The 72,089-nt window shown below is 45.2% G+C and overlaps 3 protein-coding genes, 1 long non-coding RNA gene and 1 pseudogene across 5 annotated transcripts in view; 2 read left to right on the top strand and 3 right to left on the bottom strand.

Moving 5' to 3' along the window:
* LOC311112920 (kelch-like protein 33) overlaps positions 1–495 on the top strand; it is a gene marked incomplete at both ends in the record, with an annotated part of 5,037 nt that extends 4,542 nt beyond the window's left edge. The window contains one exon of the mRNA XM_084156063.1: positions 1–495. This exon is cut by the window's left edge and continues 28 nt beyond it. Coding sequence (XP_084012189.1) covers positions 1–495 — 495 coding nt within the window.
* An 18,167-nt stretch (positions 496–18,662) lies between these two features.
* LOC311112790 (kelch-like protein 33) lies at positions 18,663–22,364 on the bottom strand (the record flags this gene model as incomplete). Its single annotated transcript, XM_084155930.1, has 5 exons — positions 18,663–19,188; positions 19,742–19,912; positions 20,122–20,459; positions 20,673–21,283; positions 21,530–22,364. The coding sequence occupies 5 exons, from the start codon at positions 22,362–22,364 to the stop codon at positions 18,663–18,665; spliced, it is 2,481 nt and encodes an 826-aa protein (XP_084012056.1).
* A 12,772-nt stretch (positions 22,365–35,136) lies between these two features.
* Positions 35,137–36,719, bottom strand: LOC311112732. The gene is made up of 3 exons (XR_014610901.1): positions 36,705–36,719; positions 36,521–36,580; positions 35,137–35,214 (listed from the first exon to the last, which is right to left on the bottom strand). It is a non-coding gene; the product is annotated as an uncharacterized lncRNA (long non-coding RNA).
* Positions 36,720–52,627: 15,908 nt separating this feature from the next.
* Positions 52,628–57,891, top strand: LOC311112778 (kelch-like protein 33; annotated as a pseudogene). The gene is made up of 4 exons: positions 52,628–53,501; positions 55,986–56,925; positions 57,050–57,220; positions 57,370–57,891. The product of its transcript is annotated as a kelch-like protein 33 (transcript).
* Positions 57,892–67,412: 9,521 nt separating this feature from the next.
* Positions 67,413–71,116, bottom strand: LOC311113235 (kelch-like protein 33; the record flags this gene model as incomplete). Its single annotated transcript, XM_084156441.1, has 5 exons — positions 67,413–67,938; positions 68,492–68,662; positions 68,874–69,211; positions 69,425–70,035; positions 70,282–71,116. 5 exons carry the CDS (start codon positions 71,114–71,116, stop codon positions 67,413–67,415), a joined length of 2,481 nt encoding a protein of 826 aa, XP_084012567.1.
* Between the last annotated feature and the right edge of the window lie 973 nt (positions 71,117–72,089).

Below are 72,089 nucleotides of genomic sequence, written 5' to 3'. Positions count from 1 at the left end.
AGTTGCCACGCTGCCACATTGTTGGATGGAGAGATCTTCATCTCAGGGGGGTTCGACTGCAGGTCCCAGTGTCTGGTGTCCATGTTCCTGTACCATCCTGAGAGAGGAACAACCTACCTGGCAGAGATGAGCCAACCTCGAGCCCATCACTGCATGGAGACTTTAAACAATCATCTTTATGTGGCTGGAGGAGTCACTGTTGATGAAAACATGACGTCTATCGACCAGCTGGCCTGTGAGGTCTACGACCCTGTTAGTGACTCCTGGAGCGCCCTCACACCCCTGGCCGTCTCCCATGTTGGAGCAGCCTCTGTGGTTCTGGAGGGGAAGATCTATGTGCTGGGAGGATACTGCCAAGAGGACTACAGGGAGACCAGACTGGTGCATCGTTATGATCCCACCAACCAACTTTGGGAGAATATCGGCGAGATACCCGGACCTAACACTGACATAAGAGCCTGTTTGCTCCACCTGCCCAAACACTTGAGACAATGAAAAATCACTATACATCCCATAACACCACACTAAATATTATGCCACTACATGACCTACACCTTACTCCACCCAACTCTTATAAGTTAAGAATACTGAGTATACCATCCATCTAGCTAACACCAAGCTATATTTTCAGTTTTGCAAATCATTTATTTTGTATATATTTAGCTCACACCATTTCAAATCAATAATAAAATGATATATAAATGTTCTCTACTGTTGTCACGGTGTAGTAATGGTGTGGTGTGGAATCAGGCGCAGAAGCAGATGTACAGTCCAACAAGACTTTACTAGTGAGAGCAAAATAATCCAAAAACGGCCTGAGGCCAAACAGACGCACACAGGCGTCAAATACGAGCGCACAAACACAGGGCGCAAAAACTCTCCTCAACCGAGGAGGAAGCTAATCGTAACTGGCGTACCGAAACACGGGTAACGCACAAACACCTGACACGAAACAATTACACACAACACTACACTAACAACAAGGAAACTAAATAGGGTGCTTAATGAGACATAACACAAGACAGGTGTGGCTAACAGACAAAACCAATCAAACAGGAAACATAGAACATACAACGGTGGCAGCTAGAATTCCGGAGACGACGAACGCCGAAACCTGCCCGAACAAGGGAGAGAGGCAGCCTCGGCCGAAACCGTGACAGTACCCCCCCCCTTGACGCGCGGCTCCAGACGTGCGCTGACTCCGGCCTTGGGGACGACCCGGAGGACGTGGAGCAGGGCGCGTTGGATACCCCCGATGGAATTCCGTCAGGAGCGACGGGTCCAAAATGTCTCTCCTCGGCACCCAGCACCGCTCCTCCGGACCGTACCCCTCCCACTCCACTAGATACTGGAGACCCCCCATCCGACGTCTCGAATCCAAGATGGACCTCACGGAGTACGCCGGTGCCCCCTCGATGTCCAATGGGGGCGGGGGAGTCTCCTCTATCTCATTTTCTTGGAGCGGGCCCGCTACCACCGGCCTGAGAAGGGACACATGGAACGAGGGGTTAATACACTTATACTCCACAGGTAGCTGTAATCTATAACATACCTCGTTCAACCTTCTCAGGACTTTAAATGGCCCTACAAACCGCCGACCCAGTTTCCGACAGGGCAGGCGGAGGGGCAGGTTTCTGGTAGAGAGCCAGACTCGATCACCAGGTGCGTACACCGGTGCCTCACTGCGGTGGAGATCAGCGCTCGCCTTCTGACGTCGGAGGGCCCGCTGCAGGTGGACGTGTGCAGCGTTCCAAGTCTCCTCCGAGCGCCGCGCCCACTCATCCACCGCAGGAGCCTCGATCTGGCTCTGCTGCCAGGGTGCCAGAACCGGCTGGTAACCTAACACACATTGAAATGGAGTTAGGTTAGTGGAGGAATGGCGTAGGGAATTCTGGGCCATCTCGGCCCAGGGAACGTACCTTGACCACTCCTCCGGCCGGTCCTGGCAGTATGTTCTGAGAAACCTACCCACATCCTGGTTTACGCGTTCCACCTGCCCATTACTCTCCGGGTGGTACCCCGAGGTGAGGCTCACCGAGACCCCCAACCGCTCCATAAACGCTCTCCAGACTCTGGAGGTGAATTGGGGACCCCGATCAGCCACAATGTCCTCGGGTACCCCGTAGTGCCGGAACACATGGGTGAACAGTGCCTCGGCAGTTTGTAGGGCAGTAGGAAGACCCGGCATGGGGAGCAAACGACAGGCCTTAGAGAACCGGTCCACAACGACCAGGATGGTAGTATTCCCTTGGGAGAGGGGAAGGTCTGTTATAAAGTCCACAGAGAGGTGGGACCATGGTCGTTGTGGAACGGGCAGGGGTAGCAACTTACCCCTAGGCAGATGTCTAGGCGCCTTACACTGGGCGCACACCGAGCAGGAGGAAACATAAACCCTCACATCCCTTGCCAACGTGGGCCACCAGTACTTGGCACTAAGACAGTGCACTGTCCGGCCGATACCCGGATGTCCAGAGGAGGGTGACGTGTGAGCCCAATAGATCAATCGATCCCGAACCTCGAGCGGAACGTACTTCCGACCCTCCGGGCACTGTGGTGGACTAGGGTCGGTGCGTAACGCCCGCTCGAGTTCAGTATCGACCTCCCACACTACCGGTGCCACCAGACACGACTCAGGCAGTATGGGAGTGGGCTCCACGGACCTCTCCTCCGTGTCATACCGCCGAGACAGCGCATCTGCCTTGCCATTCTGTGACCCAGGGATGTACGTGATCTTAAAAGTAAACCTGGTCAAGAACATACTCCATCTTGCCTGGCGAGGGTTCAGCCTCCTCGCCGCCCGGATGTACTCCAGGTTACGGTGGTCCGTCAAAATGAGGAAAGGGTGTTGAGCCCCCTCAAGCCAGTGCCTCCACACCTTTAGAGCCTGTACCACGGCTAACAGCTCCCTGTCCCCTACGTCATAGTTCCGCTCCGCCGGACTGAGCTTCTTAGAATAAAAAGCACAGGGGCGGAGTTTAGGTGGCGCGCCAGACCGTTGTGAAAGCACGGCTCCTAAACCGGCCTCTGACGCGTCCACCTCTACCTGGAACGGCAAAGAGGGATCCGGATGCGCCAGCACCGGGGCCGAGGTAAACAGGTCCTTCAGCCTCCCAAACGCCCTGTCCGCCTCGGCCGACCACTGCAGACGCACCGGACCCCCCTTCAACAGAGACGTGATGGGAGCTGCCACCTGTCCAAAACCCCGGATAAACCTCCTGTAGTAATTTGCAAACCCCAAAAACTGCTGCACCTCCTTCACAGTGGTTGGTGTTTGCCAATTACGCACGGCCGACACCCGGTCTACCTCCATCTTCACCCCTGACGCAGACAACTGATAACCCAAAAAGGAGACCGACTCCTGGAAAAACAGACACTTCTCTGCCTTCACATACAGGTCGTGCTCCATCAGCCTCCGCAACACTCTACGCACCAGGGCCACATGCTCGACACGGGTAGGCGAGTACACGAGAATGTCATCAATGTACACAACCACCCCCTGCCCCTGCATGTCCCTGAAGATCTCATCCACGAATGATTGGAAAACTGACGGAGCGTTCATCAACCCGTATGGCATGACCAGATACTCGTAATGGCCCGAGGTGGTACTAAAGGCTGTCTTCCATTCATCACCCTCCCTGATGCGCACCAAGTTGTACGCGCTCCTGAGATCTAATTTCGTGAAGAAACGCGCCCCATGCAACGACTCAGTCATGGTCGCAATCAGCGGGAGTGGATAACTGTACTTCACCGTAATCTGATTGAGACCACGGTAATCGATGCACGGGCGCAAACCACCATCCTTTTTCTTCACAAAAAAGAAACTCGAGGACGCAGGGGAAGTGGAAGGCCGTATGTATCCTTGTCTCAGAGATTCGTCTATGTAAATCTCCATAGCTTTCTTCTCCTCCTGAGACAGAGGATACACATGGCTCCGTGGGAGCGCAGCTCCTGCCTGGAGGTCTATCGCACAATCTCCCTGCCTATGGGGTGGCAACCGCGTCGCCCTCGCCTTACTAAACGCAATAGCCAAATCCCCATACTCAGGGGGAACGTGCAATGCGGGCACCTGGTTTGGACTCTCCACCGAGGTAGCCCCTACGGAAACACCCAAACATCTACCCACACACTGAGCAGACCACTCCATCAGAGCCCTCTCCTGCCACGAAATAGCTGGGTTATGGGTACTCAACCAGGGCATGCCCAGCACCACCGGATACGCAGGAGAGTCAATCAGGAACAGCTGAAGTGGCGCCGTGACCTCCCTGATTAAGCCCGTACCCAACGGACGACTATCTAGGGCATGAACGGGGAAAGGAACATCAACAGGAATAAGGGGAATCCCTAACGCTAAACAAAACTTTTTATCAATAAAATTCCCAGCCGCGCCTGAATCTACCAGCGCCTTATGCTGGGAATGAGGTGCTACCTGTGGAAAACGCACAGGCATCCAAAAATGGGCAACAGTGAGCTCTGGGTGAGTGGGGCGCCTACTCACCTGGAGGGAATCCCCAGTGCGGGACCTGTCGTCATCCTCCCTAGGAGGCCATCCCCAGCACCTAGCCGCGGTGTGTCCTCCCCGACCACAGTTGGTGCAGTGGATGGACCCCCTACCCAACCGACTCCTCCTCTCTCTAGCGCCAGCGCCCCCGAGCTCCATAGGACACGGCTCGGAGGCGCTGGAGGGTGAAATGGACGGACCCCCCTCAGGACGTCCGCGGGTGGCCAATAGGTTATCCAGCCTGATGGACATGTCAACCAGCTGGTCGAAAGAGAGACTGGTGTCCCTACAAGCCAGCTCCCGACGGACGTCCTCTCGTAGGCTACATCTGTATAGATCGACGAGGGCCCGCTCATTCCACCCTGCATCTGCCGCTAGAGTACGGAATTCGAGCGCAAATTCTTGGGCACTCCTCCTCCCCTGCCGGAGGAAGACCAGACGCTCCCCCGCCGCTTTCCCCTCCGGGGGATGGTCAAACACCGCCCTGAAGCGGCGGGAGAACTCGTTGTAGGTGATCGTCTCGGCGTCGATCTTCCTCCACTCCGCGTTGGCCCATTCCAACGCCTTCCCGGACAGGCAGGAGATCAGGGCGGACACGCTCTCATGCCCCGAGGGTGCCGGGTGTACGGTGGCCAGGTACAGCTCCACCTGGAGGAGGAATCCCTGACACCCAGCCGCGGTTCCGTCGTAGGCCCTCGGGAGAGAGAGTCGGATTCCTCGGGGTTCTGGCGCTGGAATGGGCGGACTGGCCGATGGTGCTGGCAGGGAGGGAGGTGGTGGAGGCGCTCCCCAGCCTCGGAGCGTGGTGATCACCTCCTGCAGGGCGGTCCCCATCTGCTGTATCTGGTCCTGTTGTTCCCGAACCTGGACCTCCAGTCTCGTCGGGGCTGCTTCGGCTCCTGCTGATTCCATGTCGGGTGTGTAATTCTGTCACGGTGTAGTAATGGTGTGGTGTGGAATCAGGCGCAGAAGCAGATGTACAGTCCAACAAGACTTTACTAGTGAGAGCAAAATAATCCAAAAACGGCCTGAGGCCAAACAGACGCACACAGGCGTCAAATACGAGCGCACAAACACAGGGCGCAAAAACTCTCCTCAACCGAGGAGGAAGCTAATCGTAACTGGCGTACCGAAACACGGGTAACGCACAAACACCTGACACGAAACAATTACACACAACACTACACTAACAACAAGGAAACTAAATAGGGTGCTTAATGAGACATAACACAAGACAGGTGTGGCTAACAGACAAAACCAATCAAACAGGAAACATAGAACATACAACGGTGGCAGCTAGAATTCCGGAGACGACGAACGCCGAAACCTGCCCGAACAAGGGAGAGAGGCAGCCTCGGCCGAAACCGTGACAACTGTCTAACAGCTAACTGAACCAGCTGGCGGAATTGCTTATTTTCAATAGGTAAATTCAAGGTAGATGTACAAGTTCATGGTGAAAATCAAGCTATTTAGCTAACCAGCTAGCTACTTTTTGGCATCTGCTTTAGTGTCACATTCTAGGGCTTGGGTAATAAATTAACTATCATTAGCTAGTTCCAAATTTATAACCAATTGCCATAGCCAACTTATGTAATGTAACATTGATCTTACAAGCATTTATTTCAATGGATGAGGATGTTAATATTGTTTTAACACTGTTTTAACACTTTATGTAGCATGTGCCATACTTTAATCACTATATTCACAAGGACACCAGTTAAGCAACTTAAACGTGTTTATTTCTCTCCATGTGCAGGCTATAAGTGAATTACTATAAAAAACAGGAAGGGCATTACAATTTCAGGGTGGCTTCATGTCCTCTTGGGAAATTAGAAACTGGGAAGTGGGAAGTCATAAGTCTAACATGAATGTGTTCACTTGCCTTTGAAGTCAGAAAAATTATTCAACCAATAAGATTTTAGCTAGCTTATCAACATTGCTAATAATAAAGTTAGCTAGCTTGCTTAACATTGACATATGATCAAACTAGCTACATTTGTCTACATTTCTCCAAAAACGTGTGACTTTTCTGTCCTTGCATTTATGGCAGTGTAAGTTGTCATTACATCATATATCAATAAGACATTTAACTTGAACCCTGTATGAATCCTGGATCTAGCTGTTGGACAGTTTTTTGTATAAAGATATCAGAAATGCAAGGTAACTATGTAACATTTCGTGTCTCCTTATGTAACAGGGTGAAAACAGTTTTCATGGGCACACAAATCCAAAATGATGTAGGCGATTGCAAAATAGAATGCTTCTAACCAAAAGAGTCACCTTACCTTGATACTTAAAACCTAAATCGATACTGTCATTTACATGGTTCTTCAATAATTAAGCATTAGACTTGTTGGATGGCATTTAGTGTCCAGCTGATTAGTTACACCGTGATATTTTTACACATCATCATCTGATCCAGGAAGGAATTTTCCGAATGACAGTCAAGTGACCAACAGCTGTTGGGATAGTGCATGTGCAACAACAGCCCAAGTACTGGAAAAAAAGGTGTTTGCCAGAAAAGTCGAGAATATTTTGGTGTCTCATTCGTTATGCTGGTGAAGACAGTTGTGCCTGGATCCACGTTGGATCAAATATCCCTTTGCGAATTGATGTTGATCATCTGTTGTTGTCTGATTGATTTACAGCAAGGTCTCATTAGATTTAACAAACAAAGCATCAAGTTCATGAATTCATGTTTTCATATGTTTTTGTGCCTCGGATTGGACACCTAGTCTATTGTGCGCAATTGTATAGGATAGACTTTTGCTAAACACCCAAAGCTCTTCCTAATAAAGCTGCAATATGTAACTTTTTGAGCGACCCGATGAAATTCACATAGAAATGGGAGTTATAGATCTGTCATTCTCATTGAAAGCAAGTCTAAGAAAAAAGTATGAGAACATTTATGAACTCACTACTGTAAGTCACTCTGTATAAGAGCCTCTTCTAAATGACTAAAATGTCAATGTAAATGTAAGAAGCGGTAGATCTGTTGTATGTGTGTTATTTCGTTTCTGCATATTTTACTTTGTTTTGTACACCAGCTTCAAACAGGGTTATGGAAAATGTATTTCACAGCGGATTAGATGGTACAATTATTCTCTACACTATACTTGCTTGTTTTGTCACATAAACTGAAATTAGGCAAACTATTAGCATTTTTGCAACCAGGAAATGGTGGAGAGATTTCTGCATGGTGCATCTTTATTCTAGATATAATGACAACAAATTATACAGAACCAAAATATTAAATCAACATGCAACAATTTCAAAGATTTTACTGAGCTACAGTTCATATAAGGAAATCAGTCAATTGAAATAAAATATTTAGACCCTAATCTATGGATTTCACATGACTGGGCAGGTGTGTAGCCATGGGTGGGTCTTGGAGGGCATATGCCCACCCACTTGGCAGCCAGGCCCACCCTCTGGGGAGCCAGGCCCAGCCAATCAGAATTAGCTTTCCCCCACAAAATGGCTTTATTACAGACAGAAATACTCCTCAGCGCAGCTTTTGGCTGTACTCAATCTCTGACACTACCACCTCTCAGTCTCACAAAAAAATCATAGATCTTTTGAGTTGCGCCACTGTGTTTCATGGTACGGTGTTGTATATTCTCATGGGCTTTAACGGGATGATTTTTACCATACATGGTTAATTAGGGGTGTTTCGAAATGCAAATAGCCAAAGTCTTGCACGAGCACTGAGGCTGAAAACAATTAGTATTTATCATCAGTGGAGGCTGCTGTGGGGAGGACGGCTCATTATAATGGCTGGAACAGAGTATTTGATACCTTTCCACTAATTCCGCTCCAGTCATTACCACAAGCCTGTCCTCCCCAATTAAGGTGCCACCAACCTCCTGTGTTATCAATGGTTATCTCTTACAGGTGTGAGTATGATGCTCTTACGATTGTTTGATAAATCACACTTTTTCTATGTGTACAAACATTCTAAATTCAGTTCGTAAGTAGTATTTTAGAATAGTTTCTACGCAATATTGATAAATGAGGCCCCTGGTGTAGTTATCTCAAGTACCCAAAAAGGCCACTAAATGTCATACAATCAGATAGGAATACAAATACTAGATAGTACAATACATATAGATGTATTTCTAATAGAACAAAAGCCATGTAAAAAATGATCAAAGGAAGTGTTAGTATAAGGAACCCATACTCTCAAAGAGAGCAATACAGCCGAGAAGCAGGAAAGAAAGAAAACACACACAGAACACTATAAACATACAGAACCAGGAGAAATCTAGAAAACAACTAGATAAAGGTTCAAGGGGAACTGCAACATCTGATTTGGCCTTGTTTTTTGTCTTGCTCCTTAAGAAATGCTGACGGCCATGACAGGTGCCAAACGTGAGTTGGCTTGGGGGTGTGGTTTGATGTGGGTGTTTCTTGTGTGTGTCCTGGCCACCACAAAGACACAGCCGTATGTCATAATCTTGCCCGCAGCAGTTTCCTCCCACTCAATGACAACAAACAAACCTCCTGCAGGTTGAGTTCAATAACTACAGGCAGATGTGTGGTGAGATGCTGGAGGAAGCTTTGAGTAGGTCAGTAGCCCACAGAGTAATATGAGCTGAATGCAATTGCTGAATTTATGTAGATATTCTAAACTAATTGTTTTAATAACTTTCAAATGTAGTAACAGGTCAATGTAGAATAATCAACCCTTTACATAATACCATAGAAGCAGTGTTCTGCTAATATAACACTGTGCACCTTTCATTGTAATTTCCAGCCGATACAGATCAGATTAGAGACATCAGTATCAAGCCCGTCTGTCAGTCTGGACTTCATCACATCATCTTACATGTCTCCATGTGCTGGCTCCATACATGTTTCTGTGAACACATACACACATAGTCACTGTTCTATTACCAATGACAGTTAGGATAGGTCATATCTGACACACAAACAGGTACTATGCTGAAGTTTAAACAGGTCAGATAAAACCCACCAAATTATTGTATCCCCATCAAACGACCGAGGCTGGCGTCTGGCAAAAGCATCTACAGTCCTCTCCATCTGTAGAACAGGTTTCCCGAGTGGCGCAGTGGACTATCTCTAACTGCCACTAGAGATCCTGTTTCGAATCCAGGCTCTGTCGTAGCCGGCCGCGACCAGGAGACCCATGAGGCGGCGCACAATTGGCCCAGCGTCGTCCAGGGTAGGAGAGGGAATGGCTGGCAGGGATGTAGCTCAGTTGGTAGAGCATGGTGTTTGCAACGCCAGGGTTGTGGGTTCGATTCCTACGGGGGGGCAGTATGAAAAAATTAAAAATAATGTATGCACTCAGTAACTGTAAGTCGCTCTGGATAAGAGCGTCTGCTAAATGAGTAAAATGTAAATGTAGAAATAGGCAGAGCTGAGGCAGAGTTCATCAGTGACACATGGAATGAAAAGTGTGCAAATACTGGACATTCCTGCTGTACTGTATTATAAGTAATCACCTTCAGCCCCACATTGTGGATGTGTTGAGTGCCAGGTCTCTCTCCATTCAGAGACGTCAGTATCAAGCCTGTCTGTCAGTCAGGACATCACATCATCATGCAAGTCTCCCAGTGCTGGCTCCATAGATGCATCTGTGAACACATACACCAGTCACTGTTCTATTACCAATGGCAGTTGTGGTGATTGTCCTACATAGATATGATATGAAGTATGTGAGACAAAATATATGAATCATATGAGTCCTCTATGAATATTATAAGAAAAGCATATGTTCTGACAATGTAACCTCTACAAAATAAAACATTTCCTAATAGGTTTCATATTGTTTTTATAAGTCAACATGCACTGAGTGTATAAAATATTAAGAACACCTTCCTAATGTTGAGTTGTACCCCAGTTATGAGTTTTGTATATCATTTGTATATCAATTATATACAAAATTATATTCAAATTTGAATGTAATCTGTATATACATTTTCATTTTCAGGTATGAGTTTCCACGGTTAGAAAACACATGCATTTTATAATAAGTTTATAATACTTTTTATTTGTTCCTATATACATGTGGCATGTTACAATGTAAGAATGAAATAAAACCTTAACCAGTCCATTATAAGGGAAATTATGATGAACAGTCAGGCAAACTGTTAAGTATAACATATTTATTAACAGATGACGACGCCCTGTTGATGATGCCAAACAGTCACTCATACAGTGTCTACACAGTGCTGGAAATCTTTCATCTCAAAAAACGAATCTCTACCAAACAAGGATGATGGCCCTTAGTAAATGTTTCCCCGAAATATTTCCACCATTGTAGTATAGTGCATAGAAAATACATCTAGATTGAAAAATATGTCTACTGTATGGATGCCATGTTTAAAGTAACTGTCCAGTGTTTCCAGATTTATATTTAATATGATCTATAATTAATTACAATATGAGTGAAATCGTTTTCATTCCAAGTGTTTTATTTATTAAGTACAATATGTTAAAAAGCAGCTTTCCTGTGTTGGAATGATTGCGTTGTACCCCAACAACAAAAAATATTCATGCAAGTAGACCACTGATTGACCAGCTCATCCTCTGTGAGGAAATAGCATTAATTTTTTTCTGCTTAAATACAAGTTTGAGGTGGGTAAAAAAAAGAAAAAAATACTATTTATTTTCCATTTAACCTTTATTTACAGTGCCTTGCAAAAGTATTCATCCCCCTTGGCGTTTTTCCTATTTTGTTGCATTACAACATATAATTTAAATTGATTTTTATTTAAATTTCTTGTAATGGACATAGACAAAATAGTCCAAATTGGTGAAGTAAAATGAAAAAAATAAGTTGTTTCAAAAAATTCGAAATAATAAATAACGGAAAAGTGGTGCGTGCATATGTACTCACCCCCTTTGCTATGAAGCCCATAAATAAGATTGGGTGCAACCAATTACCTTCAGAAGTCACATAATTAGTTAAATAAAGTCCATCTGTGTGCAATCTAGGTGTCACATGATCTCAGTATATATACACCTGTTCTGATAGGGTTCAGAGTCTGCAACACCACTAAGCAAGGTGCACCACCAAGCAAGTAGCACCATGAAGACCAAGGAGCTCTCCAAACAGGTCAGGGACAACGTTGTGGAGGAGTACATATCAGGGTTGGGTTATAAAACATATCAGAAACTTTGAACATCCCACAGAGCACCATTAAATCCATTATTTTAAAAAAGGAACGAATATGGCACCACAACAAACCTGCCAAGAGAGGGCCGCACACCAACACTCACGGACCAGGCAAGGAGGGCATTAATCAGAGAGGCAACAAAGAGACCAAAGATAACCCTGAAGGAGCTGCAAAGCTCCACAGCGGAGATTGGAGTATCTGTCCATAGGACCACTTTAAGCCATACACGCCACAAAGCTGGGCTTTACGGAAGAGTGGCCAGAAAAAAGCCATTGCTTAAAGAAAAAATAAGCAAACACGTTTGGAGTTCAACAAAAAGCATGTGGGAGACTCCCCAGACATATGGAAGAAGGTACTCTGGTCAGATGAGACTAAAATTGAGCTTTTTTGCCATCAAGGAAAACGCTATGTCTGGCGCAAACCCAACACCTCTCATCACCCCGAGAACACCATTCCCACAGTGAAGCATGGTGGTTGCAGCATCATACTGTGGGGATGTTTTTCATCGGCAGGGACTGGGAAACTGGTCAGAATTGAAGGAATGATGGATGGAGCTAAATACCAGTAAATTCTTGAGGGAAACCTGTTTTAGTCTTCCAGAGATTTGAGACTGGAACGGAGGTTCACCTTCCAATGACCATAAGCATACTGCTAAAGCAACACTTGAGTGGTTTAAGGGGAAACATTTAAAAACCTTGGAATGGCCTAGTCAAAGCCCAGACCTCAATCCAATTGAGAATCTGTGGTATGACTTAAAGATTGCTGTACACCAGCGGAACCCATCCAACTTGAAGGAGCTTGAGCAGTTTTGCCTGGAAGAATGGGCAAAAATCCCAGTGGCTAGATGTGCCAAGCTTATAGAGACATACCCCAAGAGACTTGCAGATGTAATTGCTGCAAAAGGTGGCTTTACAAAGTAGAGTAGAAGTTTTCTGTTTTTTTGTCTTATTTCTTGTTTGTTTCACAAAAAAAAATATTTTGCATCTTCAAAGTGGTAGGCATGTTGTGTAAATCAAATGATACAACCCCCCCAAAAATACATTTTAATTCCAGGTTCTAAGGCAACAAAATAGGAAAAATGCCAAGGGGGGTGAATACTTTCGCAAGCCACTGTAACTAGGCAAGTCAGTTAAGAACAAATTCTTATTTACAATGACGGCCTAAAATGTGCATTGTGAACAGATAATGAAAATAGTAATAACAGATCATGAAGCTCTGAGTAATGAACAGTTTTTCAACACAGTTTGGTGAAAGCCCTGAAGCCTTCAGAAAGCCTTGGTTTCCCATCACTAGTATTGTGATAAATAATTAGATTTTAATGATAACATATTCGCTTAGGACTGAAACTGGATGAATACAACAACCATTTCCCTGTCACTAACAAATACAGTCGCAGTCATTCACTCGAAAGGCAAGGCACACTGGGAAATATGCAAATAAGGCTTTACACTAAGCAGTGTGTTAATTTAACACTGAAAAGTGTGAACCCATGTAGACACTGGACCAGTAACACTCTAAGTGTTGATATAACACTGGTGAATTTGCTGAATTCACAGGATTTACGCACCAGCCAAGCTTCTGGGCGAGTGTGATGGTTCCCCTTTGATAAGGTATCAGTGACCACCACCTGTGAACACCACCACAATTAACACTGAGTTAGTGTAACATTGTAATGCACTGGTGTTGGAAAGTATCAGCGTTAAAAGAGCAGCACTTTAGAAAGTGTAAATTCAACACTTTCTGGTGGTTCTCATGTAAACGCTTAAAAGGTGTGACATTGAACACCCACAGTGTTCACTTTATTGATCAAATGTAGCTGTGTAGTTGTTGCAAAAGCGCATTTTCACTGGCTGTCCACTGGGGCATATTCATAACTCAGATTCTGTTGCAAAACGGGGAGGGACCTACCTGAATTTTTTCTCTGTTTGAATCCATTTGGTTCGTAAAAAAGTTTCCGTAATGAATACAACCCAGGTCGCAAAATCAATGATTGATAGGCAGCTTAACCCTTAGCCTACAATTTCCGCGCCCCCGCGGAAATCAAATTAACAACATGATAACATCCCCATCAAAATGTGTCTGTTTAAACTTCTTCAGTTCAATCGTTACCGGGTTAAAATACATGTATACATTTGTGAACAGCCATCCACAACAACCACAATCCGTGAAGTGCAAATAAATGAGAGAGCAGCAGTGTGCTATGTAGCCTAGGTATCAACAATCAGTGATATCAATATCGCCCCATAGGCTACACCACTGCTGTTATCTTTGGATGCCGACAGCAGTCGCACCATTGGAAGACATAGCTTACATTTACATTGACATTTTAGTCATTTAGCAGACGCTCTTATCCAGAGCGACTTACAAGGAGCAATTAGGGTTAAGTGCCTTGCTCAAGGGCACAGACAGATTTTTCACCTAGTCGGCTCGGGGATTAGAACCAGCGACCTTTCGGTTACTGGCACAACGCTCTTAACCAACTAAGATACCTGCCGCCTATTCCCTATATAGTGCACCACTCTAGACCAGGGCCCATAGGGCTATAGTCATAAGTAGTGCACTATATAGGGAATAGGGTGCCATTTTGGGATGCATCCTCAGTTAGGTTACAGTGCTACTCAACAACCATCCATTCAAACTAAAACAGAATAAAAACAGAAAGTTAAGAAAGATGCAGGAGAAGAACAATCCATTATCAACAGAGATTGAAAGAGATGTTTAGTCCAGGCTTAATCTGTGTCTGGGAAACTGGCCCAATGAAGTTTTTTTTCAAGCATACAAAAGATCACACAAGAGAAAGTAAAACTTTATAAACGCCACTGATAGATACATCTCAGGAAAAGTGCATATTTGTCACGACTCATGTGTAACCAGCTTGACATATTTTGATGTTGATATTCAAGTAAAACTACTACTACATAATCAGTTTTGTTGGTTAATATTTTAGAATTTTACTTTGCAAAATATATTTGAACTGTTAAGTTAATTTTGTGAATCACTACTTCCCTCTGGTTTCCACGTCTCCTGAATAACTCAAGATGTAGCTGTTGCTGATGTGTCTGAATTAGAGGTACAATGGGACCTTGGAGAAGAGTAGCGCAGATTACGAGTACATACTGGTGATCTGTGACTATGCCACCCAATTCCCTGAAGCCTTCCCACTCTGTTCCATAAACACTTCCAAAATAATCAATTATCTTGTTCAGCTCTTCTTTTGTGTAGGAATCCCAGATGAAATCCTGACGGACCAAGGGAAAAACTTCACGTCGCGACTGATGGTTCAACTCCACCAACAGCTGGGCATCAAAGGCTGAAGGACCACTCACTACCATCCCCAAATGGATGGGCTCGTTGTGAGGTTCAATCAAACGCTCAAGAACATGCTGAGGAAGTTTGTGGCTGACACTGGTAAAGACTGGGATAAGGGGTTACCCTTGCTGCTTTTTGCTTACAGGGAGGTGCTTCAGCAGGACCAGCTAGACAGTGGCCGTCATCTTCATCGTCATCTTCATCATCCTCTCAGGAGAGACAGAGTGGAGTATCTAACAACGTTCCCTTAGTAATCCACCTACGAAGCCTTGTGAATACTGGTTGAATATGGCTACCGTTGATCATTAACGCAAGACACACAGATATTGGTGCTCATTGGCTGGCTGGCTCACGCACTCTCTCTTCTCTCTATCTCACTCTCTATCTCCTTCTAACCCCCCCCCTCTCTCTCTCTCTTTCTCTCTCTCTCTCTTAGTTCATTGCTGGAGTTCCTTTTCCTTCCCAATTCAGGCTTTTCACAACAGTTTAAAGTTTGATTACTGTAAGAGAGAGTTTAACAACTAAGAAATCCCTCCGAGCAGAATAATATTAAAATGTATTTAATTTCATGAAGCAAATAACACTCTTTGGAAAGAGGTCATAAGTTATGTAATACTATCAACACACATACATTCATTTTTCTTTCGTTTTTTACTAATTGTTTTTTTATTGTTTTTCCACAGCACCCCACAAACAACACAATGCAAAACAAAACGGCCACTATACAACACATTCCCCAAAGTGATCAACATATGGTTTCCAAATTTCGTCAAACACTTCCAGTTTTTGTTTAATTTTATAATATACCGAATCCAATGGTACAGTATGTAGCTAGATAGTTCAGTCCTCCAACGTGTTATTAAGGGTGAATATGAGGCTTTTCAATTGATTGCTATACATTTTTTTTGCAGCAATTAGACCTTGAAAACAAAACTTTCTCTGATATGAATCGCTAATATTTACATATCCCAACAGACATAATCATGGAGATGGATGGATATAAATTCCTAGTGACAAGGAAATGATAGGACAGACATTATCCCAAAATGGGGTCAGTTTATCACAGGACCACGGCATATGTAATAGTTCCTTTGTTCCTTTGTGCATCTCCAACAGAGATGTGACATTTCTTGGTGCATTATACTGTATGCATTATGGCAGGAGTGCAATAAGTCCTATGAATTATCTTACATTTCAGTAGTTTATGTCTTAGGTTGTAGGAGCATGTATGAACATTTTTACATATCTGTGATGGTTTTCTTAATTTCTTCCTTTAGATCTGTTTCCCATTTTTCCCTTATAGGTCCTGAACCATCCGTTAGAGTTTCAATCAACCCTTGGTATAACTTGTTTGGCATAGCAGCTTCTTTCAGTATTTTTTCTATGCTAGATGCCTTAGGTTCATCCAGATTCTGTTAATAATAATAATATGCCATTTAGCAGACGCTTTTATCCAAAGCGACTTACAGTCATGCGTGCATATATTTTTTGTGTATGGGTGGTCCCGGGGCTCGAACCCACTACCTTGACATTACAAACGCCGTGCTCTACCAGCTGAGCTACAGAGGGCCACTGTTGAAGTCATTAAATTAGATTTCTGAGTTGTAAAACCTTAGGATAATCCAAATCTTTCTTGTAATTGACTGAATTACAGTAGATATCCATCATAGTATGTTAAAAATTCATGATGCCACTTTGGAACCAAGACTTAAAGGTGTTGTCATTAAACACCCGAGGTAAGGTAGGGTTATTCCAAATAGGGGTGGCTGGTGATATTGGATCTTTCCACCTCATGAATGTATGTACATTTTACCAAATACGAATGGAATTGGTTGTTTTTCAATCAAACCAATATATCAATGACATTAGGCTATCAATTCTGGCTTACAATACGTTTTTTCCCCAACTGTAGATTCACGAATGCCAGCCTAGCTCTTTCTCTGTGTTTAACAGTCATATACACTAACAGTCAAAAGTTTGGACACACCTACTCATTCAAGGGTTTTTCTAAATTGTAGAATAATAGTGAAGACATCAAAACTATTAAATTACACATATGGAATAATGTAGTAACCAAAAAAAATGTTAAACAAATCAAACTATTTTTTATATTTGAGATTCTTCAAATAGCCACACATTGCCTTGATGACAGCTTTGCACACTCTTGTCATTTTCTTAACCAGCTTCATGAGGTAGTCACCTGGAATGCATTTCAATTAACAGGTGTGCCTTCTTAAAAGTTAATTTGTGGATATTCTTTCCTTCTTAATGAGTTCGAGCCAATCAGTTGTGTTGTGAGAAGGTAGGGGGGGTATACAGAAGATAGCCCTATTTGGTAAATGACCAAGTCCATATTATGGCAAGAACTGCTCACATAAGAAAAGAGAAATGACAGTCCATCATTACTTTAAGACATGAAGGTCAGTCAATATGGAACATTACAATAATTTTTTAAGTTTCTTCAAGTGCAGTCGCAAAAGCCATCAAGCGCTATGATGAAACTGGCTCTCATGAGGACCGCCACAGGAATGGAAGACCCACTGCTACCTCTGCTGCAGAGGATAAGTTTATTAGAGTTACCAGCCTCAGAAATTGCAGCCCAAATAAACACTTCACAGAGTTCAAGTCACAGACACATCTCAACATCAACTGTTCAGAGGGGACTGTGTGAATCAGGCCTTCATGGTCGAATTGTTGCAAAGAAACCACTACTAAAGGACACCAAGAAGAAGAAGAGATCTGCTTGAGCCAAGAAACACGAGCAATGGACATTAGACAGGTGGAAATGTGTAGTTTGGTCTGGAGATTTTTGGTTCCAACCACCGTGTCTTTGTGAGACACGGTGCGGGTGATCGGATGATCTCCGCATGTGTAGTTCCCACCATAAGCATGGAGGAGGAGGTGTTATGGTGTGGGGGTGCTTTGCTGCTGACACTGTCTGTGATTTATTTAGAATTCAAGGCACACTTAACCAGCATGGCTACCACAGCATTCTGCAGCGATACGCCATCCCATCTGGTTTGGGCTTAGTGGGACTTTCATTTGTTTTTCAACAGGACAATGACCCAACACACCTCCAGGCTGTGTAAGTGCTATTTTACCAAGAAGGAGAGTGATGGAGTGCTGCATCAGATGACCTGGCCGCCACAATCCCCCGACCTCAACCCAATTGAGATGGTTTGGGATGAGTCGGACGGCAGAGTGAAGGAAAAGTAGCCAACAAGTGCTCAGCATATGTGGGAACTCCTTCAAGACTGTTGGAAAAGCATTCCAGGTGAAGCTGGTTGAGAGAATGTCAAGATTGTGCAAAGCTGTCATCAAGGCAAAGGGTGGCTATTTGAAGAATCTCAAATATAAAATTTATTTTCATTTGTTTTTAGTTACTCCATGATTCCATATACAGTATGTTATTTCATAGTTATGATGTCTTCACTATTATTCTACAATGTAGAAAATAGTAAAAATAAAGAAAAACCCTTGAATGAGTAGGTGTGTCCAAACTTTTATCTGTTACTGTATATTTAATTTTATATATGGCATCCCCAGCCGTCTTTCTCACTCTGTCATGCTCCCTCTCTCATTGTTTTATTGTCTCAAGTGGGCGGGCAGGTGGAGCATCAAAGTAGTCCTGTCTCTTTTTCAGTTCATAAAAAACAACTTCAATGTAATGTGGAACTTTATCACCCTATAAAGTTCCCTCTCTCATTGTTTTATTGTCTCAAGTGGGCGGGTAGGCGGAGCAAACAGGCTCTTATGTCAGTGTTGGGTCCGGGCATCTTGCCCATGTTCTCCCAACATTGGGTAATGGGATCATAACGATGCACCAGTCTGGTCTCCCTGTAGTCCTCTTGGCAGTATCCTCCCAGCACATAGATCTTCCCCTCCAGAACCACAGAGGCTGCTCCAACATGGGGGACGGCCAGGGGTGTGAGGGCGATCCAGGAGTCACTAACAGGGTCGTAGACCTCACAGGCCAGCTGGTCGGTGTAGAACGTACGTAGGTTACACACCCCTCCAACCACGCAGAGACCACCACCACCATGCAGGACCTCCATACAGTGCTGGGCCCGATCCTGGCTCATCTCTGCCATATAGGTGGTTCCTCTCTCAGGGTGGTACAGGAACATGGACGTCAGACACTGGTACCTGCAGTCGAACCCCCCTGAGATGAAGATCTCTCCATCCAACAATGTGGCAGCGTGGCCACTCAGGGCCTGGTCCAGAGGCTTGGCAAAGCTGGAGATTGGCAATGGTTGGTAAGAGGTTGGCAATGGTTGGTAAGAGGTTGTCAATGGTACTGATTCAGAACATTCACGAATGGTTCAAATTGAGAGCACTATGGTTGAATTGAGTGAAAAGTATACTGTATGCTGTCCTATTCTTCTGCATGTGTCCAAAATGTAAAACATTAATCTCAACTCAAACATAGCGCCTTACTCTTAAATACCACTAGATGTCACCGTGATGATGTTTGTTAGGTTCACTTTGCGCTACAGTCTTTCAACTATGGCTAAAGGTAAACCAGAGAGTCACACTAGAATCTTCATCTAACTCTACAGGTTCTTGCTTTACCTCACAAATCACTTCGTCCTTAAAAATAAGAACCCTGCATGTGCGCCATATGAGCTTGAGTAAACGATGCCGAATAGTCTTGAGGGGCAATTTTGTTTTGACACAGGGTTAAATAATTTGTGAGGTGAGGAAAACACCTGCAACAGACCAAAGTTCTGAAAAGTCTGTTTAATAATACTTTTCTGTGGGTTCTGTCTTCGATGAGGTTCCATCTTACCTCCAGGTGTCAGATAAGGGGCTGTAGACCTCCACACTGTACAGGTTGGTGTTCATGTCCACGTCTCCTCCGATGGCGTACAGACGATCACCCCGCACCACCACAGAGAAGTTACTCCTGTACTCCTGCATGTCAGCCAACCTCTGCCAGCTGTCCTGCATGGGGTCAAACCTGTATGTGTGTGTGTGTGTGTGTGTGTGTGTGTGTGTGTGTGTGTGTGTGTGTGTGTGTGTGTGTGTGTGTGTGAGATAAAGATAAAGAGAGAAGATTTTCAGAAAATCCCTAAACTCAGCTTCATCAATGATAATAAACATACATTGTGTACATCAAAACAAAGCCATATGTATTGTTAGAACAATTGGTCTTGGACCCCTTTATACCTGTATGCCGATTTCAGCGTATCAGTCTTTGCATAGAACTCACACCCTCCGATTATGTACAGCCGCCCATCCATCACCCCCACCCCGTGTCTGAACCTGGGCTTCTCTGGTATCTCTCCTAGGAACCTCCAGTCCATGGCCTTCACCAGGCCTGTTCCGCTGCGGAGGGAGTTAGCGAACCACAGCTGCCTGCTGGGAAGCCGTTTCCCCAAGTCAGGATCCAGCTGGTCGCCTCCGATCAAAACCAGGGCGTCTTTGGGCCGTCGGACCCGCCACTGGTCCTGGGTCTCGGAAAGACTAAAACCAAACTCTTTGAGGGCTGAGCCGTACAGATCCAGCTGTAATAATAATACTAATAGTAATAATAATACATTTTATTTATAATGAGCTTTTCAAAAACCCATATCGCTGTAGGTGTGTATTGTACACTATCTGTTATATGTCTTTATATAATTCTGCATAATTGCTCAAGACGAATTACCTTTACAATCAAAGTTTATCATGTTATATTGTAATGAGATACAGTTGTATCATATCGTATTGTATCGTACCTCTATGTCGCTGCTGCACTCCATGCGCAGGTTGATTGCCCTGACCTCTCTGAACTCCTTAAAGGTCATGAGCGGGAAGCGAACTCCTGTCATCAGCTCCTGGGCCTGGGCTAGCCTCTCCCCTGGGTCGGCCTCTACCCAGACCACCACGGCCCTGAACACGGCCAGCTCTGAGGGCGCGCAGAGGCCGTCAGAGCGGAGGAAATCCAGCAGTTTCTCAGCCGGAAGGTCCGGGAATTTCAGGCTTGTAGACACTTCTTGGAAGTTCCTCAGGACAAAGTCATCGGCCGCCTCGAGGAGTTCCGGCATCCCATAAGCCAGGGCGAAGGAGGCCACGTCCAGACATGAGTTGGCATCCATTTCTTGTTCCAGGAAATCGAGGCACAGCGAGAGGGTGGGCTGGAACTGGAGCTGCAGGGCGGAGCAGGTGATCTCAAAGACACACCCCCAGCTGAGGGAGAGGGACCCGCTGTAGGAACAGCCAATCAAGGCCTCCAGCTCAGAGGCCTCCAGGAAGGGAAGGTCCACACAGGGCTGCTGTGATTCCCTCAACCCGCTGGTGAACATTCCCCGGAAGTAGTCACTACAGGCAGCCAGGAGCACTCTGTGGACTTGAGTCAGGACAGAGAAGAAAATTCATCATCTGATTTCAGTATCAGCAGTATAGTCAAAGCTTCTTTAGAATAATTATTATGACCATCATCATCATCATCATCACCATCACCATCGTTATCATCAAGTTACTCCTAAACAGAATACTGGGACTACACCAGCTTGATCCCCGGAAAACCCCAAACATTCTCTCCTATCATTGCTACAGTACATAGTCATGACAGCTTTCATTTAATTCTACTCACCATGAAATGATGTCCCACCAACCTCCAGCTCCACATCACAGCCCACTCTCTCTGCCCATAACTGTCTGATGGACTGAAGACTGACCTTCATCTGTTCTTCAGCAGATCTCTTCTTTTCTTCTGCCCTCTTCTTCTCTCCCCTCTTCATCTTCTCCTCCTCTTCACTGCAGAGTTCTAGAACTCTGGGGACCCCTAGTGTTTTAGCTGCAGTCTGTATCTGGGCCAGTGTTTCTCTATTCAGAGCTGCTATGGTCCCAGTGTAGGCAAACTCCAGCACCCCTGCCAACCCCACAAGCCCCACCTCGGGACCCAGACTGATGGATATCTCTGTCTTTATGTCCATTTCAACATCTCTCCTCTCCCTCCTTTTCTCCATCTCTTCATCCCACAGTCTCTGGTGGACAAGGGAGCTCACAGCAGCCAGGACAGGGGAGTGCGCATGGAGACGCTGCCCATCCTCAGTGCTCAGAGTCAGATCAGTGAGGAGAGAGGAGTCCCTGAGCTGCTCCAGACCCTGGAAGACCTCTCTAGGATAGGTGTGTCTGCAGAATGTACAGATCTTCTCTTCATCTCCCAGTCCTTCACTCCTCACCTCTTCTCCCTCTTCTCCCTGGCTTGCCGTGCTGTCGTTCCTCTTCTTGACCCTTGTTCCCTCTTTCTCCTTTCTCTCAGTCAAGCCCATCCGGTTGTTGTTGTAGGCCACAATCCACCTCAGCTTTCGATCGTCCGCTTCTACCTCCTCTCCTCCTTCCTCAATCACCCTTCTCCTCCTTTCCTTCTCTTTCCTCCACCGTTCCTCCCATTCCATGGGCAGGTAACGTCTGGTAAACTCCATGGCCTCAGTTAGAGATCGATACAACAGCTCTTTAGACAACCTCTCTCACAGATTATGTAGGCTATGTTTATGTTATGCTAACTATCTACTGCTATGCACAGATCTAACCTTTCTCCCCTTCTCTCTCAACCACACTCTCTCTTTCTTTCTCTACTCAGACACTTTCTGTGCGTCTCTCTCTCTTTTTTCTCTCTCTCTTGTTCTCTCTCTCTCACTCTCTGTCGCTCTCTTTGTTTCTCTCTCTCTCTCTTTGTCTCTTTCTCTCTCTCACTCTCTCTTTCTCTCTCTCTCACTCTATTTCTCTCTCTCTATGTCTCTCTCTCTCTATATTTCTCTCTCTCACTCTCTGTCTCTGTCTCTGTCTTTGTCTCTGTCTCTGTCTCTCTTTCTCTCTCTCTGTCTCTCTCTCTCTTTGTCTCTCTCTCACTCTCTCTCTCTCTCACTCTATTTCTCTCTCTCTGTCTCTCTCTATATTTATCTCTCATTCTCTGTCTCTGTCTCGCTTTCTCTCTCTCTCTGTCTCTCTTTCTCTCTCTCTCTCACTCTGTCTCTGTCTCTGTATCAGAGTCCTAGCTTGGCTTCAGACGTAAACAACAATTCTATTCATAGTTACTAGGTTAAGGGGATAATGTTTTGATAAACTCTGGGCCTGCTTACAGTATCATATCAAGTGTAGTCAGGCTGTTGGAAAGTCTAGTGGGTCAAGAGAAAGTCACCAAAAGTGACCAAAATATGTGGCAGGTCACATAAAAGCAAGTTGGTCACAAAAGGTGTAGAAGGCCTAAGTGACAAGAAAGTGTTGTTGGTCACAATATATTTTTGTAAGGCCTTAGCTGGGTCACAATGCAACAACGTTTTGCAATCAATGTACAAATGCATCCCATGACAGATAAATATATTTATCAGGCCTGGTCAATGGCTCCTACATGTAAATGTAGTATAAAATATGCTATCAGGTAAGTACGTGGAGGTTAATGCCCTGGCCAAGGAGATACTGTGTAGATATGACTTATTTTTCTGTACAACTTCCTTACACAACCAGTACTTCATGGGACAGACTGTTCATTGTTAATCATTGTTAGGCCTATATGCAAACAAAATATTGGTGAGGGTTGTATATATTGTCAGTAAATGCAAGTCAAATTCTCTAAATATGTAAGACATTTGAGATGACACTGAAATGCAACCTTTTACAATACACACAGGTGAGGTATTCAGACTTCCATACAGTTAACAGAATTTAAAGATAATATCACAAACACACATCCCTCTCTCTCAGTGTCTCAGACTCCAAACACTGTTTCTATTTGACTTTGGGCTTACACATTCACATGCTAGGGTTCAGACGTAAAAAATAATCTATTCTTAGTTACTAGGTCAAGGGGATTCTGTTTCGATAGACTCGTGGTCTGAACCAGCATACAGTATCATTACAATCTAAGACCAGAGACGAAAACATTAGGATGATGTTGAACGTTCTTATGAAGTGTAGTCAGACAGTGGGTCAGGGGAAATAATTGTAGGTCACAAGAACGTTCAGTCACAGAAATGTGTGATAGGTCGCAAGAAAATGTAGTGGGTCACAAAAGGTGCAGTATGCCCTGGTCACCATTTTCTCTGCCATCTGCACTGATCAATCTGATAACTCGCAAACACCCATGGGATAGCTACAAATAAGTTCCGCTACAATATGCTGTCCTAACTTTAGAAAATGTTACCAAGGTGACATCGTCCACTGAACCTCCTTTCATCTTCAAAAGAGTTTGAGTTAATCTTACCAAAAACATTAAACATATTGCTAATATTGTCTGTTTTTTGTTTTTTTGAGCAAGTCTTCATTATACAGTTCTACATGTTGCTAAGGTGTTTTGTGGTTCTAGAATCAGTATATATGAAATTGAAAATGTGCATGATTTGTTGGGGGGGGGGGGGGGGTATGAAATGTGCATGAAAATGTGTTTGCTTGCTGTTTGCTTGCTGGCTGAACCAGTCTCAGATCAATCCATATGAAATGGCATTCTCTCAACCAGCTTCACCTGGAATGCTTTTCCAACAGTCTAGAAGGAGTTCCCACATATGCTGAGCACTTGTTGGCTGCTTTTCCTTCACTCTGCGGTCCAACTCATCCCAAAGCATCTCAATTGGGTTGAGGTCGGGTGATTGTGGAGGCCAGGTCATCTGATGCAGCACTACATCACTCTCCTTCTTGGTCAAATAGCCCTTACACTGCCTGGAGGTGTGTTGGGTCATTGTCCTGTTGAAAAACAAATGATAGTCCCACTAAGCACAAACCAGATGGGATGGCGTATCGCTGCAGAATGCTGTGGTAGCAATGCTGGTTAAGTGTGCCATGAATTCTAAATAAATCACTGACAGTGTCACCATCAAAGCACCCCCACACCCTCACATCTCCTCCTCCATGCTTCTCGGTGGGAACCACACATGCGGAGATCATCTGTTCACCTACTCTGCGTCTCACAAAGACACGGTGGTTGGAACCAAAAATCTCCAATTTGGACATCAGTCCAAAGGACATCTTTCCACCGGTCTAATGTCCATTGCTTGTGTTTCTTGCCCCAAGCAAGTCTTCTTCTTATTGGTGTCCTTTAGTAGTGGTTTCTTTGCACCAATTCGACCATGAAGGCCTGATTCACGCAGTCTCCTCTGAACAGTTGATGTGTGTGTTACTTGAACTCTGTGAAGCATTTATTTGGGCTACAATTTAAGGTTGGTAACTCTAATGAACTTATCCTCTGCAGCAGAGGTAACTCTGGGTCTTCCTTTCCTGTGGCGGTCCTCATGAGAGCCAGTTTCATCATAGTGCTTTATGGTTTTTGTGACTGCACTTGAAGAAACTTTCAAAGTTCTTGACATTTTCCGGATTGACTGACCATGTCTTAAAGTAATGATGGACTGTCGTTTCTCTTTGCTTATTTGAGCTGTTCTTGCCATAATATGGACTTGGTCTTCTACCAAATAGGGCTATCTTCTGTACACCACCCTACCTTGTCACAACACAACTGATTGGCTCAAATACATTAAGAAGGAAAGAAATTCCAAAAATTAACTTTTAACAAGACACACCTGTTAATTGAAAATGCATTCCAAATGCACCTCATGAAGCTGGTTCAGAGAATGCCAAGAGCGTGCAAAGCTGTAATCAAGGCCAAGGGTGGCTACTTTGAAGAATCTCAAATATATTTTGATTTGTTTAACACTTTTTTGGTTACTACATGATTCCATATGTGTTATTTCATAGTTTTGATGTCTTCACTATTGTTACGTTCTCCCCTCGGGTGTAGTTCGTCTGAGGAGGAGACGTAAATGCCTGTGCTTGCGCACACAAGGTAAACTAGATGGATGGGAAAGAAATGTGGGGTGTAATGAACTAAAATAACCAGACAACAACCAGAACTCAATGTTAGCCCTCGGGGGATGTTTAGTAAGGTACTTAAACAAAATATACAACACCAATAAAGAAACAGTAATGAAACAAAAATCAATCAAACAAACCAGGGAAGGTTTTGTCACGGATTCAGCCGAGGCTGCTCCTCCTCCTTGCTCGTGTCCGCCCTCATCTCCTGTCTGTCCGGCAAGGCGCTGGAGTGGGCCAAGACGGCGGGGAGCATCTGTTCCACCTCAGACAGGGGAAGAGGAGCGCGCAGGAGTTCGCACTGGACTTCCGGACTCTGGCTGCCAATGCGGGATGGAATGAGAGGGCCCTCATCGACCACTACAGGTGCAGCCTGAGGGAGGACGTGCGTCGGGAATTGGCCTGCAGGGACATCAACCTAAGCTTCGATCAGCTGGTGGACATGTCGATTCGCCTAGATACCCTGTTGGCTACCCACGGACGTCCGGAGTCGGGGCCGTCCATTCCATCCCCCAGCACTTCCGAGCCGAGCCCTATGGAGCTCGGGGGTGCTGGTGCTAGGGAGACTAGGAGAGAGACCAGGAGAGAGGCCGTCCCCTGCACCAACTGTGGCCGCAGAGGACACACTGCGGGTCGGTGCTGGGGAGGGTCTCCTAGGAATCGAGGCAGTAGGCAGCGCACTGATGAGTAATTCCAGGTGAGTAAGCACCCAACTCACCCAGAGCTCTCTGTTGTACATATGTGTATTAAAGTTGTGTTTCCCGAGGTTTCTCCTCACTCCCAGCATAAGGCGCTAGTAGATTCAGGCGCAGCTGGGAATTGTATCGATCGCCAGTTCACGTATAAGTTATGGATTCCCATTGTACCAGTTGATGTGCCCTTCCCCATCCATGCCCTAGATAGCCGCCCTTTGGGGTCGGGATTGATTAGGGAGGTCACAGCGCCACTTAAGATGAAGACGCAGGAGGGCCATGAGGAGATTATACGGTTATATTTGATTGACTCTCCTGCGTTTCCCGTGGTGTTGGGGCTTCCCTGGTTAACATCTCAAGACCCCAACATTTCATGGCAACAGAGGGCTCTCAAGGGATGGTCTGATCAGTTTGTCGGGCGGTGCGTAGGGGCAACGACGGTGGAAAGTCCGAACCAAATTCCCACCATGCACATTCCTCCTGAGTATGCCGATTTGGCACTCGCCTTCTTTAAAAAGAAGGCAACTCAATTACCATCTCATCGACAGGGGGATTGTGCGATAGACCTCCAGGTAGGCGCTGCGCTTCCTCGTAGTCATGTGTATCCTCTGTCTCAGGAGGAGACGGCGGCTATGGAGACATACGTCACCGAATCTCTGAGACAGGGATACATACGATCATCCACTTCCCCTGCATCCTCAAGTTTCTTTTTTGTGAAGAAGAAGGATGGGGGTTTACGCCCGTGTATTGATTACCGTGGTCTCAATCAGATTACAATCAAATACAGCTATCCTCTCCCTCTGATTGCTAGTATGACAGAGTCATTACAAGGGGCGCGATTCTTCACAAAATTGGATCTCAGGAGCGCGTATAACCTGGTGCGCATTAGGGAGGGAGATGAGTGGAAGACAGCAATCAGTACCACCTCGGGTCACTATGAGTACCTTTTCATATAGCGGTTTTTGGGTTTTGCCAATTACTACCGGAGGTTTATCCGGGGCTTTGGACAGGTAGCAGCTCCCATCACCTCCCTGCTAAAGGGGGGCCCGGTGCTAAAGGGGGGCCCGGGCTAGCGGTGGTTCAAGCCCTGAAGGTGTGGAGGCATTGGCTTGAGGGGGCTAAACACCCTTTTCTCATTCTGACTGACCATCGTAACCTGGAGTACATCCGGGCAGCGAGGAGACTGAACCCTTGCCAGGCTAGGTGGGCCATGTTTCTTACCCGATTTGTATTTAAGCTCACCTATAGACCAGGGTCACAGAACGCTAAGGCAGACGCCCTGTCCCGACAATATGACACAGAGGAGAGGTCCATTGAGCCCACTCCCATACTTCCGGAGTCTTGTCTGGTGGCACCGGTGGTGTGGGAGGTCGATGCGGACATCGAGCGGGTGTTACGTGCTGACCCTACTCCCCCACAGTGTCCAGAGGGACGGAAGTACGTGCCGCTCGAGGTCCGTGATCAACTGATATATTGGGCTCACACGTCACCCTCCTCTGGTCATCCTGGTATTGGTCGGACAGTGCACTGCCTTAGTGGGAAGTACTGGTGGCCCACCTTAGCTAGGGACGTGAGGGTTTACGTTTCTTCCTGCTCAGTGTGCGCCCAGTGTAAGGCGCCTAGACACCTGCCCAGAGGGAAGTTACAACCCCTACCCGTTCCACAACGGCCGTGGTCTCACCTATCGGTGGATTTTGTCACGGACCTTCCCCCCTCCCAGGGGAACACCACGATCTTGGTCGTTGTGGATCGGTTTTCTAAGGCCTGCCGTCTCATTCCTATGCCAGGTCTCCCTACAGCCCTACAAACGGCCGACGCCCTGTTTACTCACGTCTTCTGGCACTACGGGGTGCCTGAGTATATAGTGTCTGATCGGGGTCCCCAGTTCACCTCTAGAGTCTGGAGGGTGTTTATGGAACGTCTGGGGGTCTCGATTAGCCTTACCTCGGGTTTTCACCCTGAGAGTAATGGGCAGGTGGAGAGAGTAAACCAGGATGTGGGTAGGTTTCTGAGGTCCTATTGCCAGGACCGGCAGGAGGAGTGGTCGGGGCAGAGATAGCCCAAAACTCACTCCGCCACTCCTCCACTAATCTTGCGCCTTTTCAGTGTGTGCTGGGTTATCAGCCGGTCCTGGCACCCTGGCATCAGAGCCAGATCGAAGCTCCTGCGGTGGATGAGTGGTTTCGGCGCTCGGAGGAAACATGGAACGCTGCGCATGTCCATCTGCAGCGCCGATCGCCACCGCAGTGAGGCTCCGGTGTATGCACCGGGAGATCGGGTCTGGCTCTCGACCCGAAACCTGCCCCTTCGCCTGCCCTGCCGGAAGCTGGGTTGGCGGTTTGTGGGGCCATTTAAAAGTCCTGAGGAGATTGAACTAGGTATGTTATAGGTTACAACTGCCCATTAATTACCGCATTAACCCCTCGTTCCATGTGTCTCTCCTCAGGCTGGTGGTAGCTGGTCCACTCCAGGAGAATGAGGTACGAGAGGCTCCTCCGCCCCCACTAGACATCGAGGGGGCTCCGGCGTACTCAGTCCATTCCATCGTGGATTCGAGGCGTCGGATGGGGGGTCTGCAGTATTTCATGGAGTGGGAGGGGTACGGTCTGGAGGAACGGTGCTGGGTCCCTAGGAGAGATATCCTAGATCCCTCCCTGTTGAGGGATTTCCACCGGAGTCATCCGACTCGCCCTGCTCCGCGTCCTCCTGGCCGTCCCCGAGGCCGGGGTAGGCGCACGGCTGGAGCCGCGCGTCAAGGGGGGGGGGGTGTCACGGATTCAGCCGAGGCTGCTCCTTCTCCTTGCTCGGGCAGGCTTCGCCGTTCGTCGTCCCCGGAGTACTAGCTACTGCCGATCGATGTTTCGGTGTTTGTCTTGTTTGGTCTTTATTGTTTACACCTGTTTCCCATTATGTTGGATTGTATTCCCTATATTACCCCCTGTCTCTCATTGGTTATTTTGTGTGTGATTGTTCTTTGTCATTTCGGCAGTTGCTTTGTATTACGGGTATTTGTGTTTTCCTCCCTGTTTGGAGGTTTGTTGTTTTGAACGTTTATTACTGTGTTCAGTAAAGTACGTTGCCAGCCGCTCTGTGTCCTGCGTTTGACTTCGCTGACCGCATACACGTCGCGTGACAGTTTAGAGAAGGGAATATTTGGGAACGGGGTCCAAGTAATGAAAATAAACAAAAGGTCCTTCCTCTTCTACACACCTAATCCTTCCTATCACACTCTAAACCCTAACCCACTTTCCTACCTGTTTACCAAAAATACAGGGGTGACACCCGCCCGGCTAACCTAGCGTGTAAAACAATGGGTTATCTACGTGTGAATGTACACCCATGGGCAGAACTACCTTTCCCTTCTCCAGGACCCAGGTAGGGTGGAATACATCAGGAGGACAGGCTGGAACACAAACAAAGATAAATTAAAACAACCAATAACCAAATCCTCAAACAGCCAAACAAAAAGTGCACCCTCCTCCCTCTCTCGAGCTCACACGGCAATCAGTCTATACTCTCTCAATCAGCTACAGCTGCCAGGACTCCGGACCGAAGCCACGCCCACCATCGTCAGCCGCAACTCAGCACACCTGTAATGCCCAGAAAACACAAACACACTACAGTGATCCCTCGCCACTTCGCGGTTCACTTATCGCGGATTCGCTATTTCGCGGATTTTCATAATGCATTTTTTTTTTTTTGGTGCATTGTGCTCTGCATTCTGATTCGCTAAAAACTCACTCCCGCTTCTTGTATCAAAACATGCTACGAATTGTGCTATCATTTTGTCGTCTCGTGCAGTTATGTGTACGTACATAAAACAGCTTGGCAAATTTACATTAAGTTGGCCAAATTATCTTGTAATTTCGAACATCTCCTAAACCCATAATGTCGACGAAACGGCCTGGACCGACAAAAGCACCTGCGGATGGGCCCAAACGGCGGAAGATGCTACCTATCTCAGATAAAGTTAAACTTCTGGACATGCTAAGGGAAGGTAAATGACAAAGCCACAAAGCGACGATGAAAGAGAAGAGGGAGAAGAGGACACGAGAGATGAGGAGGAAGGACTAACGCTTGGTCGCTTAGCAACCATGGTGCGAATGGCCACTGAACTTAAGCGAGTAGCTGAGGAATGGGACCCTTTGATGAGCCGTTCATTACAGTTCTCCAACGTAATCGATGGTGGCATGTCGGTGTACAAGGATCTTTTTGCAAAGAAGAAAAAAGAGCGACAACAGCTGCCTATCACTATGTTCTTCTCCCGAACAAACACACCTGCACCGCGGGCTTCAGAAGAAGAGAACACTGCAGAGCGCAGTCAGGATGCAGCGGCCCAGTCTGAAGAGCAGTGAAACGGCCTACACGTGAGTCACTGTATTTGTATACATGTAATAGTTGCTAATTGTAAAAAAAAAAAGTTTTCTATTTCGCGGATTTCACTTATCGCGGGTCATTTTCGGAACGTAACCCCCGCGATAAACGAGGGATTACTGTACACAGGAAAATGGGGAGAAAGAAAAACACGTCACACGAAACAACTATCATTCTAAATGCCAAGAGCGTGCAAAGCTGTCATCAAGGCGAAGGGTGGCTACTTTGAAGAATCTCAAATATATTTTCATTTGTTTAACACTTTTCTGGTTACTACATGATTCCATATGAGTTATTTCATAGTTTTGATGTCTTCACTATCATTCTACGATGTAGAAAATAGTAAAAATAAAGAAAAACCCTTGAATGAGTAGGTTGTCCAAACTTCTGACTGGTACTGTATATATATATATATATATATATATATATATATATATATATATATATATATACATAGTGCGAGGATACTTTTCTCATATGAGTGCAAAAGTCCCTAGACCCTATCTATACTAATTGCAGGTACCATCTAATATTCAACTGTCACGCCCTGGCTCTGGGGACTCTTTAATGTTGAGCCAGGGTGTTAGTTTCTATGTTTTGTGTTTCTATGTTGGCCGGGGTGGTTCTCAATCAGAGGCAACGTGAATCAGCTGTTGCTTGTTGTCTCTGATTGGGAACCATACTTAGGTAGTCGTTTGGCATTTGTGTGGTGTGGTATCTTGTTCCGTGTAGGTTTGTGTTTGTGAACCTGTGGACTTCACGTATCGTTTGTTGTTTTTGTTCGTGTGTTGTACATCTAATAAATCATGTACGCTTATCACGCTGCGCCTTGGCCCGTTTCATCTAATGACGATCGTGACAGAAGATACCACCTCGACTGGGTCAAGCAGCGTGAAGAGGAGAGAGGTTGGACTTGGGAGCAGAGGATGGAGAGTCTGGCGAGAGCCATGGAGGCCATATCCACGGGGGAGAGGCACCCACAAGACATTTTTAGGGGGGGGCACATGGCATGGGCGACGGGGCTGCTGGAGGCAGATAAAGGGCGAGTTTGTGGACAAGGAGAGAAGGCCACCGGGTTACGGGAGCCATTGGTGATTAGAGGGGAGGAAAGTGTAGAGGCACGGCGAGAGGTACTGAAGTGTGTTGCCAGTCCGGTCCGGCCTGTTCCTGATCCCCGTATAAGGCCAGTGGTGTGTGTTCCCAGTGCGGTCCGGCCTGTTCCTGTCCCTCGCACCAAGCCTGTGATGCACGTCGCCAGCCCGGCCCGGCCTGTTCCTGCCCCTCGCACCAAGCCAATGGTGCGTGTCGCCAGCCCGGCCCGGCCTGTTCCTGCCCCTCGCACCAAGCCTATGGTGCGCGTCGCCAGCCCGGCCCGGCCTGTTCCTGCCCCTCGCACCAAGCCAATGGTGCGCGTCGCCAGTCCGGTACGGCCTGTTCCTGCTCCCCGCACCAAGTCAATGGTGCGCGTCATCAGCCCGGTCCGGCCCGTCCCTGCTTCCCGCACCAAGCCTGTGGTGCGCGTCGTCAGTCCGGCACAGCCCGTGCCCGTTTCACAGGTGCCACACCGGAGCCTAAGCAATCCGCTCCACCGATGTCCAGTCCAGCTCCAGCCAGCGGGACCAGACCAGGGGCACTACGGGGGGGTTGTTAGAGGGTGGGGGTCACGCCCGGAGCCGGATCCGCCGCCGAGGTGGAATGCCCACCCGGTCCCTCCCCTGTGGTGTTTGGTTGGCGCGGTCGCAGTCCGCGCCTTTGGGGGGGGGGGGGTACTGTCACGCCCTGGCTCTGGGGACTCTTTAATGTTGAGCCAGGGTGTTAGTTTCTATGTTTTGTGTTTCTATGTTGGCCGGGGTGGTTCTCAATCAGAGGCAACGTGAATCAGCTGTTGCTTGTTGTCTCTGATTGGGAACCATACTTAGGTAGTCGTTTGGCATTTGTGTGGTGTGGTATCTTGTTCCGTGTAGGTTTGTGTTTGTGAACCTGTGGACTTCACGTATCGTTTGTTGTTTTTGTTCGTGTGTTGTACATCTAATAAATCATGTACGCTTATCACACTGCGCCTTGGCCCGTTTCATCTAATGACGATCGTGACATCAACTCTGGGTTGTGCACAGTATATACAGTGGACATGTTCAGCAAGTCAATACAGAATGAACTTTCAAGTATATAGGCCTACTCCTAAAGTTTATCCATCTGTAGAATGGGGGGACTGACTCTGACCCTGCTGCTGCTGTGTCTGTCTGGGACTCTGAATACAAGATTCACAACAAGCAGATAGAGACTGCAGCAACCACCAGTACCCAGGAGAGATGCCAGTCCATCATCCACACTGAGCTCAGACAACTGAGGGCTATGGTAGAGGAGCTGAAGAGACAGAGACAAGGTAATAGTCACTATTTTCTCTGGAAACCAATGACTTTGTTGCTTTTGCTCACTACCCAACTTTGTTGAATTTTGTTGCTATCCTCACAAGTTTGCTGAGCAACAACCTTTGTTTGTCTAGAAAGACACCAAAGGTGGCCTTCTCAGCTGCGCTAGGAATTCATGGTGGACATATAGGGCCGTATAACACTCGCACTACTTCAGTCTACCGAAAGATATTCACCAATGTTGGCAATGCGTCTGTGGGCAAACATGAGGGTTTATGAATACAAGACTCACAACCAGCAGGTGGAGACCGCAACCACTACAACAACAACCCAATCAGGATGTGAGCCTACCATTCACACTGTGATGAGAGAACCGGGGGAAATGGAGGAGAGACTGGGAGCAACTGTTAGGTCATTGGAAGGCATGGAAAACAGGCTGGAAGCAAGTGAGAGACAAGTTAGGTCATTAAATGCCACAGTGAATGAACTGAAGAGATTCAATTAAGGTAAAGTGTGTGATGTATGATGTTCACTGGTAAGCATTAGTGCATAATCACTGAGTATGTTAAAAGTGTTCCAATTGTCAATTGTTTTACTGTATTATAAGTGTACTTAAAGTAATTTTGATCAAACTGTAATTTACCCATTACAATTTTTGTTGGTCATGTTGTTGTGCCAATCAAGTTGTGTTAACTTAAACTAAACAGTAATTATTGTAAATTATCAAAATTTAACTGTAAAACAAATGTTGTCATGTCATCTTAAATCCTAGACAGGCCCCAGGTGGCGTTCTCAGCTACTTTAGGAATTTCTGGAACCATTGGACCTGTCAGCAATGAAATCACTCTGGTCTTCCGGCATGTTCTATCAAACATTGGAAATGCCTACAATCCAATCACAAGTATTTACCTCAATGTCAAAAAAATGTATTTACATTTGTACACAAAATGCTCATGCTTACATTAGTTAGTATGCTGTGTGTAGCTATTACTGTATGTTACATTTCCTTACTTCTTATACACTAAATTAACAATAATTCTTAATACTTTCTCTTTTTCCTCCGATTGTAGGCATCTTTACAGCACCAGTGACAGGACTCTACCATTTCACCTTCACAGCTTTTGATTGGGGAAGGAGTACAGTGACAGGGGCAAGCTTATGTCATAACGGACAGAAAATGGTCTCTGTGTATGATGAGAAGGAAGGAGGTTCCTCTGAGTCCTCATCCAATAGCGCCACCTTCCTGCTACAAGTGGGAGAGCAGGTGTACGTTGCTCTCTGGAGTGATGGACGTCGGATATCTGACAATGTCAATCACTACTCCTCATTGAACGGTTTCCTGCTCTTTCCCATGTGAGGAAAAGATGATGATGAATGTGTTAGAAATATGCTAGAAATGTTCAATATGTTTTTCTGGTCAATTACATACCATATTCTATGTCAAAACTGTAAGATGTTAGCGTATGCTTGTAGGAATGCAAGAGGGGCATCCTGTATTTGTTCTCATTAGATATTAATATATATAATTGAGATTTTTAATTAAGAAGGCTAATAAAAATAAGACATTTCATTGTATTTTATACATCTACTCGAGCAGCACCTGTACAGCAAATACGTGTTTTTTAATGTCTATAATATCATCTAACCAGTAAATTACAGAATATAGATGCTGGTGTAACTAATGAAAACTTGTTCCTCAGTATTTGTTTTGATATGAACAAAATTGTGACCTACGGCATTGAAGACTAATAAATGCGCACAATAAAAATATCGAACATAAATTGGTATGGCAGAGGGTTGATACAAGAGCAAATTAAGGGACTCTGTATTGCATTTCACAAAAAAATGGGACATACTGTACATACCAGTGTTGACTGCAGGGAAGGCTGCAGATCGGAGGCCCTTTCTCTCACACTGATTCAATATCTTCCCGCAGACCTTGTTGATCCGCTGTGTGTCGCAATTAAAGCAGACGTGAACGATCTCCTTGCAGCCCAGTGCACCGGGCCCTGTGGTGCACATCCAGTCTGCTGGCACACCCACTGATGGAGAGGAGAATAAAAAAAGACATGGAGACTGCTGATGGGAGGACAGCTGATGGGAAGTCAGCTGAGGGGAGGTGCTGAGGGGAGACTGCTGAGGGGAGGACAGCTTAGGGGAGGACAGCTGAGGGCAGACTGCTGAGGGGAGGACAACTGAGGGGAAACTGCTGAGGGGAGACTGCTGAGGGGAGGACAGATGAGGGAAGGCTGCTGAGGGGAGGACAGCTGAGGGGAGACTGCTGAGGGGAGGACAGCTGAGGGGAGACTGCTGAGGGGAGACTGCTGAGGGGAGACTGCTGAGGGGAGGACAGCTGAGGGGAGGACAGCTGAAGGGAGACTGCTGAGGGGAGACTGCTGAGGGGAGGAAAGCTGAGGGGAGGACAGTGAAGGGAGGACAGCTGAGGGGAGACTGCTGAGGGGAGGACAGCTGAGGGGAGGACAGCTGAGGGGAGCCTGCTGAGGGGAGACTGCTGAGGGGAGGACAGCTGAGGGGAGGACTGCTGAGGAAAGGCTGCTGAGGGGAGGACAGCTGAGGGGAGACTGCTGAGCGGAGACTGCTGAGGGGAGATTGCTGATGGGGAGGACAGCTGAGGGGAGACTTTTGAAAGGGAGACTGCTGTGGGGAGGACTGCTGAGGCGAGGACTGCTGAGGGGAGGCTGCTGATGGGAGGACTGCAGAGGGGAGGCTGCTGAGGGGAGGCTGCTGAGGGGAGGCTGCTGAGGGGAGGACTGCTGAGGGGAGGCTGCTGAGGGGAGGCTGCTGAGGGGAGGTTGCTAAGGGGAGGCTGCTCATAAAAACGGCTGGAATGGAGTCAATGGAATGGTATCAACCACATGGAAACGACGTCTTTGATGTGTTTGATACCATTCCATTGACTCCATTCCAGCCATTATTATGAGCCGTCCTCCCCTCAGCAGCCTCCACTGGTTGGCACTTAGTGTTCAATTATAGACATATGAGTGACAGTGGAGGCTGGTGGGAGGAGCTATAGGAGGATGGGTTCATTGTAATGGCTGGAATTGAATCAAGGGTTTCATATGTTTTATGTGTTTGATACCGTTCCATTTATTCCATTCCAGCCATTACAATGAGCCCGTCCTTCTATAGCTCCTCGCACCAGCCTCCATTGATAAGTGAAGAATAAGCTGATAAAGTGATCTGTGAAGTGATTTTTCAATGTCTCTACATCTTAGTGAAAAAGATTTGACTTCGTCAAATGATTACTTTCTGACTTGTGTGAATGGATTGCTCGGAGAGTTTGTGATTGTGTTAATATGATTGTGTATGGAAACACCGTAAACAAACCTTGTGCTAACTCTGCTTGGACTGTGGAACCTGCAGCAGTCAGAATAGCTTTGGAGACACCTACAGGAGGATAAGGGGACGTGAGGGGAAACAGAGAACAGAACAGAACAAACAAACAAACAAACAAACACAACAGTGATGACTAATCAAAACCACATTGGAGGACAATGATAACCAGTGCTACCTGAGTGGTTGGCTGGGAAGTCTGTGGGGTTGACGATGACTTCATAGGTAAATTAACTGCAAGGTAAACTCAGCGTTCCATTGGAAATGAGGGTAGTTCTGGTGTACCAAATGCTGTCGGTGTGATCGAGGCGTGAACCACGGAGACTCTGTGCCACAAAATGAGTAACAAAACATTACAAAACCTGTCCAGATCATTTCTCAAGTCATCAGTCTCAAGTCAAAGTCGAGTCCAGAGTCTTGAGGCTCCAAGTGTAAGTCAAGTCTCAAGTTACAAAATGTGTGACTCGAGTCCAAGTCATGTGACTTGAGTCCACACCTCTGGTATTGATAATATCATACATGATAAATATTGCTGTCCAATACTGTAATGGTAGGAGGAGGAGTAGAAGGAAGAGGGGTAGATGTTGGGGAAGATGGGAGAGAAGATGGGGGGATAGTGGTGGTAGGTGGAGGGGAGAGGGGAGGATGTTGGGGAAGAGGGGAGAGAAGATAGAGGGATAGAAGTGGTAGGAGGAGGAGGAAAGGGGAGAGGGGAGGATGTTGGGGAAGAGGGGAGAGAAGATAGAGGGATAGAAGTGGTAGGAGGAGGAGGAAAGGGGAGAGGGGAGGATGTTGGGGAAGAGGGGAGAGAAGATAGAGGGATAGAAGTGGTAGGAGGAGGAGGAAAGGGGAGAGGGGAGGATGTTGGAGAAGTGTTAAGTGTCAAGTGTTTACACTTGTTATTTACATCTCAATCCAGTGAGCAAAACTGGTTGAAAAGATGTCTTACCTCTAATCTCTCTCTTCAGCTCCTGCACTTCAGCATTCAGCTCTGTCTTTGTGGCATTGAGCCTGGCCCCCAACGCTCTTTGTCCATCCAGCTGCTGCTGCTCTAGAGAGTTCAGTTTAGCTTCCAAGCCTCTGAGTCTGTCCAATTTAGCACTCTTCTCCAGCTCCTTCTCTGTGGTATTCAGTTTGTCCTCTAAATCAGTTAATTTTTCCAGGTACTTATCTAAAGACTTCAGTCTAGCTTCCAAGCCTCTGTCTGCCCACTTCAACTTTCTGCGCCTCCAGGTCTACCTCTGTAGCATTGAGCTTGGCCTCCAGAGCTGTTATCTTATCTGATATACCTTCATTCTCTTGCCCTAATGAGTCTACTCTTGCTACCTGCAACTTCAGTTTTGCCTTTGTGGAACTGAGGTCCTCTTCCAGGGTTGCAATCTTGCCCAGCTGCTTTTCCATATAGTCCACTCTATCTTTCAGAAGATTATACAGATTTACCGGATCACCACATACGGTGTATAGTAGGGCCACGGACAGGCAGCTCAGTAGTAGCAGAGTAGTCATCTTTCCCATCGTCAAGGGATGTTCAAAGGTAAGGTCCCTACACTGAGCGGCTCAGTGTAGTATTGGTGCTCCTGTGTAGTTGGTTGTCATGTGACTGAGCGTCTAGACATAGTTGATTTACCTGTTTTCCCCAAGGGGAGGATATGTTTTGACAAGGAACACATTTGGATGGCGTTCAGTCTGCCTCATAATGTCAAGAAACCATCATTTGGTTTTTTTGAAGACAGAGTGGACAGCACCATCACGGGACAAATGAGAAGGTAACCAAGAACAAGGAAGACATTATTAATATGCTGTGCTAGGCCCAGTGATGGTTCACCTCTGCCAGGTAGGGGGGATATCTCTACATCTCTACCCCTAGATGAACACCTGCCCCACCCCACACTGCGGTAGCGTACCCACTGGAATTAACATTCAAGAGAGCATAATAATTAATTAAACAAACATATTTTATTAAAACAATACATCCATTAAGAGAATCTAAAGTACAGTTTACAAAAATATAACGTTAAAAGAGCTTGAAAATCAAGTAAAACCTACTATCAAACTTCTCCAATAATGTAATGTAATTTAACCCACATGTTCATCATATCTGTAAACTATTGTATAAAGAGAGAAAATATTAAGGGAGATCATAAATGTTCTCTAAAGTAGTGGGAATCACTTTATTTTATTTTTTTACAGTATTGACAACACTATTTACATGCACACTGGGCACACACTGATTGAATCAACATTAGTTCCATGTCATTTCAATGAAATTACGTTGAACCAACGTGGAATGGACATTGAATTGACATCTTGGCTATTCTAAATTATTTTGACAAGCAGTTGCCACTAGTGTACACTGTTGATCAAAGCCTCAAGTAATTAACCTATTTTTGAAACAATTTGCTGGAAATGCTCAACGCTTCAAGAAGCTTTGTTTCCCCATCACTAATGTCCAATTGTAGGACGACAGCGTTGCTAGTGCTGTCACTGTCTCTGGAATCAGACACCTGGTCAACTCCGCCCTTCACAAAGATGGCCCCTGTGTGGTGGGAGTTGTAGCCGAATGTGCTGAAGGTGAAGAAATAGAGGCCATTCATGGGTGCAGTGAAGATACCTGTAACAGAGGGGAAGCAGTAAGATATACTGTACTACTACTAGTAGTAATACTACTAGCAGGCCTACTACTAATATGTATCCACTACCCACATTGACACTGCAAGTTCATGCAAGGCCAGAAACCTTGCGTAGCTAGCTAACAGTCTGTCACTAGAAATGAATGTAAGCCCTATCCGACCCACACATGTCAAATACCGTACCTGTGTTTTTGTTGTAAGCACTTCTGGTGTTTGAGAAGACCCGTTTGAAGACCAGGGTGGTGTCTGTGCATGGTCCTTTGTAGAGCTCACCGGACGTCGCCAAGGTCACCAAAGAGGCAGTGACAGACGGCTACCAGAGAACAAGGGGTCCAATACATTATAAAGGTTTTATTTTTTTTATTTTTTAAATTTTAATTTCACCTTTATTTAACCAGGTAAGCCAGTTGAGAACAAGATCTCATTTACAACTGCGACCTGGCCAAGATAAAGCAAAGCAGTGCGATAAAAACAACAACACAGAGTTACATATGGGGTAAAACAAAACATAAAGTCAAAAATACAACAGAAAATATATATACAGTGTGTGCAAATGTAGCAAGTTATGGAGGTAAGGCAATAAATAGGCTATAGTGCAAAATAATTACAATTAGTATTAACACTGGAAAGATAAGATGTGCAAGAGATGATGTGCAAATAAAGATACTGGGGTGCAAATGAGCAAAATAAATAACAATATGGGGATGAGGTAGTTGGGTGTCACAAGCTGGGCTTGAACTCAGGTCTCAGATGTGGAGAGTTGGGTGTTCTACCCCTAAGCCACAGAGGAGGTATAGTAGGACCCAAACGAAACACTCAAGGCAATACTCCAGGCAAAGTAGATTTAATATAAAAAAAGGTATTTCTTTGCACTTCAAAAATAATCCAACAAAAGTTCTTCTCAGAAAGAGGTATACTAACAGAGGTACAGTAAACAAAACAGGAGGACAAAACAAAATAACTCCACGAGGGGAGAAAAACAAAATAAAGATAACTTAGAAAAGCTTACTCGGAAAGACTCTGTGGGACACAGCAGGAGACACATAGCCAGGACTCAAAGACCAAGTGAGGAACAAGGGGAAAAAACACAGCTAAAATACTCTAGGGGAAACAAGGCACAGGTGACCTGGATAAAGCTAATAAGGACACACGAGGAAGAACTAAGGCAGAGGGGAACACAGATGACCTCTAGAGGCCCGGAGACAAACAGGAGGCAGGAAGCTGACAGGACCCCCTCCTCTAGGAACGACTCCTGACGTTCCTTCCAGAACACCCTGGCCTCAGGGTGCGAAACTCTCGGATCAAACCTGGGTCCAGGATGTCCTTGGCTGGAACCCAGGAGCGCTCCTCTGGCCCGTAGCCCTCCCAGTCCACCAGATACTGCAGAGAGTTCTGGACCCTCCGGGAGTCCAGTATCCGGCGCACTGTGTAGGCTGGCTGGCCGTCAATGATCCTGGGAGGTGGCGGGGGTCTGCGTGGGGGGGCAAAGGGAGAAGACAAGACAGGTTTTAGTAGTGAAACATGGAAAGTGGGGTTAATTCTAAGGGAGCGAGGGAGAACCAAACGATAAGAAACAGGGTTAACTTTCCTTGCTATGCGGAAAGGGCCGATGTATTTCTGGGAAAGCTTCTTGGATTCGACCCGGAGGGGCAGGTTCTTGGTGGCCAACCAAACTCTCTGACCAGCTCGGAAACTAGGGGCCGTCCGGCGGCGGCGATTAGCCTGACTTTGGTATCTCTGGGAGGTCCGAAGGAGGGTACGCCTGGCCTTCTTCCAGGTCCGCCTACAGCGTTGGACAAAGCGCTGGGCCGAGGGAACACCAACTTGCGCCTCTTCCTCTGGAAATAATGGAGGGGTGTATCCGAACTGGCATTCGAAGGGGGACAATCCGGTGGCTGAGGACTGGAGGGTGTTGTGGGCATATTCCGCCCAAATGATATAGGTGGCCCAAGACGTGGGATTACTGGCCGCCATACACCGCAGGGTGGTCTCCAGATCCTGATTAATCCATTCCGTTTGGCCATTAGACTCTGGATGGAACCCAGACGATAGGCTGGCTGTGGCCCCAATAAGCCTGCAGAAGGCCCCCCAAAACCGGGACGAGAATTGGGGACCTCGGTCGGAGACAACGTCCAGGGGAATTCCAAATATCCGGAAGACATGGTTCATGAGGAGCTCAGCAGTCTCCTTGGCCGAGGGCAGCTTGGGCAGGGGAATAAACCGGGCAGCCTTAGAGAACCGGTCTACAACCACTAGGACGACTGTGTTGCCCTGGGATGGAGGAAGTCCCGTAACAAAGTCCAGAGAAAGGTGTGACCATGGCCTGCGAGGAACAGGTAAGGGATGGAGCAGTCCCTGGGGTCGCTGACGTGTCGACTTTCCCTGGTTGCACACAGGGCAGGCCTCAACATAGACCTGCACGTCCTTCTTGATGGACGGCCACCAAAACCGCCGCTGGAGGAATTCCAGTGTGCGAGCCCTACCCGGATGGCATGTCAAGGGCGACTCATGACCCCACTGCAAGACGCGGGCCCGAACAGAGAGAGGAACGTACAGGCGTCCGGCAGGACCACCGCCTGGATCGGGCTCATGGACAAGGGCCTCTCGTACCCCTCTTTCTAGTTCCCACTGAAGAGGTGCGACGATCCTAGACCTCGGAATAATCGATGCCAAGGGCTTCTGTTGTATCTCGGGAGAATAGGCTCGAGACAGGGCATCCGGCTTGACGTTCTTGGTGCCAGGTCTGTAAGACAGGAGAAACTGGAATCGATTAAAGAAAAGGGACCATCGTGCTTGCCGAGGGTTCATCCGCTTTGCCTGTTGGAGATACTCCAGGTTCTTGTGGTCTGTGAGAACCTGGAAAGGATGCTGAGCCCCCTCAAGCCAATGGCGCCACTCTTCCAAGGCCAGTTTTACCGCAAGCAACTCTCGATCCCCCACGTGGTAGTTGCGCTCGGCCTCAGACAGGCGGCGAGACATGAAGGCACAAGGGTGTAATCTCCCATCCTCACCCCTCTGTGACAGGACGGCTCCCACCCCCACCTCTGAGGCGTCCACCTCCACCACGAAAGGTCTTTCTGGGTCAGGGATCACCAGAATCGGAGCAGAAGTGAAGCGGCGCTTGAGATCCTCGAAGGCCCTTGCTGCTTCCGGACCCCAGTGAATCTTGGTCCCTCCTCCCTTGGTAAGCGTCGTCAAGGGGGCTACCACAGAGCTGAAATTCTTAATGAACTTCCGATAGAAGTTAGAAAAGCCAATGAACCGTGAACCTCCTTGACCGTGGCAGGTGTGGGCCAGCTGTGGACCGCTTTGACCTTCTTGGGATCCATCTCTAGGTGGCCGGGAGTGACAATAAACCCGAGAAACTGGGTCTGGGAAACATGAAATTCACACTTCTCAGGTTTAACGTAGAGGTGATTGTCAAGGAGCCTCTGGAGAACCCTGCTAACATGCCCCTCATGCTCCTTCAGTGACCTCGAGAAGATGAGGATATCGTCCAGGTACACGAAGACGAACAGATTAAGCATATCCCGGAGAACATCATTAATCAGGGCTTGGAATACTGCGGGGGCATTGGTGAGCCCGAACGGCATCACCCGATATTCATAGTGCCCCGTGGGCGTGTTGAATGCCGTCTTCCATTCGTCACCTGGCCGGATCCGCACGAGATGGTAAGCATTGCGGAGATCCAGTTTAGTAAAAATGGAAGCCCCTTGAAGCAGCTCAAAAGCAGTGGCCATGAGAGGAAGGGGGTATCGATTCCGAACCGTGATCTTGTTGAGTCCCTGGTAATCAATACAAGGCCTAAGACCCCCGTCTTTCTTTTCAACAAAAAAGAAGCCCGCCCCAGCCGGGGAAGTAGAGGCACAGATGAGGCCGGCTGCCAAGGACTCCTTAATGTAGGTGTCCATAGCTGAGTGCTCGAGGGAGGATAAGGAAAAGATCCGACCTCTAGGAGGGCAGCAACCAGGGAGTAGATCAATGGCACAGTCATACGTGCGGTGAGGCGGTAAGGAAGTAGCCCGGGACTTGCTGAACACTGCCTTGAACCGATGGTAAACACTGGGGACTCGGGAGACGTCAACAGACTCTTGAAACTGGGTACTAGGGGCTGAGGGACTCTGAAGCATGCAGGTGAGTTGGCAAGTGGGACCCCAGCTTAGAATGGTGCCAGTAGGCCAGTCGATCTGGGGATTATGTCTGCATAGCCAAGGGTGACCCAGGATAATAGGATACTCGGGGGAGTCAATGAGATAGAAGGTCTCCTCCTGCTGGTGTTGAAAGATGGTAAGTCGCAGGGACTGAGTCGCCTCTGTAACCTTTCCTGGTTCCAGAGGTCTGCCATCTAAGGCTGTAACTGCCTGGGGTTGAGGAAGTAGTTGGGTAGGGATCTTAAGTTCCTTAGCCAAGGTTAAATCCAGGAAATCACCTGCGGCACCGGAATCGATCATAGCCTGGACCCGATGCTGGTGGCCCTTCCAGGACAGAGTGGCTGGAATAGCTAAGACAGAGTTAGTAGGAGGAGCTCTAATTTTCCCCATCACAGCCCTCCTGTAGCTAGGCGGGGACAGGCGTTTCCCGAAAGCTCGGGGCAAGTGGAGCGGAAGTGGCCGACAACCCCGCAGTAGAGGCACCGACGCTCCCTCATGCGACGTTCCCTTTCGTTGGGAGAAAGCCTGGAACGGCCTAACTGCATGTTCTCCGGGGAATCCTGGAGCAGTTCAGGAGCCGGGGAAGCTCTGAATGACGGAGCCCAAACAGGAGAAACAGAGCTGCTCAGAGGAACTTGGGACTGAGACACCTGGCGGCGAGCCGTTCTCCGCTCTCTTAGACGATTGTCCAGGCGGATGGCCAAGGCTATGAGGGACTCGAGATCCCCAGCTGGTTCTCGGGTAGCTAACTCATCCTGAAGGGGCTCAGATAACCCTCCCTGAAAACAGACCCTCAGCGCTTCATCATTCCATCCGCTCCTTGCTGCTATGGTCCGGAATTCAATGGCAAAATCTGCCATGCTTTGGGGACCCTGACGGAGAGACAGTAGGCGCTTGGAAGCTTCCCGCCCACTGACAGGATGATCGAACACCCGCTTGAACTCTTCTACAAATGCAGCGTAGGAGTCACAACAGGCCTCCTGGGACTGCCACACCGCAGAGGCCCAGGAGAGCGCCTTGTCTGAAAGAAGGGTAATGATGTAGGCAATCTTGGAACGGTCTGTGGGAAAACTTGAGGGTTGGAGCTCGAAGGTGAGGGAGCATTGGGTGAGGAAACCCTGGCAAGAGCTTGGATCCCCAGAAAAGGGCTTGGGAGGTGGTAGTCGGGGCTCCGCCAATGGAGAAGGCCTGTCGTCACTGGGGGGTGACCTGGAGTAAGGGGAAGGACCAGGGAGGCGTTCAAAGAGCTGGCGGAGGGAACTCATCATCTCGGCCAGGAGTTGAGAGTGACTAGCCATCAGCTCCTCCTGTCGGCTGAGAACGGCTTCATGGCGCTGGAAAGATGCCTCATGTCGAGCGATCACCGCCAACAGGTCCTTGGAACTGAGTGTTTCTGAGTCCATGATTGACTTGGTCTTTCTGTCACAAGCTGGGCTTGAACTCAGGTCTCAGATGTGGAGAGTTGGGTGTTCTACCCCTAAGCCACATAGGAGGTATAGTAGGACCCAAACGAAACACTCAAGGCAATACTCCAGGCAAAGTAGATTTAATATAAAAAAAGGTATTTCTTTGCACTTCAAAAATAATCCAACAAAAGTTCTTCTCAGAAAGAGGTATACTAACAGAGGTACAGTAAACAAAACAGGAGGACAAAACAAAATAACTCCACGAGGGGAGAAAAACAAAATAAAGATAACTTAGAAAAGCTTACTCGGAAAGACTCTGTGGGACACAGCAGGAGACACATAGCCAGGACTCAAAGACCAAGTGAGGAACAAGGGGAAAAAACACAGCTAAAATACTCTAGGGGAAACAAGGCACAGGTGACCTGGATAAAGCTAATAAGGACACACGAGGAAGAACTAAGGCAGAGGGGAACACAGATGACCTCTAGAGGCCCGGAGACAAACAGGAGGCAGGAAGCTGACAGTTGGGTGGGCTAATTTCAGATGGGCTGTGTACAGGTGCAGTGATCGGTAAGGTGCTCTGACAACTGATGCTTAAAGTTAGTGGGGGAGATAAGAGTCTCCAGCTTCAGATATTTTTGCAATTCGTTCCAGTCATTGGCAGCAGAGAACTGGAAGGAATGGCGGCCAAAGGAGGTGTTGTGAGATATACCTGCTGGAGCGCATACTACGGGTGGGTGTTGCTATGGTGACCAATGAGCTAAGATAAGGCTGGGATTTGCCTAGCCATTTATAGATGGCCTGGAGCCAGTGGGTTTGGCGACAAATATGTAGTGAGGACCAGCCAACAAGAGCGTACAGGTCACAGTGGTGGGTAGTATATGGGGCTTTGGTGACAAAACGGATGGCACTGTGATAGACTACATCCAATTTGCTGAGTAGAGTGTTGGAGGCTATTTTGTAAATGACATCGCCGAAGTCAAGGATCGGTAGGATAGTCAGTTTTACGAGGGCATGTTTCGCAGCATGAGTGAAGGAGGCTTTGTTGCGAAATAGGAAGCAGATTCTAGATTTAACTTTGGATTGGATATTCTTAATGTGAGTCTGGAAGGAGAGTTTACAGTCTAACCAGACACCTAGGTATTTGTAGTTGTCCACATACTCTAGGTCAGACCCGTCGAGAGTAGTAATTCTAGTTGGGTGGGCGGTTGCCAGCAGCGTTCGAATGAAGAGCATGCATTTAGTTTTACTAGTGTTTAAGAGCAGTTGGAGGCTACTGAAGGAGTGTTGTATGGCATTGAAGCTCGTTTGGAGGTTTGTTAACACAGTGTCCAATGAAGGGCCAGATGTATACAAAATGGTGTCGTCTGCGTAGAGGTGGATCAGAGAGTCACCAGCAGCAAGAGCGACATCATTGATATACACGGAGAAAAGAGTTGGCCCAAGATTTGAACCCTGTGGCACCCCCATAGAGACTGCCATAGGTCCAGAAAACAGGCCCTCCGATTTGACACATTGAACTCTATCTGAGAAGTAGTTGGTGAACCAGGCGAGGCAGTCATTTGAGAAACCAAGGCTATTTAGTCTGCCAATAAGAATGCGGTGGTTGACAGAGTCGAAAGCCTTGGCCAGGTCGATGAAGACGGCTGCACAGTACTGTCTATTATCGATCGCGGTTATGATATCGTTTAGGACCTTGAACGTGGCTGAGGTGCACCCATGACCAGCTCGGAAACCGGATTGCATAGCGGAGAAGGTACGGTGGGATTCGAAATGGTCGGTGATCTGTTTGTTAACCTGGCTTTCAAAAACGTTCGAAAGGCAGGGCAGGATGGATATAGTTCTGTAACAGTTTGGATCTAGAGTGTCACCCCCTTTGAAGAGGGGGATGACCGCATCAGCTTTCCAATCTCTGGGGATCTCAGTTGTTACGAAAGAGAGGTTGAACAGGCTAGTAATAGGGGTTGCGACAATTTCGGCGGCTAGTTTTAGAAAGAAAGGGTCCAGATTGTCTAGCCCAGATGATTTGTAGGGGTCCAGATCAGCTGTCTGAATTTGTGTGAAGGAGAAGCGGGGGAGGGGGGGGGGGGGGGGGGGGGCATGGGCAAGTTGCAGCGGAGGGTGCAGAGCTGGTGGCCGGGGTAGTAGTAGCCAGGTGGAAGGCATGGCCAGCCGTAGCAAAATGCTTGTTGAAATTCTCGATTATTGTAGATTTATCGGTGGTGATAGTGTTTCCTAGCCTCAGTGCAGTGGGCAGCTGGGAGGAGGTGCTGTTATTCTCCATGGACTTTACAGTGTCCCAAAACTTTTTGGAGTTAGTGCTACAGGATGCCAACTTCTGTTTGAAAAAGCTAGCCTTTGCTTTCCTAACTGCTTGTGTATATTGGTTCCTAACTTCCCTGAAAAGTTGCATATCGCGGGGGCTATTTGATGCTAATGCAGTACGCCACAGGATGTTTTTGTGCTGGTCAAGGGCAGTCAAGTCTGAGGAGAACCAGGGGCTATATCTGTTCTTAGTTCTGTATTTTTTGAATGGGGCATGTTTATTTAAGATTGAGAGGAAATTACTTTTAAAGAACAACCAGGCATCCTCTACTGACGGAATGAGATCGATATCCATCCAGGATACCTGTGCCAGGTCAATTAGGAAGGCCTGCTCGCTAAAGTGTTTTAGGGAGCGTTAGACAGTGATGGGGGGCCTTGGTTAGCCTCTATATCACCTGCAGGGCCTGGGTTAGCCTCTACATCACCAGAGGAACAGAGGAGGACTAGAATGAAGATACGGCTAAAGGCTTTAAGAACTGGTCTTCTAGTGCGTTGGGTACAGAGAATAAAGGGGGCAGATTTCCGGGCGTTGTAGAAAAGATTCAGGGCATTATGTACAGACAAGGATATGGAAGGATATGAGTACAGTGGAGGTAAACCTAAGCGTTGGGTAACAATGAAAGAGATAGCATCACTGGAGGCACCGATTGAGCCGGTCTCGGCGTGTATGTGGGGTGGGACAAAGGAACTATTTGAGACAGTTTGAGAGGGACTTGGGGTTCTACAGTGAAATTGTATAATAAGAGCTAACTGGAACAGCAATAGGCAAGGCATATTGACATGGGAGAGAGGCATAAAGCAATCACAGGTGTTATTAGAGAGAGCTAAGACAACAACTGGTAATGGCGATAAAGTTTGGGCTGAGGCTAAACAGATAAACGGGACAGGGTACCGTGTAATGAAGCCTGTTACAATACATGACCAAAAGTATGGGGACACCTGCTCGTCGAACATCTCATTCCAAAATGAGTTTGTCCCCCCTTTGATGCTATAACAGCCTCCACTCTTCTGGGAAGGCTTTCCACTAGATGTTGGAAGATTGCTGCGGGGACTTCCATTCAGCCACAAGAGCATTAGTGAGGTCAGGCACTGATGTTGGGCGGTTAGGCCTGGCTCGCAGTCGGCGTTCCAATTCATCCCAAAGGTGTTCGATGGGGTTGAGGTCAGGGCTCTGTGCAGGCCAGACAAGTTCTTCCACACCGATCTCGACAAACCATTTCTGTATGGACCTCGCTTTGTGCATGGAGGCACTGTCATGCTGAAACAGGAAAGGGCCTTACCCAAACTGTTGCCACAAAGTCGGAAGCACAGAATCGTCTAGAATGTCATTGTATGCTGTAGCATTAAGATTTCCCTTCACTGGAACTGAGGGTCCTAGCAAGAACCATGGAAAACAGCCCCAGACCAATATCCCTCCTCCACCAAACTTTACAGTTGGCACTATGCATTGGGGCAGGTAGCGTTCTGCTGGCATCCGTCAAACCCAGATTTGTCCGTCGGACTGCCAGATGCTCCACTTCACTTCACAATAACAGCACTTACAGTTGACCAGGGCAGCTCTAGCAGGGCAGAAATTTGACAAACTGACTTGTTGGAAAGGTGGCATCCTATGACGGTGCCACGTTGAAAGTCACTGAGCTCTTCAGTATGCTATTCTGCTGCCAATGTTTGTCTATGGAAATTGCATGGCTGTGTTCTCAATTTTATACACCTGTCAGCAACGGGTGTGGCTGAAATAGCCAAATCCACTAATTTGAAGGGGTGTCCACATACTTTTGTATATATAGTGAATCTCTCAGGTATAGGAGAGACACTTCAGAACAAACTTCCTTTAGATTTGGGGACCATCTGTTGTTCCATGTAGTGAATATGTTATTCAATGTGTTTGTATGGGCTAATAGCAGTAAGGCCAAATACAATTGTTCATCAATTATATATATATATTTATATATATTGTTTTTAGAAGGTAATACCAAGGATCATTTTGCATATATTATACTTCAAGGTGTCTTAAAATTAAAAATCAAATTGCAAAATGATCCTTGGTATTACCTTCTAAAAACAATTCCATATAGCTTAGTAGAACCCCTCCCCCAGTTTAGACAGGGCTTTGACTCTTATTTAATGGATGTATTGTTTAAATAAAATATGTTTATTTCATTGATTATTATGCTCTCTTGAATGTTAAATCCAGTGGCTATGCTACTGCATTGTAGGGTGGGGCAGGTGTTCATCTAGGGGTAGAGATACCTAGCAAAGATGAGCAAGGACTGTCCAAAATGTCTTCCTTGTTCCTTGATACCTCCACACTTGTTCCATGATGGTGCTTTCCTCTTTGTCTTGAAAACAACAATTGATGGTACCTTGACATGAAGAGGCAGACTGAACCTCCACGTGCCCATCCAAATGCGTTCCTTACCCTTCCTTATCTGTTAGTACGTTGCTCGTGCAGTCTTCAAAACAGGAAACGTTCACGACAAGGGACTGTAGCATATGCAAATGTCGGAATATTTCCTTTGTAGACATTCCCAGGATTTCCCCAGCTCTTTGTCTTGATGCCAGTGAGTTGCAATGTTCCGTCTAAACTGCGCGTGTCCGCGACCGCGCACCTCCTCCAGGAGTGCCACGCAGAAGAAATGCTATGCCGCACAGACACAAGAGATTGAACTTCACTGAGTTCGCCCCATTAGTTTGCACTATAAAGATCAATACTTTTTCTGTGATCGAATCAAAATTATTGCAGCCCCTTTTCAATGCAACAAAACAAAACAAATCTAACTTTTCAAGATTGAGTCTATGATTTTGTTGTAGGGAGAGCCAGAGCGCAACCGAGTGAGGATGGCCCACCAGCGGTCTTTCAATCACCCGCGAGTGAATGCGCTTTTCAGATCAGTTCAGATCAGAGCGCAGAAGCGCGCGTTTGCACGTTTGGTGATATTCTTTGCTAGTTAGCGAGTTATTAGCCCAGTTATAGATCAGTTATAGATAAATATATGTCAGCAATGGGGAGTTACTGCTCCCTACAAGAGCACAAAACGTGTAGGCTACAATTAAAGTTGTCTTTGAAACGCCAGTCAGGTAAAAAGCTTATGTCTTAATTAAAGGGGCAGTGTATTTTGAGACAGGCTAGAATACGCAAAAAAGCCAATATGCAGAGGGGTAGCCTACATTGTCTAATTTTCTGTATGGTAATAATAATAAATTGCATTTTGTAAAGTGGTTTCTTGCATCATACAACATAATGCAATGCAATTTAAAGCCACCTATTTGGCCCCACGTAAAAAATCATAAATTCATGTCAAGCCGTTCAAAATGTAAAAATGTTTTAAAAAGTTGAATGCAATGGAGGCCTGCATTGAACACCTCATACAGGTTACACTAGGCTATATCATAGAAATCAACATCTATTTCCATGTGAAAATGTTATGGGATTTGCTTCATTGGTTTTGTTGGTAGGCCTACATTATGGTCAAAAAGCCCATGTGTGTGTGCGTGTGTGTGTTTGCGCTCTCTGTGTGTATATGTGTGTTATGTGTGTGTGTTTGCACTCTGTGCTGTGTGTGTGGGATCCTTCTGACTCTTAAAGAATGTGTTCTCCCTTTCTCTTGCTCCAGAATGCATAATGGAGGAGAGGTGCCAAGGCTTTGGGATGTCTTGACATGAGAGAGGCCTTGGATTGAAGCAGCTCAAACAGGCTCCAAGTCAGGCACCAAAATGCCCCAAACAGTCCCCTTTTACAGTTCATTAAGGACGCAACACTTTATTATATACAGTACTTAAAACATGCAAGGATAAATGAATGGAGACTTTCTTTGCAACATGGATGCTGTTATCTCTGAGACAGACATACAGTCTCATCTAAAAATGTCTTTATCATAGCATATTAGGGTGTAACTTATAAGCACTTAGTATTAGCCATATACAGAATCCCACTGTTTGACCAACTTTGGACAAACAATGTTCCAATGACTTCGGACATTAATTAATTCATGTTCAATCATGATTTATAAAGGAAATAGGTACAGTATTTAAATAGAGAGATGGCCCATTAATGTAAAGTGTAACCAAGATAATGACACCAAGATAAGGTTATGGAAATTATATCCCCAGAATCAAACCAAGAGCCATCATAAGACCAAAGCAATATGAAACACATCTATAGTGCTAATGAAATAATAATGTATATAGTGGTATTGTAATAGTATATAGTGGTAATGTAATAATATATAGTGGTAATGTAATAACACATAGTGGTAATGTAATAATATATAGTGTTAATGTAATAATATATAGTAGTAATGTAATATTATATAGTGGTAATGTAATAATACATAGTGGTAATGAAATAACACATATTGGCAATGTAATAATTTATAGTAGTAATGTAATAATATATAGTGGTAATGTAATAATATATAAAGGTAATGTCATAATATATAGTGGTAATGTCATAATACAGTGGTATTGCCATTCTGCCCTTCAGCAGTATACCCCCCAACAAAAAACCTTCTCCCCGGGCACCGATGACATGGACGTCAATTAAGGCAGCCCCCTGCACCTCTCTGATTCAGAGGGGTTGGGTTAAATGTGGAAAACACATTTTGGGTGAATGCATTCAGTTGTGCAGCTGACTAGGTATCCCCTTTCCTTTCCCAGATTCCCCAGTGTTTGGCTGTGGAGGAGCAACACAATCCCTCTTACCCTCTAAGCATGCCATAACCCAACTGATCCCCTGGTCACATGCCCTGGGAGGTGGCAGCCAAGGTCTTGGAGAAAGAAGCCTTGGGATTGGAGGTGTTCGAACAGGCTCCAAGCCTAGAACATTCCCCTTTTTTACGGTTCCAGGTTCCTGACCTTCTCTGCTTCAAGTGTAATACACAGTACAAACTACAGAGAAAAGAATATAAACATAGAGGAATTATTTGAGAAAACAAGTCAGGAAATAATGAACGATGAGAAAATGTTATGGGCATACAATAAAGAGAATATGGGAGAATGTCAAGATGCAGTCAGTGTAGGTCACTGTAGGACATATCTCCATCACTAACACAACCATCTAGGTATCGCATGGTACAATTGGGTAAACCAAAACTCTTTTAAAATTGTTATTATTAGTCCCTACCATGGAAAAACTTTGAGGGATGAGAACCTGGACCAGAAATAGAAACTATTATTCATAGTTTACTGTGAGGTCTGACCTGTCTGACTTCAGGAGTATATCTATACATAGCAGTTTGGTTGGTTGAGTGGATTTATAAAAGGGTCTGTCAAACAGGAGTCAGAAGGGAAAGGAAGGAGATACCTGACCCTGTAGAGAGTGGGGAAGAGAAAACTGCACTAAGATCACACACAGTCAATAGGACAGCTACAGCTGAGAGCCACAACATATGCTGGGACACGGATACCACTGTATGATTTTCTCTTGTATTTATCCACAAAAACCTGTGTCAGGTAAGTGACTTGAGGCTTTTTTAGTGTGGCAACACATTTTTGTAGTGTTTTTTATTTTATTTGTTTGATTTAATAGTAAGCTGTATTTGTAGGGAGACACTGTTGGACATTTGTAGAAGTCTGTTGTTGTTGGAAGCGATGGCTTTATCTGGACCATGCCTCCAGAGGGGTTTGGAAGCTCTACGGAGACAAGATGAAGCATTTAGAGGGGATAAACACAATATAGATGGAGAGGGAGAAGAGTGTGCAGGGGATGTGAAAGAAAATGATCAGTTGAACACAAAAGAAGAGAAAGATGATGAAGCATTTAGAAGGGAGGGAAACAGCAAGAAAGATCTAGAGAGAGAGACAACTGAAGAAGAGGAGGATGACGTTCAAGAAGTGAAAGAACTAAAAGAGTGGACAGTTGTTAGAGGGCAGAAAGGTGGAATAGAGGATGTGGATTCAATAAGGGTATACGGCAGAGATTCCTATACAAGAGAAATGTTCCAAACCCTGCAGCAGCTCAGGGACTCCTCTCTCCTCACTGACCTGACTCTGAGCACTGAGGATGGGCAGCGTCACCACGCGCACTCCCCTGTCCTGGCTGCTGTCAGCTCCCTCGTACACCAGAGACTGCAGGAGAGGGATGAGGAGATGGAGAAGAGGAGGGAGAGGAGAGATATTGACATGTATATACAGACAGCGATATCCATCAGTCTGGGTCCTGAAGTGGGGTGTGTGGGGCTGGCAGGGGTGCTGGAGTTTGCCTACACTGGGACCATAGCAGCTCTGAACAGAAAAACACTGGCCCAGATACAGACTGCAGCTAAAACACTAGGGGTCCCCAGAGTTCTAGAACTCTCCAGTGAAGAGGAGGAGAAGATGAAGAGGGGAGAGAAGAAGAGGGCAGAAGAAAAGAAGAGATCTGCTGAAGAACAGATGAAGGTCAGTCTTCAGTCCATCAGACAGTTATGGGCAGAGAGAGTGGGCTGTGATGTGGAGCTGGAGGTTGGTGGGACATCATTTCATGGTGAGTAGACTGAAGTAAAAATACATCACAACTATGTACTGTTGAATGATAGTGGAGACAATTTATTCATGGGGGTTCGTCCAGGATCAAGCTAAATAACCCATGCATGCTTAATGGTAATAATATTGATTTTGAGCATGTGATTTTAAATGTGATGTTAAAGGTCCAATGCAGCATGTTTTCTTTTATCTTAATATCAAATCATTTCTGGGTAACAATTAAGAACCTAACTGTATTTGGTTTAAATTAAAATGGTCAACAAGAAACAAAAATATATTATCTTAGCAAAGAAAAATTTCTCAAGCAAGAATTTAGCTGGACTATTTGGAGTGGTCTGAGTGGGGAGGAGAAAACAGAAAATTAGCTGTTATTGACAGAGAGCTTTGAACTAACTTTCGTATTGGTGTATTAACTAATTTACAACCAGGTGATGTCACCAGGCAGGACAAAACCCCATCACACCAAAACAGACAGAAATTTCAGGTGGTCTTTTCAAACAGCTCTTACACTAAAATGGCATTATAGTAATTTTCACAATTTCACAGTATTAATCCAACCTCATATTGTAGAATTATACACTGAGTGTACAAAATGTTAGTAACTCTTTCCATGACATAGACTGACCAGGTGAATCCAGGTGAAAGCTATGATCCCTTATTGATGGCACTTGTTAAATCCCCTTCAATTAGTGTAGATGAAGGGGAGGAAACAGGTTAAAGAAGGATTTTTGGCACAATTGAGACATAGATTGTGCCAATCAGAGGGTGAATGGGCAAGACAAAATATTTAAGTGCCTTTAAACGGGGTATGGTAGTAAGTAGGTGCAAGGCGCACCGGTTAGATTGTGTCAAGAATTGCCACACTACTGGGTTTTTCATGCACAACAGTTTCCCGTGTGTATCAAGAATGGTCCACCACCAAAAGGACATCCAGCCAACATGACACAACTGTGGGTAGCAGTGGAGTCAACATGGGCCAACATCCCTGTGGAACGCTTTCGACACCTTGTAGAGGCTGTTCTGAGGACAACTCGATATTAGGAAGTTGTTCCTAATGTTTTGTACACTCAGTGTGTATAAAACACTAGAAAATCACGTTTTTGACTGTACTGGGCCTTTAAATACAGTGTTTTCCCTAAGCACCGGCTGTCGACTAATCAGCCAATAACAGACTCATTGTCAGCCGGTTTCATTTTCCACTTCATTAACTAGGCTTCGTTTCATTTAAAGTTTCAATTCGCTAGTCAGCTGGTAGAGCACGGCGCTTGTAACGCCTAGGTAGTGGGTTCGATCCCCGGGACCACCCATACACAAAAAATGTATGCATGCATGACTGTAAGTCGCTTTGGATAAAAGCGTCTGCTAAATGGCATATTATTATTATTATAGTACCACAGTATGAGTCATAATATCCATACAACCTAACGGTCAAACAGGGAAATTGTTTTTTTCTTAGGCTTTTGCCAAAATAAACTACATTGAAAGAGTAGACTAGATTTCGTTTTTGCCCCAATAAATGTAATTTAAAAGGCAGACTAGACTTGTTTTTCTGACTAGATTACTAATGTACCGCCTTCCCTCAGTCCCACCCACAGTGATTGATTGACAGGTCTGAAACCAAACCAACTCTATCTCACAGTCATCCTGCCCCCTCCCCTGACAATCCCATCCACAGTGATTGATTGACAGGCCGAACTGTTAAAGGGATAGTTCACTCAAATTACAAAATTACACAATGGTTGTCTTACACAAAGTGTCCACATCAGCAGAACCAATAAAATACATAATTTGAAGAACAAAAATTATTGTAGCAATTCATATCTTGCAGTAAATATGACTTAAATCTCAATAGAAGAAAGGTTTAATGTAAAAAAGATTATCTTACTTAGAAAGTAGGCCTGATCATACAGGTCTAGGCTTTGACGTTATCCAAAACAATTAACAACACACTGAAGTCATATATTTTCAGTCATTTTTATTGCAAAGTCATTTTTATTGCAAAGTCATTTTAAAGCAGTCATTGTAAAGTCATTAAAGTATTCAATAATTTAGCTGTGTAGTTTGAATGGAATCAAGGCATTATAATGTACCAGAGGCCACCAAAATAGAGCTTGTGCTGCAAAATAAAATCACCCCAGGACCACCCCCCCCCCCCCCCCCCCCAGCCTGGAACTCACTGGCTGGCTTTTCTTTTTGGCTGGCTACTCCATGTACTTACGGAGAACACGGTAAAAAATAATAATAGGATGATATATATTAATATTATTAGTACATTAATATATAATAACAAAATAATAATATTAAATATGAATTGTATATTTTTTTGTTAATTGTTGGGGACTCATCTGGGATCAAAACAAATTGTAATATTATGCCTTTTGTCTTACATCTGAATTCATAAGAGTCATGATAAACCAAATGTGGAAGTAGTCTATTTATGAGATAACAACAATAATCAATTTCCTCTTCTCTCTCCTGACTCAAGTCCACAGAGTGCTCCTGTCTGCCAGTAGTGACTACTTCCGGGGAATGTTCACCAGCGGGATGAAGGAATCCCAGCAGCCCTGTGTGGCCCTTCCCTTCCTGGAGGCCTCTGAGCTGGAGGCCCTGATTGACTGCTCTTACAGCGGGTCCCTTCCCCTCTGCTGGGGACGTGTCTTTGAGATCACATGCATTGCCTTCCAGCTCCAGTTCCAGCCCGCCCTCTTGCTGTGCCTTGACTTCCTGGAACAGGAAATGGACGTCCACTCCTGCCTGGACGTGGCATCTTTTGCTGAGGCTTATGGGATAACGGAACTCCTCGAAGTGGCCAACGACTTTGTCCTGAGACACTTCCAAAATGTGGCAGCCACCCCTAAATTCCAAGACCTGCCAGTTAAGAAGCTTATAAAATACCTGAAAAGCAACTCCCTCTTTGTACCCTCAGAGCTTGTGGTCTTCAAGGCAGTAGTGGTCTGGATCAAGGCCTGTCCCAGTCAAAGGCTTAAACTCACCAAAGAGCTGGTGAAGAACATCCACTTTCCCCTCATGACCTTCACAGAGTTCAGTGAAGTTAAAACCGCAAAACTGTGGACTGAATGCAACATGAATCATCTCTACCTGACTATACTGGAGGACTTTCGCTCCTATCAAGTTACACCTTGGAGCCTGTGCAGGGTCTACCAGCCCAAGGACAGTCTAGTCTTGGTGGGTGGAGACCAGATCTCTGCCGACTTTATCCGGCGATCCCCCAGCCGAGAACTGTGGTTCGGGAACTCTCTGAGGAACTACACAGGCATTGTGAAGACAGTTGAGTGGAGGTTGCTGGGAGAGATGCCAAAGCCACCAAGGTTAAGTCACGAGGTGGCTGTAGTCGCAGGGAAGTTGTACGTGCTCGGGGGACAGAATTATAAAGGAATGCTTGCCGTTTTAAACTCAGTCTACAGGTGAGATAAGAACTTTGGGGTTTGTATCTACTAACTAATGAGTCCTTTAGGTATTAATATTTTTACATATTTATGTTTTTACATTATTTTCTTCCTTCATCTCTCATTCTTTACGTTCTTTAAGATAAAATCCGCTTCAGGACCGCTGGGAGAGAATGGCCGACATGCAGGAGAAAAGGTGTAATTTTTCCGTGGTTGTTCTGGACGAGATTATATATGCCATTGGAGGGTACATTGATCCAGAAACTAACCTGGATAGTGTGGAGCGCTACTGTCCAAATACAGATTCTTGGAGGTAAGGTTTTTCTTTGGTAGCTCAAAAAGGAATGGTATCACAGAATCGCTTGCGGTAGTTAATGGTTCCATTGGAAATGGTATGCAACTTATTAAGTAAAACTTTGTTTCTTTGTTGCTATCTTTACCAAATGTGGCGTTCCCTGTTAGCTTTGCCCAACCCTTGGATATGACCTTGAGTTGCCATGCTTCCACATTGTTGGATGGAGAGATCTTCATCTCAGGGGGGTTCGACTGCAGGTACCAGTGTCTGGTGTCCATGTCCCTGTACCATCCTGAGAGAGGAACAACCTACCTGGCAGAGATGAGCCAACCTCGAGCCCATCACTGCATGGAAACTTTAAACAATCATCTTTATGTGGCTGGAGGAGTCACTGTTGATGAAAACATGACGTCTGTCGACAAGCTGGCCTGTGAGGTCTACGACCCTGTTAGTGACTCCTGGAGTGCCCTCATGCCCCTGGCCGTCTCCCATGTTAGAGCAGCCTCTGTGGTTCTGGAGGGGAAGATCTATGTGCTGGGAGGATACTGCCAAGAGAGTACAGGGAGACCAGACTGGTGCATCGTTATGATCCCACCAACCAACTTTGGGAGAATATCGGCGAGATACCCGGAACTAACACTGACATAAGAGCCTGTTTGCTCCACCTGCCCAAACACTTGAGACAATGAAAAATCACTATACATCCCATAACACCACACTAAATATTATTCCACTACATGACCTACACCTTACTCCACCCAACTCTTATAAGTTAAGAATACTGAGTATACCATCCATCTAGCTAACACCAAGCTATATTTTCAGTTTTACAAATAATTTATTTTGTATATATTTAGCTCACACCATTTCAAATCAATAATAAAATGATATATAAATGTTCTCTACTGTCTAACAGCTAACTGAACCAGCTGGTGGAATTGCTTATTTTCTATAAGTAAATTAGAGGTAGATGTACAAGTTCATGGTGAAAATCAAGCTGTTTAGCTAGCCAGCTAGCTACTTTTTGGCATCTGCTTTAGTGTCACATTCTAGGGCTTATAAATTAATAATACATTAACTATCATTAGCTTGTTCCAAAATTATAACCAATTGCCATAGCCAACTTATGTAATGTAACATTGATCTTACAAGCATTTATTTCAATGGATGAGGATGCTAATATTGTTTTAACACTGTTTTAACACTTTATGTAGCATGTGCCATACTTTAATCACTATATTCACAAGGACACCAGTTAAGTTAACTTAAACATGTTATTTCTCTCCATGTGCAGGCTATAAGTGAATTACTATAAAAAAACAGGAAGGGCATTACAATTTCAGGGTGGCTTCATGTCCTCTTGGGAAATGAGAAACTGGGAAGTTGGAAGTCATAAGTCTAACATGAATGTGTTCACTTGCCTTTGAAGTCTGAAAAATTATTCAACCAATAAGATTTTAGCTAGCTTATCAACATTGCTAATAATAAAGTTAGCTAGCTTGCTTAACATTGACATATGATCAAACTAGCTACATTTGTCTACATTTCTCCAAAAACGTGTGACTTTTCTGTCCTTGCATTTATGGCAGTGTAAGTTGTCATTACATCATATATCAATAAGACATTTAACTTGAATCCTGTATGAATCCTGGATCTAGCTGTGGAAAATACAACTGAATACATAATTGTGGTGATTGTCCTACATAGATATGATATGAAGTATGTGAGACAAAATATATGTATTATATGAGTCCTCTATGAATATTATAAGAAAAGCATATGTTCTGACAATGTTACCTCTACAAAATAAAACATTTCCTAATAGGTTTCATATTGTTTTTATAAGTCAACATACACTGAGTGTATAAAATATTAAGAACACCTTCCTAATGTTGAGTTGTACCCCAGTTATGAGTTTTGTATATCATTTGTATATCAATTATATACAAAATTATATTCAAATTTGTATGCAATGTGTAAATACATTTTCCTTTTCAGGTATGAGTTTCCACGGTTAGAAAACACATGCATTTTAAAATAAGTTTATAATACTTTTTATTTGTTCCTATATACATGTGGCATGTTACAATGTAAGAATGAAATAAAACCTTAACCAGTCCATTATAAGGGACATTATGATGAACAGTCAGGCAAACTGTTAAGTATAACATATTTATTAACAGATGACGACGCCCTGTTGATGATGCCAAACAGTCACTCATACAGTGTCTACACAGTGCTGGAAATCTTTCATCTCAAAAAACGAATCTCTACCAAACAAGGATGATGGCCCTTAGTAAATGTTTCCCACGAAATATTTCCACCATTGTAGTATAGTGCATAAAAAATACATCTAGATTGAAAAATATGTCTACTGTATGGATGCCATGTTTAAAGTAACTGTCCAGTGTTTCCAGATTTATATTTAATATGATCTATAATTAATTACAATATGAGTGAAATCGTTTTCATTCCAAGTGTTTTATTTATTAAGTACAATATGTTAAAAAACAGCTTTCCTGTGTTGGAATGATTGCGTTGTACCCCAACAACAAAAAATATTCATGCAAGTAGACCACTGATTGACCAGCTCATCCTCTGTGAGGAAATAGCATTAATTTTTTTCTGCTTAAATACAAGTTTGAGGTGGGTAAAAAAAAGAAAAAAATACTATTTATTTTCCATTTAACCTTTATTTACAGTGCCTTGCAAAAGTATTCATCCCCCTTGGCGTTTTTCCTATTTTGTTGCATTACAACATATAATTTAAATTGATTTTTATTTAAATTTCATGTAATGGACATAGACAAAATAGTCCAAATTGGTGAAGTAAAATGAAAAAAATAAGTTGTTTCAAAAAATTCGAAATAATAAATAACGGAAAAGTGGTGCGTGCATATGTACTCACCCCCTTTGCTATGAAGCCCATAAATAAGATTGGGTGCAACCAATTACCTTCAGAAGTCACATAATTAGTTAAATAAAGTCCATCTGTGTGCAATCTAGGTGTCACATGATCTCAGTATATATACACCTGTTCTGATAGGGTTCAGAGTCTGCAACACCACTAAGCAAGGTGCACCACCAAGCAAGTAGCACCATGAAGACCAAGGAGCTCTCCAAACAGGTCAGGGACAACGTTGTGGAGGAGTACATATCAGGGTTGGGTTATAAAACATATCAGAAACTTTGAACATCCCACAGAGCACCATTAAATCCATTATTTAAAAAAAGGAACGAATATGGCACCACAACAAACCTGCCAAGAGAGGGCCGCACACCAACACTCACGGACCAGGCAAGGAGGGCATTAATCAGAGAGGCAACAAAGAGACCAAAGATAACCCTGAAGGAGCTGCAAAGCTCCACAGCGGAGATTGGAGTATCTGTCCATAGGACCACTTTAAGCCATACACGCCACAAAGCTGGGCTTTACGGAAGAGTGGCCAGAAAAAAGCCATTGCTTAAAGAAAAAATAAGCAAACACGTTTGGAGTTCAACAAAAAGCATGTGGGAGACTCCCCAGACATATGGAAGAAGGTACTCTGGTCAGATGAGACTAAAATTGAGCTTTTTTGCCATCAAGGAAAACGCTATGTCTGGCGCAAACCCAACACCTCTCATCACCCCGAGAACACCATTCCCACAGTGAAGCATGGTGGTTGCAGCATCATACTGTGGGGATGTTTTTCATCGGCAGGGACTGGGAAACTGGTCAGAATTGAAGGAATGATGGATGGAGCTAAATACCAGTAAATTCTTGAGGGAAACCTGTTTTAGTCTTCCAGAGATTTGAGACTGGAACGGAGGTTCACCTTCCAATGACCATAAGCATACTGCTAAAGCAACACTTGAGTGGTTTAAGGGGAAACATTTAAAAACCTTGGAATGGCCTAGTCAAAGCCCAGACCTCAATCCAATTGAGAATCTGTGGTATGACTTAAAGATTGCTGTACACCAGTGGAACCCATCCAACTTGAAGGAGCTTGAGCAGTTTTGCCTGGAAGAATGGGCAAAAATCCCAGTGGCTAGATGTGCCAAGCTTATAGAGACATACCCCAAGAGACTTGCAGATGTAATTGCTGAAAAAGGTGGCTTTACAAAGTAGAGTAGAAGTTTTCTGTTTTTTTGTCTTATTTCTTGTTTGTTTCACAAAAAAAAATATTTTGCATCTTCAAAGTGGTAGGCATGTTGTGTAAATCAAATGATACAACCCCCCCCCCCCCCCAAAATACATTTTAATTCCAGGTTCTAAGGCAACAAAATAGGAAAAATGCCAAGGGGGGTGAATACTTTCGCAAGCCACTGTAACTAGGCAAGTCAGTTAAGAACAAATTCTTATTTACAATGACGGCCTAAAATGTGCATTGTGAACAGATAATGAAAATAGTAATAACAGATCATGAAGCTCTGAGTAATGAACAGTTTTTCAACACAGTTTGGTGAAAGCCCTGAAGCCTTCAGAAAGCCTTGGTTTCCCATCACTGATAAATAATTAGATTTTAATGATAACATATTCGCTTAGGACTGAAACTGGATGAATACAACAACCATTTCCCTGTCACTAACAAATACAGTCGCAGTCATTCACTCGAAAGGCAAGGCACACTGGGAAATATGCAAATAAGGCTTTACACTAAGTAGTGTGTTAATTTAACACTGAAAAGTGTGAACCCATGTAGACACTGGACCAGTAACACTCTAAGTGTTGATATAACACTGGTGAATTTGCTGAATTCACAGGATTTACGCACCAGCCAAGCTTCTGGGCGAGTGTGATGGTTCCCCTTTGATAAGGTATCAGTGAACACCACCAGTGAACACCACCACAATTAACACTGAGTTAGTGTAACATTGTAATGCACTGGTGTTGGAAAGTATCAGCGTTAAAAGAGCAGCACTTTAGAAAGTGTAAATTCAACACTTTCTGGTGGTTCTCATGTAAACGCTTAAAAGGTGTGACATTGAACACCCACAGTGTTCACTTTATCGATCAAATGTAGCTGTGTAGTTGTTGCAAAAGCGCATTTTCACTGGCTGTCCACTGGGGCATATTCATAACTCAGATTCTGTTGCAAAACGGGGAGGGACCTACCTGAATTTTTTCTCTGTTTGAATCCATTTGGTTCGTAAAAAAGTTTCCGTAATGAATATAACCCAGGTCGCAAAATCAATGATTGATAGGCAGCTTAACCCTTAGCCTACAATTTCCGCGCCCCCGCGGAAATCAAATTAACAACATGATAACATCCCCATCAAAATGTGTCTGTTTAAACTTCTTCAGTTCAATCGTTACCGGGTTAAAATACATGTATACATTTGTGAACAGCCATCCACAACAACCACAATCCGTGAAGTGCAAATAAATGAGAGAGCAGCAGTGTGCTATGTAGCCTAGGTATCAACAATCAGTGATATCAATATCGCCCCATAGGCTACACCACTGCTGTTATCTTTGGATGCCGACAGCAGTCGCACCATTGGAAGACATAGCTTACATTTACATTTACATTTTAGTCATTTAGCAGACGCTCTTATCCAGAGCGACTTACAAGGAGCAATTAGGGTTAAGTGCCTTGCTCAAGGGCACAGACAGATTTTTCACCTAGTCGGCTCGGGGATTAGAACCAGCGACCTTTCGGTTACTGGCACAACGCTCTTAACCAACTAAGATACCTGCCGCCTATTCCCTATATAGTGCACCACTCTAGACCAGGGCCCATAGGGCTATAGTCATAAGTAGTGCACTATATAGGGAATAGGGTGCCATTTTGGGATGCATCCTCAGTTAGGTTACAGTGCTACTCAACAACCATCCATTCAAACTAAAACAGAATAAAAACAGAAAGTTAAGAAAGATGCAGGAGAAGAACAATCCATTATCAACAGAGATTGAAAGAGATGTTTAGTCCAGGCTTAATCTGTGTCTGGGAAACTGGCCCAATGAAGTTTTTTTTTCAAGCATACAAAAGATCACACAAGAGAAAGTAAAACTTTATAAACGCCACTGATAGATACATCTCAGGAAAAGTGCATATTTGTCACGACTCATGTGTAACCAGCTTGACATATTTTGATGTTGATATTCAAGTAAAACTACTACTACATAATCAGTTTTGTTGGTTAATATTTTAGAATTTTACTTTGCAAAATATATTTGAACTGTTAAGTTAATTTTGTGAATCACTACTTCCCTCTGGTTTCCTCGTCTCCTGAATAACTCAAGATGTAGCTGTTGCTGATGTGTCTGAATTAGAGGTACAATGGGACCTTGGAGAAGAGTAGCGCAGATTACGAGTACATACTGGTGATCTGTGACTATGCCACCCAATTCCCTGAAGCCTTCCCACTCTGTTCCATAAACACTTCCAAAATAATCAATTATCTTGTTCAGCTCTTCTTTTGTGTAGGAATCCCAGATGAAATCCTGACGGACCAAGGGAAAAACTTCACGTTGCGACTGATGGTTCAACTCCACCAACAGCTGGGCATCAAAGGCTGAAGGACCACTCACTACCATCCCCAAATGGATGGGCTCGTTGTGAGGTTCAATCAAACGCTCAAGAACATGCTGAGGAAGTTTGTGGCTGACACTGGTAAAGACTGGGATAAGGGGTTACCCTTGCTGCTTTTTGCTTACAGGGAGGTGCTTCAGCAGGACCAGCTAGACAGTGGCCGTCATCTTCATCGTCATCTTCATCATCCTCTCAGGAGAGACAGAGTGGAGTATCTCACAACGTTCCCTTAGTAATCCACCTACGAAGCCTTGTGAATACTGGTTGAATATGGCTACCGTTGATCATTAACGCAAGACACACAGATATTGGTGCTCATTGGCTGGCTGGCTCACGCACTCTCTCTTCTCTCTATCTCACTCTCTATCTCCTTCTAACCCCCCCCCCCTCTCTCTCTCTCTCTCTCTCTCTCTCTCTCAGTTCATTGCTGGAGTTCCTTTTCCTTCCCAATTCAGGCTTTTCACAACTGTTTAAAGTTTGATTACTGTAAGAGAGAGTTTAAGAACTAAGAAATCCCTACGAGCAGAATAATATTAAAATGTATTTAATTTCATGAAGCAAATAACACTCTTTGGAAAGAGGTCATAAGTTATGTAATACTATCAACACACATACATTCATTTTTCTTTCGTTTTTTACTAATTGTTTTTTTATTGTTTTTCCACAGCACCCCACAAACAACACAATGCAAAACAAAACGGCCACTATACAACACATTCCCCAAAGTGATCAACATATGGTTTCCAAATTTCGTCAAACACTTCCAGTTTTTGTTTAATTTTATAATATACCGAATCCAATGGTACAGTATGTAGCTAGATAGTTCAGTCCTCCAACGTGTTATTAAGGGTGAATATGAGGCTTTTCAATTGATTGCTATACATTTTTTTTTGCAGCAATTAGACCTTGAAAACAAAACTTTCTCTGATATGAATCGCTAATATTTACATATCCCAACAGACATAATCATGGAGATGGATGGATATAAATTCCTAGTGACAAGGAAATGATAGGACAGACATTATCCCAAAATGGGGTCAGTTTATCACAGGACCACGGCATATGTAATAGTTCCTTTGTTCCTTTGTGCATCTCCAACAGAGATGTGACATTTCTTGGTGCATTATACTGTATGCATTATGGCAGGAGTGCAATAAGTCCTATGAATTATCTGACATTTCAGTAGTTTATGTCTTAGGTTGTAGGAGCATGTATGAACATTTTTACATATCTGTGATGGTTTTCTTAATTTCTTCCTTTAGATCTGTTTCCCATTTTTCCCTTATAGGTCCTGAACCATCCGTTAGAGTTTCAATCAACCCTTGGTATAACTTGTTTGGCATAGCAGCTTCTTTCAGTATTTTTTCTATGCTAGATGCCTTAGGTTCATCCAGATTCTGTTAATAATAATAATATGCCATTTAGCAGACGCTTTTATCCAAAGCGACTTACAGTCATGCGTGCATATATTTTTTGTGTATGGGTGGTCCCGGGGCTCGAACCCACTACCTTGGCATTACAAACGCCGTGCTCTACCAGCTGAGCTACAGAGGGCCACTGTTGAAGTCATTAAATTAGATTTCTGAGTTGTAAAACCTTAGGATAATCCAAATCTTTCTTGTAATTGACTGAATTACAGTAGATATCCATCATAGTATGTTAAAAATTCATGATGCCACTTTGGAACCAAGACTTAAAGGTGTTGTCATTAAACACCCGAGGTAAGGTGGGGTTATTCCAAATAGGGGTGGCTGGTGATATTGGATCTTTCCACCTCATGAATGTATGTACATTTTACCAAATACGAATGGAATTGGTTGTTTTTCAATCAAACCAATATATCAATGACATTAGGCTATCAATTCTGGCTTACAATACGTTTTTTCCCCACCTGTAGATTCACGAATGCCAGCCTAGCTCTTTCTCTGTGTTTAACAGTCATATACACTAACAGTCAAAAGTTTGGACACACCTACTCATTCAAGGGTTTTTCTAAATTGTAGAATAATAGTGAAGACATCAAAACTATTAAATTACACATATGGAATAATGTAGTAACCAAAAAAAATGTTAAACAAATCAAACTATTTTTTATATTTGAGATTCTTCAAATAGCCACACATTGCCTTGATGACAGCTTTGCACACTCTTGTCATTTTCTTAACCAGCTTCATGAGGTAGTCACCTGGAATGCATTTCAATTAACAGGTGTGCCTTCTTAAAAGTTAATTTGTGGATATTATTTCCTTCTTAATGAGTTCGAGCCAATCAGTTGTGTTGTGAGAAGGTAGGGGGGGTATACAGAAGATAGCCCTATTTGGTAAATGACCAAGTCCATATTATGGCAAGAACTGCTCACATAAGAAAAGAGAAATGACAGTCCATCATTACTTTAAGACATGAAGGTCAGTCAATATGGAACATTACAATAATTTTTTAAGTTTCTTCAAGTGCAGTCGCAAAAGCCATCAAGCGCTATGATGAAACTGGCTCTCATGAGGACCGCCACAGGAATGGAAGACCCACTGCTACCTCTGCTGCAGAGGATAAGTTTATTAGAGTTACCAGCCTCAGAAATTGCAGCCCAAATAAACACTTCACAGAGTTCAAGTCACAGACACATCTCAACATCAACTGTTCAGAGGGGACTGTGTGAATCAGGCCTTCATGGTCGAATTGTTGCAAAGAAACCACTACTAAAGGACACCAAGAAGAAGAAGAGATCTGCTTGAGCCAAGAAACACGAGCAATGGACATTAGACAGGTGGAAATGTGTAGTTTGGTCTGGAGATTTTTGGTTCCAACCACCGTGTCTTTGTGAGACACGGTGCGGGTGATCGGATGATCTCCGCATGTGTAGTTCCCACCATAAGCATGGAGGAGGAGGTGTTATGGTGTGGGGGTGCTTTGCTGCTGACACTGTCTGTGATTTATTTAGAAGTCAAGGCACACTTAACCAGCATGGCTACCACAGCATTCTGCAGCGATACGCCATCCCATCTGGTTTGGGCTTAGTGGGACTTTCATTTGTTTTTCAACAGGACAATGATCCAACACACCTCCAGGCTGTGTAAGTGCTATTTTACCAAGAAGGAGAGTGATGGAGTGCTGCATCAGATGACCTGGCCGCCACAATCCCCCGACCTCAACCCAATTGAGATGGTTTGGGATGAGTCGGACGGCAGAGTGAAGGAAAAGTAGCCAACAAGTGCTCAGCATATGTGGGAACTCCTTCAAGACTGTTGGAAAAGCATTCCAGGTGAAGCTGGTTGAGAGAATGTCAAGATTGTGCAAAGCTGTCATCAAGGCAAAGGGTGGCTATTTGAAGAATCTCAAATATAAAATTTATTTTCATTTGTTTTTAGTTACTACATGATTCCATATACAGTATGTTATTTCATAGTTTTGATGTCTTCACTATTATTCTACAATGTAGAAAATAGTAAAAATAAAGAAAAACCCTTGAATGAGTAGGTGTGTCCAAACTTTTATCTGTTACTGTATATTTAATTTTATATATGGCATCCCCAGCCGTCTTTCTCACTCTGTCATGCTCCCTCTCTCATTGTTTTATTGTCTCAAGTGGGCGGGCAGGTGGAGCATCAAAGTAGTCCTGTCTCTTTTTCAGTTCATAAAAAACAACTTCAATGTAATGTGGAACTTTATCACCCTATAAAGTTCCCTCTCTCATTGTTTTATTGTCTCAAGTGGGCGGGTAGGCGGAGCAAACAGGCTCTTATGTCAGTGTTGGGTCCGGGCATCTTGCCCATGTTCTCCCAACATTGGGTAATGGGATCATAACGATGCACCAGTCTGGTCTCCCTGTAGTCCTCTTGGCAGTATCCTCCCAGCACATAGATCTTCCCCTCCAGAACCACAGAGGCTGCTCCAACATGGGGGACGGCCAGGGGTGTGAGGGCGCTCCAGGAGTCACTAACAGGGTCGTAGACCTCACAGGCCAGCTGGTCGGTGTAGAACGTACGTAGGTTACACACCCCTCCAACCACGCAGAGACCACCACCACCATGCAGGACCTCCATACAGTGCTGGGCCCGATCCTGGCTCATCTCTGCCATATAGGTGGTTCCTCTCTCAGGGTGGTACAGGAACATGGACGTCAGACACTGGTACCTGCAGTCGAACCCCCCTGAGATGAAGATCTCTCCATCCAACAATGTGGCAGCGTGGCCACTCAGGGCCTGGTCCAGAGGCTTGGCAAAGCTGGAGATTGGCAATGGTTGGTAAGAGGTTGGCAATGGTTGGTAAGAGGTTGTCAATGGTACTGATTCAGAACATTCACGAATGGTTCAAATTGAGAGCACTATGGTTGAATTGAGTGAAAAGTATACTGTATGCTGTCCTATTCCTCTGCATGTGTCCAAAATGTAAAACATTAATCTCAACTCAAACATAGCGCCTTACTCTTAAATACCACTAGATGTCACCGTGATGATGTTTGTTAGGTTCACTTTGCGCTACAGTCTTTCAACTATGGCTAAAGGTAAACCAGAGAGTCACACTAGAATCTTCATCTAACTCTACAGGTTCTTGCTTTACCTCACAAATCACTTCGTCCTTAAAAATAAGAACCCTGCATGTGCGCCATATGAGCTTGAGTAAACGATGCCGAATAGTCTTGAGGGGCAATTTTGTTTTGACACAGGGTTAAATAATTTGTGAGGTGAGGAAAACACCTGCAACAGACCAAAGTTCTGAAAAGTCTGTTTAATAATACTTTTCTGTGGGTTCTGTCTTCGATGAGGTTCCATTTTACCTCCAGGTGTCAGATAAGGGGCTGTAGACCTCCACACTGTACAGGTTGGTGTTCATGTCCACGTCTCCTCCGATGGCGTACAGACGATCACCCCGCACCACCACAGAGAAGTTACTCCTGTACTCCTGCATGTCAGCCAACCTCTGCCAGCTGTCCTGCATGGGGTCAAACCTGTATGTGTGTGTGTGTGTGTGTGTGTGTGTGTGTGTGTGTGTGTGTGTGTGTGTGTGTGTGTGTGTGTGTGTGTGAGATAAAGATAAAGAGAGAAGATTTTCAGAAAATCCCTAAACTCAGCTTCATCAATGATAATAAACATACATTTTGTACATCAAAACAAAGCCATATGTATTGTTAGAACAATTGGTCTTGGACCCCTTTATACCTGTATGCCGATTTCAGCGTATCAGTCTTTGCATAGAACTCACACCCTCCGATTACGTACAGCCGCCCATCCATCACCCCCACCCCGTGTCTGAACCTGGGCTTCTCTGGTATCTCTCCTAGGAACCTCCAGTCCATGGCCTTCACCAGGCCTGTTCCGCTGCGGAGGGAGTTAGCGAACCACAGCTGCCTGCTGGGAAGCCGTTTCCCCAAGTCAGGATCCAGCTGGTCGCCTCCGATCAAAACCAGGGCGTCTTTGGGCCGTCGGACCCGCCACTGGTCCTGGGTCTCGGAAAGACTAAAGCCAAACTCTTTGAGGGCTGAGCCGTACAGATCCAGCTGTAATAATAATACTAATAGTAATAATAATACATTTTATTTATAATGAGCTTTTCAAAAACCCATATCGCTGTAGGTGTGTATTGTACACTATCTGTTATATGTCTTTATATAATTCTGCATAATTGCTCAAGACGAATTACCTTTACAATCAAAGTTTATCATGTTATATTTTAATGAGATACAGTTGTATCATATCGTATTGTATCGTACCTCTATGTCGCTGCTGCACTCCATGCGCAGGTTGATTGCCCTGACCTCTCTGAACTCCTTAAAGGTCATGAGTGGGAAGCGAACTCCTGTCATCAGCTCCTGGGCCTGGGCTAGCCTCTCCCCTGGGTCGGCCTCTACCCAGACCACCACGGCCCTGAACACGGCCAGCTCTGAGGGCGCGCAGAGGCCGTCAGAGCGGAGGAAATCCAGCAGTTTCTCAGCCGGAAGGTCCGGGAATTTCAGGCTTGTAGACACTTCTTGGAAGTTCCTCAGGACAAAGTCATCGGCCGCCTCGAGGAGTTCCGGCATCCCATAAGCCAGGGCGAAGGAGGCCACGTCCAGACATGAGTTGGCATCCATTTCTTGTTCCAGGAAATCGAGGCACAGCGAGAGGGTGGGCTGGAACTGGAGCTGCAGGGCGGAGCAGGTGATTTCAAAGACACACCCCCAGCTGAGGGAGAGGGACCCGCTGTAGGAACAGCCAATCAAGGCCTCCAGCTCAGAGGCCTCCAGGAAGGGAAGGGCCACACAGGGCTGCTGTGATTCCCTCATCCCGCTGGTGAACATTCCCCGGAAGTAGTCACTACAGGCAGCAAGGAGCACTCTGTGGACTTGAGTCAGGACAGAGAAGAAAATTCATCATCTGATTTCAGCATCAGCAGTATAGTCAAAGCTTCTTTAGAACATTTATTATGACCATCATCATCATCATCATCACAATCACCATCGTTATCATCAAGTTACTCCTAAACAGAATACTGGGACTACACCAGCTTGATCCCCGGCAAACCCCAAACATTCTCTCCTATCATTGCTACAGTACATAGTCATGACAGATTTCATTTAATTCTACTCACCATAAAATGATGTCCCACCAACCTCCAGCTCCACATCACAGCCCACTCTCTCTGCCCATAACTGTCTGATGGACTGAAGACTGACCTTCATCTGTTCTTCAGCAGATCTCTTCTTTTCTTCTGCCCTCTTCTTCTCTCCCCTCTTCATCTTCTCCTCCTCTTCACTGCAGAGTTCTAGAACTCTGGGGACCCCTAGTGTTTTAGCTGCAGTCTGTATCTGGGCCAGTATTTCTCTGTTCAGAGCTGCTATGGTCCCAGTGTAGGCAAACTCCAGCACCCCTGCCAACCCCACAAGCCCCACCTCAGGACCCAGACTGATGGATATCTCTGTCTTTATGTCCATTTCAACATCTCTCCTCTCCCTCCTTTTCTCCATCTCTTCATCCCACAGTCTCTGGTGGACAAGGGAGCTCACAGCAGCCAGGACAGGGGAGTGCGCATGGAGACGCTGCCCATCCTCAGTGCTCAGAGTCAGATCAGTGAGGAGAGAGGAGTCCCTGAGCTGCTCCAGACCCTGGAAGACCTCTCTAGGATAGGTGTGTCTGCAGAATGTACAGATCTTCTCTTCATCTCCCAGTCCTTCACTCCTCACCTCTTCTCCCTCTTCTCCCTGGCTTGCCGTGCTGTCGTTCCTCTTCTTGACCCTTGTTCCCTCTTTCTCCTTTCTCTCAGTCAAGCCCATCCGGTTGTTGTTGTAGGCCACAATCCACCTCAGCTTTCGATCGTCCGCTTCTACCTCCTCTCCTCCTTCCTCAATCACCCTTCTCCTCCTTTCCTTCTCTTTCCTCCACCGTTCCTCCCATTCCATGGGCAGGTAACGTCTGGTAAACTCCATGGCCTCAGTTAGAGATCGATACAACAGCTCTTTAGACAACCTCTCTCACAGATGATGTAGGCTATGTTTATGTTATGCTAACTATCTACTGCTATGCACAGATCTAACCTTTCTCCCCTTCTCTCTCAACCACACTCTCTCTTTCTTTCTCTACTCAGACACTTTCTGTGCGTCTCCCTCTCTTTTTTCTCTCTCTCTTGTTCTCTCTCTCTCACTCTCTGTCGCTCTCTTTGTTTCTCTCTCTCTCTCTTTGTCTCTTTCTCTCTCTCACTCTCTCTTTCTCTCTCTCTCACTATTTCTCTCTCTCTATGTCTCTCTCTCTGTATATTTATCTCTCTCACTCTCTGTCTCTGTCTCTGTCTCTGTCTCTCTGTCTCTCTCTCTGTCTCTCTTTCTCTCTCTCTCTCTTTGTCTCTCTCTCACTCTCTCTCTCTCTCTCACTCTCTCTCTCTCTCTCTGTCTCTCTCTATATTTATCTCTCATTCTCTGTCTCTGTCTCGCTTTCTCTCTCTCTCTGTCTCTCTTTCTCTCTCTCTCACTCTGTCTCTGTCTCTGTATCAGAGTCCTAGCTTGGCTTCAGACGTAAACAAGAATTCTATTCATAGTTACTAGGTAAAGGGGATAATGTTTTGATAAACTCTGGGCCTGCTTACAGTATCATATGAAGTGTAGTCAGGCTGTTGGAAAGTCTAGTGGGTCAAGAGAAAGTCACCAAAAGTGACCAAAATATGTGGCAGGTCACATAAAAGCAAGTTGGTCACAAAAGGTGTAGAAGGCCTAAGTGACAAGAAAGTGTTGTTGGTCACAATATATTTTTGTAAGGCCTTAGCTGGGTCACAATGCAACAACGTTTAGCAATCAATGTACGAATGCATCCCATGACAGATAAAGATATTTATCAGGCCTGGTCAATGGCTCCTACATGTAAATGCAGTATAAAATATGCTATCAGGTAAGTACGTGGATGATAATG

The sequence above is a fragment of the Coregonus lavaretus genome (genome assembly GCF_964263955.1).
Source record: "Coregonus lavaretus genome assembly, chromosome: 39".
Classification (NCBI taxonomy): domain Eukaryota; kingdom Metazoa; phylum Chordata; class Actinopteri; order Salmoniformes; family Salmonidae; genus Coregonus; species Coregonus lavaretus.
This window is presented reverse-complemented; position numbering and strand designations above follow the sequence as displayed.